Source organism: Rhyacophila brunnea, unplaced genomic scaffold (assembly GCF_057557595.1).
Source record: "Rhyacophila brunnea isolate RB1 unplaced genomic scaffold, BYU_Rbru_1.0 scaffold_41, whole genome shotgun sequence".
Taxonomy (NCBI): Eukaryota; Metazoa; Arthropoda; class Insecta; order Trichoptera; family Rhyacophilidae; genus Rhyacophila; species Rhyacophila brunnea.
The window spans coordinates 1568237-1640325 of record NW_028233078.1 but is presented as its reverse complement, the minus strand read 5'-3'; the positions used below and the strand labels follow the sequence as shown (position 1 = coordinate 1640325).

Genomic DNA, 72089 nt, shown 5'->3' with positions numbered 1-72089 from the left:
ATATTTTATTTTAATGAATGAATGAATAATTGAAAAATAAGTAGTTTATGATAAAGACCAAATATTTTTGATCATTACTTCATTCTGTATTTCTATTTATTGCCTCTCAAAGACAATTTCGATTATTATACCACTCTGTATTTTTATGTTTCGTCTTTTAATAATGATTTCGACCATTAGATCATTCTGCATTTTTAATTTTCGCTTCCCAAGATGATTATAAATAGCATCAGTTTGCTGCCTTTTTTTATTTATATTATATAATCACTGTTTTAACAGTATTCCGATGGTTCTCGATAGAAAACCAGCTCGTGCGGTTTACAAATATTGAACCCACCATAATATCTACCGATAATCACTTTAAGATCCAGCTTTTCGCAATTTTATGATTATAATAATAATAGTTTCAATAAACCTCTTAGAGTAAATTATTGGATATTTACCTAAATACTAGGTATATAATAGATTTTAAACATTTAAGTGTTATTCTTTTAATTATTTATTTCTATTTTAATTGAAATATAAATTAATACACATACATCAATCGTGCAGTGAGTTTGGTTTAAAATACTATTTAGTAAAGATTTGCCCTTGATTAGATGAAAACTGATAGAGAACTAGTGAATAGATTTAAGCATAATCTTAGTCTCAAGAAGATTTATGAAATATATCTTGAATCACTTAAAACAAAGAAAACAAGTTATATTGCATATTTAATAAACGTGTATTCTTTCGCAGAACAAGAACGAGAAAATGGGAGTGATATAAATGAAATAAACGCAATTTTAAAAGAAATGAAGCTCAAACCAATAAAAGAAAGAAAATACAGTTTAATGAATCTCAAGGAATACAATACTTTTGATCTTATAAAATTTGCAGAGAAAGCATTTTCCTCAAATATAACAGATGAAGAAATAAATATTATTTCAAACGAAATGAGTTCAAGAAAAAATTTATTTTATGAGTTTATAAATTACACAAATAATATTCAAAAATTTTATAATGATCTGTATTATTGGCATCCTGGATTGAAAATAAGCGATGTTATTTCCCTTGTCTTATCTATCATTCCACCAAACGAATCGATTTTAAAATACAAAAGAATTCTCGCGGAAAATATGATTACTGGAAAAGAATTGAAAACTAATATTTTGATTTTATTGAAAGACAGATTTAATTCACAACATTTTAGCTCAATAGATGTCATGATATCTGATCACACAAGGTTTTTTAATGAAAATAGTTCTGGAATCGGAAATAAAATTGTATCACATGAATATTGGTGTGATGAGCTTAAAGGATGTGATCATTTCCCCTTAAATGTCTCAGAAAAATACGGTTTAAAAAGATATTTTACAAAAAATGACAAAAAATATGTTCTAAAAGGATGTTTAAGCTATGTTGATATAGAAATAAGCGGTAAAAGGACTGTTAATCTTACCATCCCTGTACATTATCTTGAAGATTTGAGTAACGGTGGAATTGGATTTCGTGATTTCTGGGTATCAAAGGGAATTTTCGACATAGAAGGCAAATCCATGATATAGAATATGTTTTTCGCTGTAGAATCTATAAATAATATTCGCTAAAGGCGCATATCAAATTTATTACTATTTCTTAAACATTTGATCTGTTTTTCAATTAAAAATTTTCAAGCTTTAAAAAACATATTTGTATAAAAATTGATAATAAAAAAATTACAAAGAGTTTCTAAATCCTGTCTCCTTTTTATTTCGGCCCATAAAAACTTAATATCGAATATTATAATTTAATTTTATGGTTTTTGCTTCTCTGTCACTGTAAAGAGGCCCTAGAAGATATAAATAATCATTTAAGATAATTCTTAAAGAATTTATGTTATTTTTATTCGCTATGTTACCAATACAATAGATTTTTATTTTATTCAGAAACTATTCAGCATATGACGATCGTTTAATAAAAAAAATGATAATAAAAACATGAATAAAATATTTAAATTTTGCTTTAACGATGTTTTGTACACGAATAAGTTACTGAAGGAAACAAAATTAAATAAATTAAATTTAGTGATGTTTAACACCCACAAAAATGAGCGAATCTTTGATTTAAATATATATTTTCATCTATAATACCATAATTATCTAATCTACGAATATTCAAGCCCAGAGAACAAAAAAAATGCGAAAATAATTTTATTAGAATGGGTGGTCATATAATATATATATGTGTGGTTTATTAAAAGATATTTGATTTTGGGCAAACTAAAACCTATTTCTCCCACCAATAAAATATAATTACTTCTCACTAGTTTGTATATATTTATTGGAAATACACACAATACCGAATTTCAGCAAATTATTTTTAGGAATTACTATTCTTATTTTCATTTAAGATAAATAAATTATCACAATATACATTTAATAAAATATCACCATAAAATATTTTATATACGAGCTCAACTAAAAAATAATTGTGTTTATTGCACTTTTTTTTATAGAAAACACCCTAGATTATTTTTAGATATATTATAATATGATTAGGAATATTATAATGATATATTTGATATTTTTCACCCAAAATTTGCTATTATAGAAGTTTTCGATTTATTTGTGAAGCCAGCATGAATTATGCATAAATTTGTCGCGAAATTCACCTGGTATCCCTAAAATAATTCGCTGATTTAATTGTATGTTTGAAATCACGCAAAGGTTTTATTACATAAAAAACCGTTTTTATAGAGATATGTTCACCGGTAAAGTAATGATATTTACGCATATTATAAGTTTATGTCTTATATTTGCAAATATAAACATTCAGCTATAAGTTGTCTTCGAATTAAAATACCTATATTTAGCCATAAAAATAAAACTACTAACTATATAAAAAAAAAGATATCATATAATTAAAAAAAAGTCGATAACTGCGCATTGATAAATGTGTTAAAATAATTCATATCAGATTATTTCTTAGCCAACAAATCATTTACATTATAAGTTCCTCAATAATAATAGTTTTTTACCTTCCGATCTCAATATTGATTTTTTCTTATAGATATTTGAAAATTTTATATGAGACACATGAATGTATAAGAAAATGAAAAAAAAGTTCAGCATTAAATTAATTTTTTAAAAATAAATAAAGTATTTTCATGTAATTTTTACTGATTATACATATTTACTTTGTTATATATGATAAAGAGCAAAGAAACCGAGTTCTTCTGCATTAAAGAAATATAAATCATGTACAAGTATTTTTAAATTTATTTTCATGTATTTTTCTACAATCTTTGATGTTATGCATCGAATTAATTCACACACTTGTTTCTTTCATGCATAAATTTTTAATTTTAAAATATCTTTTTAGATTTATTACATCAATAAAGAAATGAACCTTTAGATAATTAATATGTAAATTTGTTTGTAGATAAATAGAAAATCCCGATAAACATACTAGAATTGCCATTATTTAAATTTTAAAAATTAATCTAATGAAAGGATTAGAGATAACACACAAAAATTTTATTTTCAAGACTGTTATTTTTCGCACATAAAATCAGCATTTTTTCATATAATAAAATACGAACAAAGCATAAATATTATTGTTTTCATTCTTACATTTTTTTTTAAGTCGAGCAGTTATAAAATTAATCTTCTTTTTTTTAACAAATAAACACATGGGTTTGTAAATAGGATTTAGATTTTTTCAAAAAAAGATTCAGTCTGCCACATTTATACCTCAATAGTATTTTATTGTTATCTAATGCTGTTTTATTTTGTATTTTTGTAGATCAAACGTGACTTTGTAAAGAGTACATAACTTAAATTTGACAAAATTAGGTTTCAATAAAGGTTGGTCCTCTAAAGTCAATAAAATTTCAAAAATATTCTTGTCTAGGAATCATTTGAAAAATACGTTATTAATAGATATTATTATTCTGATAATTCTTTAAAATATAATTGATATGTCCAGATTAACACATATATCAAAATTTACCTATAAATACATTGAAAGATTATGTTCAATTAAAATGTATTAAAAATTTCATTTATATAAGGAAAAAGGCAAAACATGCTAAAAGATGTTATATAAAACATTAAAGGATAAAAGGATAAAATATTTTATAAATTTAAAAAAATATTACAAAACAAATTATGTTTAATCTAATGTATTCTTATACCTAGAAATTTTTTCTCCAGTGGAGGTTTTCTACCTTGAATCCTACATCTACCCATTCTTTTTAAATTTGAATAGATGGGAACGTCTATAAAAATAAAATGATGCTAACATACCGATAAATCCATAGAGAATATAGTTCCACATATCAATTCTAACAACATTTAACCACTTAAAAAAATCAATAGATGTAAATATTATCACGTATAGATTTCCTATTGCGACTGTAAGCAGCCAACCCGACAAAATCAATCCTTTCATATTCATGGGCGATTGTGAGTACACAAATTCGATTCCTGTCATTGATAGCAAGATTTCCCCAGCCGTCAATAAAACATATTGAGGTATTTGCCATAATATGCTCAAATCAGTGAGCATAAAACTCTCAATAAAGGCTGCGATAAAAAAGCTGCAGGATGCCAAAACCATACCACAGCACATTTTCGTGAGGCTATTGAATTCATATCCTAATCCGTGTATGAAAGGGTATAATACCCTTGTAAACAACGGAATAAATATTAATATCAATATTCCATTGAAAGCTTGCATTTGCGAAGGTATCAACTTAAAACTAGTAATATATAGATTAATTTCAGTATTCATGTTGGTGGCTTGTTCAACCCATGTTGTGCTTTGTTGATCGTATAACATCCAAAAAAATGGAATGAGTAAAAATACTTTCATGATCTCGAATGCTCTTTTTAAATCTTCCACAAATTTAAATCCGAATTTGTACGTTATACTTCTCCAAAAAATACACCTTTTTTCATCATGGAGCATTTCATTTACATCAAAATCAGTACCTTCAAAGAAAATTACATCCATCTGGCGATCAACGGGCTCGTGTTTACTAAAGAGATATATTTTAAAGCTTTCTAAAATCTGTTTACAGAATTTCGAGTCAGGTTCTTTTTTAACATACATATCTTTTCCAGCTAAAAATAAAATCAGGGATATACAAAGCAAAATAGCGGGTATTCCAAATGCCAAAGGGTAACAACTTGAATTACCAAAGCAGTATGTCTCGGCAATTACGGGAGAAATAAAAATAGAAAGCAAACTACCTGCATTTATCGAAAAATAAAATATGTTGAAAAACTTTCTGATGCTTTTAACGTCGTCTTTATCGTATTGATCCCCTCCAAACGTAGATACACATGGTTTAATTCCACCCGTTCCTATAGAGATAAAAATAAGACCTCCCCATAAAAGAAAAAGACTAAGTCTTAAAGAACTTAAAGTCGTAACAATTGTTCCTGCTAAATATATCATTGATAGATATAAAATCGTATTATATCGACCTAAATATGTATCGGATAAAATTCCACCAATAAAGGTAAAAAAATAGCACGCGAAGTTAAAGAAGTGAACTATTTTTGTCGACGAGCCTTCAGTTAATCTATATGATTGCCTAAGAAATACATACAAAAGAGCCCTAAACCCATAAAAACAAAACCTTTCACAAAATTCATTGGCCACAATAAAGCAAATGACGGATTTTGATGGTGATCGTTTTATCATTTGTTGTGATTTTGTTATTACTTATAAAGTCGTCGTGTTTCAAATTAAATTACATGAAACAATATTAAGAAACAAGAATTAAATTATAAAATTGATGGTTTTAAATATTTTAAAAGGCTCAAAAATTTGAATAGAATTTTTAAATAAATATATCTTATAAAATAAATATAAAGTTTACTTTGTTTAAACATAAGATGGGTGGCCGCGGTTGCAAAACACCATAAGTTGTATAGCAAGGATTCGGGTATGCTAATAAAGTAGAAACATTTACACAAACAATATAATAGAATAAAACACTTTGATCTGCAAGTTTTGAAAGCACATATATAGTAGAATTGTAAAGATTATTACATTTAAATCACTAATATTCATATCTGCTCTTTTAGTAAATTGAAAGTTTTCTAAAAATATAAACGATGAAAATTTATTGACCTACAAATAAAAAAAAAAGTAACATTTAGTAAAATTTTAGATGGTAAATCAATCAGAATGTATAAAAACGGAAAAACATGCGAAAAACATAATAAGCAAAAATATTACAATATTAATATAAAATAATTTTCATTATGTTAGAAAAAAATTTTATTTTATTTATATGCTAAATTATTTGTTGTAATTTTAGTTTTTGTTCTCAGGTACAGCTTGCTTTATTCTCTGTACGCACAGCGTTTTCATACTTTCGGCTATTTCTCCTTTCCAAAGTCTTCTTCAATGCCCTACCTTCTTTCGAGACCTATTAATTCGTTGGTTTTTCTCAATCCCAAGGTTTGTATATATGCCTCAACCTGGCTCGTGACATCTAGTCCCTTCAGGTACCTTTATTGATATCGTGTCTCCACACCGTCACATGTTATAACATATGGGATAATTTTTGTCTTGCACTCGTATATTAATGACAGCATTATACAACAAAATATAGATATCTAAAATATAAATTTAATGTCAATAAATTTAAGACAATAAATGAAAAAATAATCGAAAGCTTCAGTTGGGATTTTTCGAAGACTAACTTAATATTTATGATCTGAAACATATCCTGTTTCTATAGGGCCATCATGAATCGCCAAAAATAAGGTTCACCCTCTGGTTACAAGAGCAAATTTCCGTCATTTTTTAGGCGAAACGAACTCAATTATACTATGAAAAAGGTTTTGATCGGTATCCATTAAGGAATGCTTTATATTTCTATCATCTTGTTTTTCTTACAATTATGCTGGTATAATTATCGGAAACAAATTCTATTGATAAATTTATGTTATTTAATTGCTAATTCATGAATTTTCTGATAATAAGTCCTTCTGGTTCTAAACTTTGAAATTAAATTTTTCTGTATTTAATCTATTCATTTTACTGAGATAAAAAGTTAATATCAATTCCACCAGTTACATAAAAAAGACTTTTTCTAGTCTGTGAAACATCAATTTTCGATCTATATCAATTACAAAGTGGATACTATTGAGCAAAAATATGATGTTTAATCAATGAGGCCAAATGTTGTCATACTACCTACTATAACCGAAAACTAAATTCCTAAGTTTGCAGATATTATATTTGTTTTACCTCGTGGAATTCATGAATTCTTTACCTTTCCACATTTTTAACCTATTAAATGATGCATTATATCGTTCGCTTGCAAAAAATTTAGATCATAGCAAGAAAATTATTATCAATAAAAAATTTTATTTTTTCAGATGTGATATAATATTATTTATATGTATTTTATACGAAATATTTAATTTTAAATAGATGGAACATTTCAGCTTACTTAGATGGTAATGAAAAGGTAAGGCTGCAAAAATTCCAAAATACACTGCATTATACAAAAAGATATGTATTATAATAAAATAGATATAAAAATAGTTAATTTTTTATTCCCCTAGTTCCGCAATTTAAGATCTTTGCATATGATAAAATTTATATTATGAAACAATTTTTTCAATCAAAGATATCACAAGATTAGATCCGCTATTTTTTTGTTCTAATGATTCTTAAATTAGTATTTATGTTATAAAAAATGTGCATAAAAAATATGAATCATTCCTTTTTGCATTTTTATTTTCACATACTCTATCGCACTATAAACATTTTCAAAATTCACGAAATTGAAGAATGAATTATTTTCATCAATAGAGCCTAATAGTTATTTTTTTAACTAGAGCACACATTTTTAAAAATATTATAGATTTATAGACGGAATTTTATGCCTCGAATAATTTATTTCATGCATTTCGAATCACAAAAATTTATTTTTAATATATATTAAATCATTATCGACTATTTTATGATAATATTATGCAGTTTTACTTGAATATTCTTAGTGAGCTGTATTTTTTCATCTAAAAAAACCATATATATCTGTAAACTATTAATTATGAATAGAACATGTATTTTATGCATAAATAATTAGTGGAACTTAGTTCACAGTTATTTTCGAACTAATTGACGCTTATTATTCTAACAGACCCCTTGGTATTTTTCAGTGTATCTAAATAGAAAGAGAATGCAATTAAAATATTTCCGTCATGTATCAAAAAATCGTATCATAAGTACTTATATTATAATTTTTTTTTTAAATATGATAGTTCTTATCATCTAGCGTTCTTATACAAGATTTGATGTAAAACATCTAGAATGATCTAATGCGAATAAAGATTCCTTTAATCACAAAAATAAAATAAAATATTTATTGTTTGATATACTTTTTATATCTATTTAATGCAGGTTTCTACAATAAAAAAGATGATTTATGAATGAAAAAATCCACCCTGTAAAAATGTCTTATGCTTTAAAAATTTTGGTAGCGTAATAAGAGTTGGCTCATATATTTTGTATGCAGATAATTTTTAATGAAGTATTTCGCATTTTTTTTTATCAGATAGAGTTTATATTGCATAAAAATACCATACCATAAAATCCGAAGTTTTTTTCAACTGATTTAACATTATTTGTATATAACAAACAAATTCGTAAACTGCAAGATTATATACCAAATTATATTTAAAAACATATTTATCAAAATAGCTATTCGATCATACTTGATTTTACAAATATATATCCTTTATTTAGATTTTATATTTTTAATCAAACAAATTTGAATGTTTTTAGTCTATCTTATAGCAAATTTGCATAGTTTTTAGCATAAATACATAAAATCTAAATTACAGAGATTTTCACAAAAATTATTTTAAACCAGGTTTTCGTATTTATCATATAAATCTATTCCTTTTAAGAAAGAATGTATTTATATTTTTAATTAGAACGGAACTATGCTTGGACTATACAGAATGAAAATTAAAGGTTTTTTATAAGATTTTAGAAAAGATATATATCCGTAAAAATAAGCTTTTTATAAAAAGTAGATAAAATTTAGCCTTCATTAGTAAAAATAATTGCCTTAAAAATCAATATACAGTGGCTTTGATGATTTATAAAGCGAGGTCTCTAAATATTTAGCCTTAAAAGATACCTAATTATGTTAAAATACAACATATGTGCAATTTCGGGAGAAATTTAGTTTTATTATTAGTTTTTCCACGATTTATAAACGAATGTATTTAAAATAAGGTATAGATAAACTATATCATAAGAAAGGTATTTTCGCACTTAAAATATCAATCAGAGTGATGAAAATCGTGTTCATTTCTACCATGTTCGGTTATCTTCGCATTTTTTCCAGTGGCCGGGTAGTGATCCGATCCGTCTAAGCCTTTTTCATCATCAGGAATATCCCAGTCATCTATACCCCTCTCACCTTTATTTGATCCAAGGCGACCATGTGGCGTTCCATCGCCTCTATAACGACCCTTTTGATTTCCGGAATTGTTTCTATCGTTGGGATCGCCATAGTTTGAATCGATATAGGGTTCTACAGAGTCTGAACCTCTATTTCTGCATACTTTGTCTACTTCTTTGTCACAATAATGCATAATATTTCCGGCATCAAGTATACTGAATTCATTTGGATATTTAGAATCACAGGGTTGACCATTCAAATAGAATCCCCTGGAATTCCCATCAAATTCTGGCGTCTTTACCAAACAATTTCCATTGTTAATGATTTTGAATCCGTTATCGCTTCTTTCTATCCGCCATTTAGTTAAATTCGAGCTATATGGAACTTGTATTATTCCAGGATCGGTATCTTTTCTACTCAATAACGTTCCACAAAAGTCGAGTAAATATTCATCACCGTACTCATTCCGTAAAAGTGCGACACTTGTTAAATCGTCAAAACTCTCTAAATCTGTGCTTTTTATAAGTCTCATTACATTATTGACTTTTACAAGATATAATTCTTCATTTCCCGATAATTTTATTCTATAACCGTGATACGGTTTAAATCCATAACAAAAAAGGAAAAAATAAAATATCCTGCAGCGTTTAACACATTTCATTTTACTGGTCTCCCTTGTTTTGATAATCACACTCGTATAAAAACTCAAACAACGTTTTGAAAATGAATCAAATCAATCCAATAAATAATTATTTGATAAAATTTAAAATACAATTGATTGATCTGAAATTTTTGCAATAATTTTTTTTTTGATCCTTAAAAACTAATTTAAAATAGGATGGATATTAGCTTTAGGCTGCTATAATCAAATAAAATAGTTATAACAACACCTCTTAAATGCCATAAAAAAAATATAGATAAATGCTAATCAAATAATATGGCGTAAACATAAGTACCAAAAGTTTTATCTTGGGTATTTGGAATGGTATCAAAAGCAAAGGCTACACAAAAAGTTCTAAAGCATAAAAATTTGATTTGCGGCTTGATATAGGCTATCTATTGAATAAAATATTAAAGTGAATAGATCGGAGATAGGTTTTAACATGTATACTTCTACATTGCATCAAAGTCATGATTAACCAATAAAAAATTTGTATTATCTCACAAATAAATTTGATGCGGTGATTTTATTTTCTTGGTGTAAGATAGGGTCATATAAATGAAATAATTGGAAACTATTAGTAAAGTATAGATGATAATATGTTAAAAGCAGGATAATATAATTTGCTTGGATTTGTATATAATTAAAATATTATATAGATGCTGAAGTTTGATTAATTTTTATGACATGACAATTAAAAAAGCATTTTTCATATTACTAATTATTAAATATCTTTCGTAATACCAGGAAAAAATATTTTTTGTGGTTTTAATAGCATAAAAATGCTTAAACTTTTAGATTTTACATTGCTCTTATCTGATGCTATAAAATTTAATAATATTAAAAAAAATGTTGCAGGAATAATAATATTTCGCACACAGTAAACTAAAATATTTAAGTATATTATAGATTAATAAATGTGTTATAAAATTAGACGATCCGATATTTTGTCGGATTAAATTTTTTAAAGAAATCAAGGCGTCTTTGGGAGCTCTGCATGCAGTTACTTTATTTATTTATTAGGGCGAACACACTTCTTGTGCCGACCATAAAATTTTATCAACTAATTTAAAAGATGATCATATATATGTGTCGATACCCATCCACATCTAGAAGATATTTGATGGTTTTCGAACTTAAAAACACAAGTAAAAGCCATTTATTTTCATTGAATATATTTGAAGTGAGGTTTTTTCTTTTATTATTAGTTTTAATTAATAAAAAAAATTTAATAAAAATTTAACACTTTAATTGTATATTCGAGAGAAAATATAAATATATCAATGGAAACTAAATAAATTAAATGTTTATGATCTTAATTCTCTTATATTATGCTTTTTTTAATTTCGTATTTAATTTTTATAAAAGGAAATTCATATATTTTTGGAAGAAAATTAACATGCCATTATTTACTTTTGATAGATTCCAATCAAATCCATTGAGCATATTAGAAAGTCAAATTAGCAATATAAAATAATACTTGTAAATATTCAAAACTTAAAGTGTGGAACTACAATAAATACAAAATTAATTTAACTATAATCAGATAATAAAAAATACTCGATGGGTAATTATACTGAAAAAGGTGTGTTTTAGAATATAATTTAATCATGAAATGTGCCATTTGTATATACAGGTGGATGTATCAAGGGATAATACGCGCCATTTATTTACAATACTTAGGTACTATTAAAAAATACAATCATTAAATTGAAATACATACAATTATATCTTTAATTTATACAATTATAGAGTTTAAAATAATTATTAATCAAAACCTATAAAAAACAGCATTTAAATTCTGGACTTGTATAAAGTTAGAATGTTTAAACATTAAAAATTATATTCTTGATATTTAAGAAAATTAGAATAGAACTAGATTATTTTTAGGTTTAAATTAACTAATATATATGAATACACAGCCAAAAATTTATTCTTCTTGATAATTTGTATGTTTCATGAGAATTGTAACCCCTAATCATTGATACATAGTCATTTTATTCGGAAATTTTTATAATTCGAATCGACTGAATAGTTTAGCCCACGTATATAATATATTTTAAACTATAATATCAGCAAATAAAGCAGTTTAATTACTTAGCATGTAATTTAAAAAGAACATTTTCTATAATTCCCTAAAAAAAACAAAAAATGACCAACAAATTTTTTTTTGAAAGAAATTTATATTCATGCATATTATATCTTAAATTGCAAAATAAATTTGGTGGAAAAACCATTTATAAAATAGCTTGAATTTGGTGTAAAAAAACTGGAATTGGCTCTAATCCGAAAAAATTGTCAGTATACAATAAAAACACACATTTTTACTTTCTGAATAGTCTTAAAACACTTTCTAATCCTGAAAAATATTTACCTTTAAATAAACCTAATAACTCCAATGAAATTTTAATACCAATAGTATCTATTTTTATAGGACAGTTTCGTTCCCCTAATATATCATAGGTGTCTTATGCAGCCAATTTTTTTAATTTAGTAAAAACTAATATTCTTATGATACATTACCGATAAAATTTTCTATAGTCATAGTAAAAAAATCACAACCTATACTTTGAATTATTTACATTTAAATGATCATTATTACAGTTTTTTGACGTTTAAAGTTGTCTTTAAAGATAATTGGCTGTATTTTATTTAAACTGGCGCCTTATATTCAAGATTGATAATATATGAGCTTTGATTATCTATATTTATAATTAAAACTAGAATTCTTTTATCTTTGACTTAAATTTGATTTATGAATTTCGGCATTATTTAATAATATTTTTTTTAAATCTCACCAGAAAGAACTCGAAGTCAAAAATCAACTATAGTCATACATTAACTGATATGTTTGAAGAAAACACTCGAAAATATAGGTCTTAAACTTTGATGACACATTGAAAAAGATGTAAGAGAAGAGGATATAATCAATGATATATATATGATGTGTCTACGCCAAAAATATCATGTTAAGCCGAAGTGAATCTCTTAGATTACAATTTAAAAATTGAACAATAAATAAAATAATGAATTCTGGGATCTAGCTAAAATAAAAGCCATATTTTAACAACATTATAATTTAGTCAGATTAAAAGATACAAAAACAAAGAAAATAAATAAACCTTGAACATGCATTTTTTTATAAAAATCATGCCAACTATATTACCCTAAAGTTAGATATCAAATTTCTTTATATTATAAAAAAAGGAGAAAGCATGGAAAAAAATTTACAGCTTCTAAATTTTATAAAGAGAACAATATTTTATACATTGCCAAATAATTATGATTCAAGTATATTATGAATATATAAATTACATTTTTTCTAGAATATTATTCTCTTCATAAAAATAAAAAATTTTAGCGCAAAATGATTTTACTCTTAGCAAGTATATTCGTTACAATATATTTTATAGAGGAGTTTGATTGCCGCACAAAATATATATTTATTTTTTTACGGCATATCGAAAAACACCTTTAAATAGTTGTATGATTATTAGCCTCTTATTTTATTAACTTTATTTGAAATGAAAAACTGTATTTTTCTTGCACAATTTTTTCAATCTGTAATTTTATCATATAAATTTGTTTATTTAATTAAATGTTTAATATTTTTGCGTAATTTAATATCATTTGAAAAAATTTCAAGTTCTATTATTATGTCGACGCATTCTATAGAAGGCTTGGAAAAGCTCCTCTCGATACTAAAGGGATTACGACGCAAAAAAACCAATTTATAGCAGCCCGATGTACTACCAACGTAAACAATGGGTCTGTAGCTCAGGAAAAAAACAACACAATATAATAATAAATAATTAGAGGTGATTAAATGTGTATTAAATATGATTTAATCATTAACTTAAAAATTTTATCTATACTATAAAAACCATAATGGTCAAATTTAAACTGTTAGTAAAGGAGAATATAAATAAATATTAGCATTAAATAAATTGAAGCCTTTTCTTCTGGAAAAATGCTAAACAAAATTTTTTTATGCCATAAATTTAGAAATGGGCAAGATAATTTAGGGTTTAAAAGATAAAATCTATTTTATTTTACTTTTCTAAATATAAAAAATAGATCTTGTATCTTTTAATGAATTAAGCAGGTGGAATATATTGATTTTTAAGCTATAAAACTAAGGGTATAGACCTATAATTTACTTTAATTTTCACATAAAAATATATTTTGTATATTTTCATGATTCAAGCAAGAAGGATGCATTTGTTTCTATGGCATATAATTCCATACATATAATGGCACATGGATTTATAATTTAGATAAAATTTTCGCAATATAAAAATTTGTATCTATTTTTTCATGAATTATCCGAAAAGAATAATGATTAATACAGATTTTAAATTAAATCCATGTATATGTTCATACCGATAATCATGTATTCAATTTATAAAAGTAATTTAGTGTGATTCTCCCAGCTAAAATGTGTATAGTTACATATGTATCGTGTAAATAACAAATATAAGCAGCAAAATTAGGATTTAATACGGTTATTAAATGTTCTAGGATATGAGAAAAGCTTCAGTTCACGATATTATAAAAAATATACACTACCATTAAAGTGGTTTTTTATTTGAATATTCGATTTTAATTGGATTATAATCTAAATTCGTTGGCTTTAGTATAATAAACAAAATCACTTTTTTATATTTGAAATATTTAATTCTATTAATGAATAATTTGATTAAGAATCATAAATTAAAAAAAATTACGCTTTTGTGTCATGAAAAAATAGTTAGATGAAGCCTATTTTTTTTGGGGGGATTTTAACAGGCAATTTGATATACTATAATCAATTATATATATAACCCTTAAAAAAATCTGAAAACTAAAAACCAAAAGAGATATTGAAAATTTAGTTCCCTACGATCACATATTTACCATGAATGTCTATAAACATTATATCATTATTTAAACTATATTGGTATAATAAAATAAAGGTAAGGATGAATGGTTTTGATCCACTAAATACATTTTATCACATAAAAAAGGAGTATTAGATTTACCGGAATAGCCATCTCAGCATATTCCTATATAATTATCTTTTAGTCCATATTGAGGATACAATTAACTATAATTTAATGAAATGGAATATATAAATTAAAGGATATAATTGAAAGACAATTAAAATTTTATTTCTTTAATAATATTAAAGTATCTTCTTCTGCATTGAGCATCTGTTCTGCCTTTAATCTTTTTAGCGACTTCTGTCCAATTTTTAGCACCAAATTTTTCTACAGATTTTATTAAAATATCATCTTCAAATCGGTTCCATTCCCCCCTTTTAACGGAAGGATTAAGAACATTCATGTATCTTTCACGGCATTGGGAGTCGTTTCTAGTCATAACCATTTCGGATATTCTATTCCAGCCTTTACATCCATATGTATCAACAGCTTCTATTAATCTTTTATCCTCTTCATGTGTCCAACGACCCCTTGTAACCCCTATTTGTAGCCTGCTTTTGTACCTATGTAAGCACTGTCGCTGGTTTTTTGTCATAACATAACTGCTAATTTCAGTCCATTTACCTTCACCATAAATTTCAACCGCTTCTTTCAACTTAACATCTTCTATTTTTGACCATAGACTTCTTTCATTCATAAATCGCTGAGAAATAAATTTATATCTTCTAAATAATTCAAACGGCGGTCTACCCATAACGAGACCCAGATCCACCCAATCACATTTTTTAGTTTGGCCGGCTCTATAAATAGTTTCATCTTCATCAATCACAAAAGGAAGTGATCTGTTGTTTTTATTTATCCACATATTATAACATTTGTTCACACTAAATCCAGTATTATGCGCTATATCATTCCAAAATGGGCCATTAATGTCGACAATGTCCATATATATATTGGGTGTTTCATTTACATCCCAACCATAATCGTACATACAATTTTCAAACTTAATTTTTGAATTGGTATTTTTTGGTTCAAAGGTTAAATCTAGAGTTTTAATTAAACTTCTATTTTTGGTGAATTCCCTTTCCTGCCCAGCAATCGGAGTTACATATGCTTGCAAAGTCTTCAATTTATTGGCAAGTGCATCAAGTCTTTCAAATTTCTTTTTTAGAAGAGACGTCTTGATTTCCATTCTAATCATCCTGTTTTTCGAATTCTTAATTTCTACTTTTTTAATGTGATTGTGGTTTCGGAATTTAAATTTATTTAATTTGCTATTCATTCAATGGGGTATTTAAACAAAAAACAAAAATAAAATCTAGACTAAAAACTCATTATAAATCGATCAATTTCCTAATAAAATTTTTAACACCAGTTTATCGCTTGATAACGAACAGTGTCGATGTGATTGGCCATGAATCCAAAATACTAGCCATGAAATAAACAGGAATAAATATTTTAAATATGAAAAAACAGCCGTAAATTATGTGAAATGTTAGCAAAATTTCAAAGCTGCTTATTCAATATACATAACAATAGCAGTAAATAATTCTTTTATTGTTATATACGAAGAATTTTTTTGATCTTTATTGATCTTAAACAAAATGTAAATAATCACTTAAAAATAAATTAAAGTTAGTTTGACTGCATGTAACACAAAAAAATTTCAAATCATTAGTGATCTTAAAAAATAAATCTATATATGCATTTAAAAATTATATTAAAATTCGATTTTTTAGGTTTAGTAAGGCATTACAAAACCATTGAATATTTTTTATTCGATATTAATTATGCCAATAAAATTTTCGGTATTTTCACCCGAATTTATAAAAATTGGTTATTAAATCGTAGGAGGATTGCATAATTTAGTTTGATAATCACAATTCGTATTTTTTGTAGTTAAAATTGTAATTTAATGGGTTTGTGCCATTATTTTTATTCAATTACTATAATATATTATGCGAGAGAGTGCCCATAAATAAACACATAGGAGCTTATATGTTGCTATTAATGAAGTTGAGAATAGTGAATTTACACAGTGTGATTTTTTAAAGCTCGCACATAATCTTTTTTCGAGTTTAGTACTTTAAAGCTAAAATATTTTGGGATTAAAAGCCCATTTCCAATTTTTGTGAGCATAAAATAAGAATATTAAAATCCACAATCTAAATAAATATTTAAAAAATAATTAGTGTGACTTTCGTAAATAAATCCGAAAATCACATATAATCTAATATTTGACTGGGGATATCGTATATTGGCATAGAAAAGTTATTTTACACTTCGTTTCTTTTCTACTAATGTAAGTAGAGTGGATTCAATTCTTTAGGATTGTAGTCTAGTGGATTTAGCTTAAAATAAACATAATTTGACAATATTAAATATTATTATTACTAGATACTATTTATTTATTGCGATTTTATAACAATTAAAATATCAAATAAGACTGTTGCTTAAATATTAACCAGAAGCCATAAATTTTAATCAGAACAGAATCACATATAAAATTTAGCAAAAATTAACATACACTATTTTTTTTATTCTGTTGTCCCAGAATTTGAGCTGAAATTTGTTTTTTTACTGATTCCAGTTTTACTGTGGACAATATACATACAATTTAAGATAGTAGAGGAATATTATTCGTAGAAATTTAGCGGTACTCTGATGTAAAAATTCTTTAATTTAAATGACTTTGAAACAAACTTTTGGAATTTCTAGCTGATTTTACGATTACAAAAAGATCTAATTATCATTTTAATTTATTTTCATCAAAATTTTATATGTAGATTTAATTTACAAATAGATGACGTATTTCTATACCCCTAGTTTTCATCGATACATTAAGCTCAACCATATTATTCATAGAATTTTATCCAATTTAAACCAATAGGCTTCAAAAAACAATAGAATTTCCTATTGACAAATAAATATGGTAACATTTACATTTTATGTCGAAAACCCCAACCCATCAACATGTAAAACTTCGCAAATAATAATACTAAAATTTTTTCTATATATTACTTCATTATCACAGATTACAATTTATTATCATAAATTGCTGTATACAAATATATTTCATTTAATTTATACGATTTGTTCACAAAAACCATGAGTTGTATGTTAAGGAGCTGAGGATGCTAACTGATTCACAAGAATACGCACATACAATAGTAATATGAATAAAACTAGAAATGAGAATATCTTTAGAGGAAGCCATGAAGAGGATAAGTCTGAAAAATTACAAATATGCAGTGCTTTATAGGATAATTTATAATTTTTTTTGTGCAAAAAAAGTAATATATATAAAAAAATTAACCTATTCACTTGATAAAATCTTTTAAAATCGTTTCTACTTTATACTGGAATCTAAATAGTTTTTTAAAAATCCATAAAAGAAAAATTAAGCGTATATTTTCGATTAAGACCTAAGTTTTATCAACTTATCGGTTTCCTTAGATCAAGACATAATTTGGAAATTAAGAATATCGTAAGATTTCTAAATGTATATCTTGGCGAATTCCTAGGGTCTATTATCATCAACAGAACCTACCTTTTCTCAAATAATATGAGTTTATTAAGTATCTTTAAATCGCAATATTTTAGATGATGTTTTACTTAAAATAAAATAAAAATTCAATTTACTAAAAATATCCAAAAAAATCTGGTACTTAAAGTTATAAATTACCTGATATAAATTAACAATAATTTAATCGATATCACGTCTTTTTTATTTTAAAACAAATCTTATCGAGTGTTAATTTATACATAGGATATTATCAGATAAATTAATTCGTATATTTTTATGTCATCCATAAAATGGTGTGGTAAGCCTAATATCACAAATTTCAGTCCGAAAGACTTAACTGCTAAAAATCACATCTAGCGATACTTTCAAACCATAGGATGCGTAAAACTATTGATCAACAAGTCTTTAAAATAGTGAGATAAAGAGGAGGATCAAAAAAAAGAAGACATAGCCAAAAGTATAGATATGGTATCCACATAGGAAACTAATTAATTTAAGCAGAAAAAAAAAGAAAACGTAGAATCATAAAAGTAAACGATAAATTTATTTTTTAATATTCAAAAATTTATCCAAAAATTACGGGAAATAAATATTATAATTCTTTCTTAGATATATAGAATTTTGGACGTGATTATAGTGACAAATAAAATTATTCTATACTGTTATAAACATACATAATATTTCACCCTATTTCTAAATTATTAATGGTATTTGTGTGTCGCCCATGGGAGAATTAGATAAAAGATTAATTTTTGATGGTCAAATTCGTAAACATATTTAGTTATGGAGAGTATTTACAAAACTATTTGTGCAAAATATGTTCTTTCTCACATTCTATCCCTACTATATTTATATAAATAATATAACTTAAAAAGAAATGGATTCAGAGAATTTACTTGGAGATTTTTAAAGAGATATTACAAACCTTGGCAATAATTTTTTCTAAATTTTATAAAGAAACATATCAGATTTTAAAAATTTTTGATAAATAATGAATTTAAATCTTGGTTTTTATATCTGACTTCCAACATATTAAATAGACCACCAAAGTTCTGACATATCTAAAAAAACTTTCACTTTCCCAATTTAATGTTTTTTCAACTTCAAAAGAATTTTATCAATAAATATTTTTTTTGTACTAGAAAAAAATACTGTGTGTTTTATCTAGACCATGTAAAATTAGAGATCTATCTATAAATCATTTTACCCGACATATTATACCAAAAAACATAAAAATGATCATTTTTATATTATTTACCCTATAACTAATCATAAAATACAAATTTTATTTTAGTTTTAATTTTCATATTGTTAAAATTGTGATTTTCAGATCCTTTAAGTCAAGGTTAAATTTATTAACATAAAATTCCTTATATATAGACCTATACCGCACTTAAGAAAATATTTGAGTTAATAATATAATTTTTTATGATCTTACAATATTCCGCTGTATCGAAAATACGGGTGGTTTCTTGGCCAATGAATAATGAAATCGATTAGTGAAACAAAATTTAGTCGATTCATGGCTGATAATTACCAATTTTTATAATTTTTTGATTTAAAATGGATAAATTAGTTGTATTATTATTAAAGTAGTACTATTATATATTTATTTAAGGCCCAATTTTTCTTTCAACTCTTCATGTTTACTCGCACAAAACTGAAGATTGCTTATATTATAGATTTTATGCATGATATTCACAATCACATCATCCAAAAGTCTTCCTTAATACATGTAATACCCACAGACTTATACACCCAAGTGTTTTTTCAATACTATTGTTTGTGCGTATGCTTCCGTTGGTATATTAAAATAGGAAAATTATTATTTTGAATCAATATAGTATGGATTCCATTTTTAAAAGTTATTTTCTCTAATAATCAATTTTGAATCAAAATTATCCGAAAATTAGTCATCATTTTATCTGAAAATTTAAATACAAAAACCTTTGTGATGATTTTAGTTTTTTCTGTATTTAAGATGGGCAAATTTCACATATAAATTTTATATTGCAGAAATTATAATTCAAACCATTTTTTATATTTGATTAATCTACATATACACCCATAAAGTTGATAAATGTCAGCATTCCAGCTGCTATATATCATTTTTTGAGATTTTAAAATTTAATATAAACCATTTTTTTTGAATATTATAAAATATTTTTTAGATTCGGTGTTAGTCTTGAAGATTATAGCTTTAAAATCTTGAATATTTTGAAAGCTGTCTTTTATGTTGTATTATTCAATTATAGACTAAACACCTGGTTAAATTGTCTTGTTGAAATCCAATTTTTTCGAATATTAGTGTGAATAAGATGTTGAAATTGATATTAAGCATAGAATTAGTATAAATATCATTGCATTTTTAATTTTAATTCTACAAAATTAATTATTTCCCGCCTAGATTCGAATAAAAATCATCCTAAACATTGCATCAAAGAGAGGTTTAGTATTTTACGGTATTAATATAAGAATAAAAAAAGTAATTCAAATGTAATATTGTATTGAAAAAAACGTGTATAGACTTTAAAGAATAACGGCGCCTTCAAGTAAAAAGAAAAAGATAGAAAGATCATTCTATTCACACCAAAAAAATTGCATGAGAAACCAGCAAATTTTAAAAATTTAATATTTTTGGGTCGGCGAAATTTATTTCCTCTTTAATAATTTTCTGTGGTTTTAGGTTTTAAAAAAACATCTTCTGATTGACTTATTTTATACAAAATATGTTTCTATCAAACATTGCTGCCCAAAAAGTTGTTGTGTATAAAATTTCATTGCAAAAATATATATCTATCTAAAATAAACTAAATTAATTAATAAAAAAATTATGACCTCTTTAATAAAATATAAAAATAAGATAAACAATTTTATCCAACTATAAATATCTTCAAGCTTGTTATAAATAAAGACGCATTAATTTGATGACTTAAATATTTAATTTTAATCAATTTATGTTTTTTATATAAATTTTATAAACAAAAGTTAATTTTATTATTTATAGCTGAAAAGTATATGATTAAAAAAATAAAAATTTCATTAAAAGTCGGTAGATCACAATCTTATGTTTTATATAATATGTAAAAAAACTTTATTTATTTGTTATTATTAAAAAAACAAAAATACCATTTATTGCTATAAAGTCATTTTCCAAAAATTTTATTTGGGGTAAAACATAGTTTCGCGGCTTTTTTCTGATTATTTAATTTAAATATGTTTTAAATAGGGTCAAAAATTTGAATAATAACGACCTTAAGGATCTGACCTTTTATTAATCAGATTATCAGAAATTTATGTTTATAATTTATGATGTTTTCCGATTGAAGTTTAGTTATTTGATTTAATTGACTTAGTTATAAACAAATGAATCAAAAAGACTATATTTAACCTGAATATATTGTTTAGATATCACTCTATTGTTACAGGGTATATAGTTTTAAGCTTTAATTGTGATTAAAAATCTTAGCATTTCATTTTAAGTTTCGTGGATTAAAAGATGTCGTTATGATTGAATACTATATTAATATAACTATATATTCTATCTAATATGTATTTATATTATTTCATAAAGAATACATCATCTAGAATGATAGCACAGTTAAAAGCAGATCCCACACACAATAATGATGAAAAGGAAAATAAGAGAACCATAAATTTTCGCTTGTTTATATTTGCGTAATATCTATGGTGAAACAAAAATTTATGTTTCATATAATTAATTTCTGAAAAGAAAATCAATAGATGATGGTGTTTTTTCTATTCTTTTCGTGTGTTGTTTTATATTATGCAATAAAATTCATGTTTAAAAGAAAGAAGCTAGTATTTAACGGTAAAAAAATACTAGTAATTGGTGGAACTAGTGGTTTAGGTCTGTCTATTTCTAGATTAGCAAAGAGCATGGGTGCACACGTAACTGTAGCCTCTCGAAACCCAGTTAAATTCCAGAATGAATTTAAAACACTTAAACTAGATATATGTCTTGATGATTCTTATATCGAGAAAAATTCATCGTATGATTTTATTTATAGCTGTGCCGGATCATCTAAGCCAGGATTTTTTAAGAATTTAACTATAGAAGACTATAGACAACAAATGGAAATAAATTACATGGGGACAATAAAAACCCTCTCGCATTTCTATCTCTATAATAAAAGACCATTCAAATTTATCATGATAGCGTCAACCGTCTGTTATATAACATTCCCTGGATATTCAGCATATTCACCTTCTAAAGCAGCCTTGAAAAGCTTTTTTGATAGTTCATTTTTGGAAATGAAAAAAGAAAACATTGATCTATATATATATTATGTGAGTTCAATTAAAACACCCGGATTAGATAAAGAAAATCAGCAAAAACCAGTTTTTACTAAAAGTATAGAAGGGGCTGATGGTATGTCGCCTGATGAAGCAGCAAAAATACTTTTTAATAGAATGAATTATAAAAATGAAATTACATCTGATACCTTAACAAGAATATTTAAAGTAAAGAGTGAGGCTTCATCGCTAACAGATTTTTTAATACTTTTTTTTTCGTTGGTAACATATCCGATTCTTAGGTTTCTAATTTCAAAAAGATTTAGGTGGCAATGAAAAAAATAAAGGCTGTATTAAACCACATATATCAAATTCTCTCGATCTAATAACATTTGATCAATTTCTTTGTCTCTTCTTAAATGTAAAATATCAGGATGCATATTATACAGATTTACAAACATACCCATAGACAGGACAAAGCTTATAGAAAAGTATTTTCTAATAGAATACATTATTTTGGGTATTTTATCAGTGTTTGTTATATAAGTTTGTACTCTTGCAATTGTAAATAAGATAAAAAATATTTCAAGAAGTGTAAAAAAACAGCAGGTCTTTATCTTAAAGAAAAGTGACTTTCGATCAAATAATATTCTAAGCAATATATCAGAGATATTCTTGATGATAAACATACAGAATATTTTTAGAAAGATATTGCAGATGAAATACGGGTATATAAATTTGTATGAAAATCCTTTATATGCATATGTATGAATATTCCCATCTTTATACCACATGTTCATGTATATAGTGTCAAATATAAACCTTATAAATGTATTAAAAATCAATAAAAGTGCATGGTTCGGATTTCTATATGATTCCATGTATCTACCACCCATTTTCCATTTATTTCTATTTTTATTCTAGATCAATTAATATAAATAAGCACAGAGTGTATTTCAGGAAAGTCATAAATTACCTAAGTTTTCGATTAAATATTATTAAACAGCGGGCGATATATTTATTTATAGGTTTAAGATATGTTTATTCTAAATAAGAAACAAAATAAGGGATATTATTCAGTCAGACGTTACTTAATATAACTTCGTGTATCTTTAGTAATTAGATAACAATAAAATAAATCCCGGTTATATTAATCCCATGCTTTTATATTTATTATAATTAATAAACAAATAAATTCAGTTTTTTTAAAGATAAAATTCACATACTTTTACCAAACAGTTTTTGATGTATAGTTGAATATATAAATTAACAAAAGCATACTATTATATGAAAATTTACGCATAAATAAAATTTTAAATTTTAAATATAAGTGGTTATAATTTAATTGGATTATAATGTTTATATGGAATATATAACCATCAATTTATAGAGTTCTAATTTATAAATCATTAAAATAAGATAAAAAATAGAATATTGGTGAGTATATTTGGATTGAAATTCACATGGGCAAGTATTTGATCCATTAAAATGCTTTGGTAGACTTTTTCAATATCCAGCCTTTATTAATACATAAATATATGCTACTTGTGCCTTATATTTAATTCAAATTATAAAAAATAACCAATGGTTATCTTTAACATATTGAAACTTAATGGGAAATTTATTTTTCTTTTAAATTATAAAAAAATAAAGATATTTTCCTGTAAGTTTCGTATTAGTATCTAAAAAACAGTTGGATATTGGTCAATATATTACTTACCTATTTTTAATCTTAATAACCTCACGAATTCAAAAATGAGCTTATTTAAACCTTGAAAGTATAGGAACGAATTTTTTCTGGAATAAAAACGCGGAATAACTTTTAAATTATGAAATTAAATGTCTATGCTTAAAGCTACAAGGATCCAGATGTTATAATAAACAATATACTCTCCACTAAAATTATATTATGATAAAGAGCTATGTTGGATCAAAAAATATATATTAGCATACTTCATCTCTCATAGCCATCTGCAAGAATACATCCGCCGAGAAAGAGCACTGGATTCAAGAGGCTTATACCTCGATCCTAAAACGATTCGGAAGAATGCCGAGATCTGGCTGGCAAGAGTTCCTAAAGAATCACAATGATATTTTTAACTGTGATATGAGCATTACTGAAATTAAAGCCAAATCATCAAACGTATTAAAAGATAAGGATGGAAAAGAAGAAAAGTCCGGAAGTTTAAGAAATAGAAACTAAAAGAAGAAAACGAAGCGATCAAGAGGAAGACTATATAACACTTAACCATTGCATCAACCTCGAGAGAACCAAAAAAACATTTCTTAGAGTATTGACGGACTTAGAAAATACGGAAATCACAAACCTCCCTAGAACAAGAAAAATACCCTATACTAAAGTTAATAGCGATATAATTGAAGGTTTGAATGAAGCGGTTAATGCGCATATCACTAACCAACGCCCTCAAACCATGTGCGATATACCAAAGATCTTGCAAGCTGTTCAAAAGAGTTATAAAGAATTAACATCAAAATCTGCCCAGGAAGGACTAAACTACGTATTAATAAAGGAGGAAAAAATAAAAAGTATGATCAAATTAACACAACCCTCAAATCATACGTAAGTAGCTAAGTTAAACTCCCAGAAAGTGAGACAAGGTTTCTAAGAAAAGTCATGAGACAACATAATAAGATACTTGACAAAAAAAATGATGTCCTTGAAGTGATTACTAAAAATAACGATAGGATAAGGGTAATAAATAAACAGATAGAGCAATATAGAAAAAGAAAAGAATTTACAAAAACAAACTCCCAGTTCGAAGTCAACAGAAGACAATTTTATAGAGCATTAACAGATACGGTAAAATCAGAAATTAAGGCTGATAAAGAAAATATTGTGAATTTTTGGTCAAATATGTGGACTAAAAATACGGAAATTTTATACTTCGATACTTACCTGCGCAAAAACGCGCTGGAAAACACACCTTAAAGGGTTTTTATCTCTGAAACAGAATTTTTCGAAATCATCAACTACCTGCCTAACTGGAAAGCTGCTGGATGCGATGGTATATACAACTTCTTCATCAAAAAAATCACAAAATTACATCCAATATTATATGAAACAGTAAAATCAATATGCCTTGAGAACAAAGAGGTAAAAAGCTGGTTCTACTCTGGGATCACATACCTCATACCCAAACAAGAAGTTTTAAATGGATCGGAATTTAGACCTATAACATGCATGTCAAACTTATATAAATTGACAACTAAAGCTGTCACAATGATACTACAGAAAGACGTCGAATCCCGAAATCTACTATCAGAAAACCAACTTGGTACAGTCAGAAGAGTACAGGGAGCTAAAGAACAAGCCATGATAAACGTTGCAATAAACAGTGAATATAATAATGAATTACACGTAACATGGTTCGACATAAAAAAAGCATTCGACTCAATCGACCACGAGTATCTTCTGTCCTGCTTAAAAAATCTTAACATACAAGAATGGATGATTGACTTTATATCTGTGTTAACAAAAAACTGGATGTTATTTCTAAGATTAAACAATGAAGAAATCTTAAAGAAAAAAATTGAAAAGGGGATTATACAGGGAGATAGTCTATCTCCATTACTGTTTGTTCTTTGTATGGATCCGCTAAGCCGCCGATTAAATGAAAAGTTTCCATCAATATCCATTAACCTCGATAAGAAGGCATTTACAACCAATCACTTCCTTTTCATTGATGATTTAAAGATTTTGTCGAAAGAAGAAAGTAACTTAAAGCTAATGTCCAATGAAGCAACAAAATTCTTCGGATGTATCGGAATGGAAATTAACATTACCAAATCAGCCACTAACAATATAAATTGCAAAGATATTGCCACAGTAATAGAAGGAAAAGAGGGATATAAATATCTCGGCATACTGGAAGATTCGAAATCAAGAACTAAACCCGAAACGATGGAAAAAATTAGAAAAGAAATGCTAGGAAGAGTTAAAAGCAAATTCAAACAAAACTAAATGGTAAAAACATAATAAAGGCGATTAATGAATATGCAATATCACTGATAAACTACTATGTGGGGTTATTAAAGCTAGAACCAGAAGATTTTAGAAAGCTAGACGATAAAATTAGGGGAATACTAATAGAAAATGAAATACACTTACAACCATCTAATAAAGAAAGATTATATCTTAAAAGAAATGAGTTGGAACGTGGATTTGAAAATATTGAGTTTAAATCTGAAAGAATACTCTACCAACTATATAAAACTCTAAACCAAGAAATAGGACAATCTCCCAAAAAAGCCGCAATATTATAATTCTAAAATGAAAATGAAGCCCACCTATCCGTAATAAATGAATTGCTCAGAACAAAATATGGCCTCGTTGACATGGATCTTTCTACGCTTGAATTAAAACAAAAAGAGTGTTTATTGTGTAAAATACAACAAAAAACACCGCATCAAAAACTCTTCAATGTTCATAAAAATCCAACGCTTGAAATATTAGGATCCTCAAAGTGGCTACAATATGGAAATATCAGACCATTAGAAGAAGCGAGATTCTGCTTTATTCAGGATAGAAACGTATTCTTTAAGATAGATCAAGGTGCCCGCACTGTAACGACTAAATTAAAACTGTCGACCACTTAGCAAGCAGATGTAAAAAAATGCTTGGTCATGACTATACAAGAAGACACAACGAGATTGCAAGATGTCTATACTTTATGTTGGCAAGAAAATAAAATTTCAATACAACCAAAAAAACTCGCAGACACTCTGTACAAGAAATAATGGAAAACGAATTCGCAGAGATCAAAGTAGATACAAGAATTAAAATAGACATCAAGTTATCGAATGACAGACCTGATATTTTTGTATATGACAAAAAGAAGAACTGCATCACCCTGATCGAAATTGGCGTGACAAGTATTGACAACATAAACATAGTTGAAAACGAAAAATTGAGAAAATATGACCTGCTGGCATCTGAACTGTCATTAATATACAAATGCAGGACAAAGATTATTCCATATGTTATAACATGGGACGGTGTGGTGACACGATATCGTAGAAGGTACCTGAAGGAACTAGATGTCACGAACCAGGTTGAGGCATTTATTTAAACCTTGGGATTGAGAAAAACCCTTGAATTAATAGGTCTCGAAAAAAGGAGGGGTATTGAAGAAGACTTTGGAGAGGAGAAGATAGCCGAAAGTATAAATACGCTGTGCGTACAGAGAATCAAGCAAGCTGTGCCTGAGAACAAAAACTAAAATTACGACTATAAATATGGCCCATAAATAAAAAATAATAGTGCATACTTCATACCTTATAATATGAAATTATATGTATATTTGAAATATTTTGGGCTTCTAAAAATAGAAATCTTTGCTTCCGATATATAAATCGACATATAATTTTGTAAATGGGTCTAGAATTTTAAAATTATAAAGTTAGAAAATTTACAAACAATTATTTTTTTAGATATACAGAATAAAAGCTTATGGATTTTAAAGAACCAAATATTGTTTTACAATGTATGTGATTTCGCTTTTTTATATTAAAATAAACATACAGAAATATATTCATTGTTTTTTTATTGATTTAGTTATACTTTTCAACTTCTTAATACTCTCCATATAAACAAAACACAACGAAAATTAAAATATTGAAAAAATAGTTCAGTTGAGAATAAAAGAAATATAAAATGATATCACATAGAAAAATTTAACTTTATTATGTTTATATCGTAATAAAAATAAAATAAAATAACATGTACATGTTTTTGTTTTAACAAAATATCGAATTTCACGGCACAATTTGCGCCTTTTTTATACGTTAAGAATTTTTATCAATCTTAATAAAGATATTATGGAAAGTGTTATAAGATAGATTATAACAGCTATTTTTGCGCGTTTTGTGCCATTATGGCTTATAAATTAAAATATTATTGTAAATACACAAAAAATTGAACTAAACTTGAGAAATCTCGCTCTTAAGTAAATTTTTAATTAAAATATCATAAGAATTTCCCTAAAACAGGCTTACTGGGGTATTATTCATATACCCATTCTCCAAACGTTGGTTATAAATACAAAATTTATCGACTTATCACAAAAATTTGATTTAAAACTAAGAAAAATTTTATGTTAAATAGCTTAATCAGTCGAATAACATTCAAATAATATGATAGAGTCACTTTTTCGGGCTATAAAAATGAGCAAAAAAGTAGATAATCTAATTTTATATTTGTTTTTGTATAAACCATATAAAGACATAAAATACGAATTTAAAACATAACTTTCGCATGATTTATTCGTTTATAACTTTTAGCTTGACAAATATGTTCTTATCTACATCATTTTTTCTTTTCTATGGTAAATAAATGACCGAAACTAGGAATATAAACAGTAAAATTTATTTTCAGCTGCATATTTTTACGAAATAATTATTTAGATATGCATGAAAAAAAGGCTTGATGGCAATTATATGGGATAAACAATACTTTGGAATGCTCTATTATTTTTTATGTGAAATTTTTAATGCACAAAGGCAAGATTATTGATTATTTTATATAGTCTGGGATTTTTATAGTTTAAAGACTTGGAATGCAGATTATTAATATTTAGATTCCCAGATGATTTTTTTTTAATCCCGATACCCTGGTAAATTCTGTTTTATAATATCGAAATATTTAAAGCGTATCTTGTAGATTACTTCGGTCAATAATATAAATACTCAATTAAGAAACAAAGCACGCAAATATTGGGTTTTTTTATAATTGAAATTTTTTTCGCGTCTCTTATATTTCTCATTTAAATTTAAAGTATTTTAAATTAAAATTAATATTATTAAAATTACAATTTTGGCAGGGGAAAATAACCTATGAATATCCAAATCAATAGTTTTAGCATAAAAACATAATATAATCTAATTCTTCATATAAATTCGTGAAATCTGTAGGATCTATTGCATATACATTTAGAAATAAAAGATTCACATCAATTTTAGAATGTAAATTTAAGTAAAAAAATTTATTTGATATGAAAAAGTAAAATAGTAGATAATAGTCTAAATGTAAGCAATTTCTAGTATTTTTATGATTATAAGAATAAAATCGACCTTCTTTTTTCAGAATAAACGAGTAAATATCATTATACTTCACCGACATATAATATAGATAAAACCAAAAAAATTCACATATTTGAAGGCTAAATTTTAATTTATACTACATATTAGGCTTTTAGATTTGTAAAAAATTAGATAAAATCAAGACAATGATTTTAATTAAAGTGTAAATTTAGACAATTTCTTGACAAAAAATGAGCAGACGAAATGATCAAAAATACTATACGATATAAATTTGAATAAAATATTTAAAACTTAGATCTAAAGCTAACTTTTTTATAGAAATATAGTATTATGAGCCATAAAACCAAAACCCAAAACGGCATATTATATATTTATACCTTAAAAATCCGTATCAATTGCCGTTAAAATATTAATATTTACCTTTTGGTTCTCTTACATTTATAAATTTTTAAGTATAATACAAATATAATTATGAGTTAATTTACAAGTGCTTTTAATTTTATATCATTTAAAACAATTTTAAAAAAATATTTGAAGCTAGTTCCTATACATAGTTCTTTATAGAGCAAATAATCCCTATTATTCTTATTTTTACTTGAGATTAATATACATTTTTTACTTCTTATCTATATTTAAGTTGGTTTATCATGTGAAAAAAATCTTAATAATATATTTTTTGGTGCAATGTGATTTTCTTTTTGATTTAAAGGCATCTGAAATAATTATTATATTTTTGTGATAAGAGTAAAAAAAAATTATATTTCATTTTCTGCATAGTGTTTATTTATTTTTTTCGTCAAGAAAAAAGCAAATTTATGATCTTTAATAAAATCTATTTTGTGATAAATTTTTTTAAAAAAATAAATATTATTTTATCAAGCTAAAATTTTATGAAAACCAACAAAAATATTATATTTTTTTGTTTTTATAATTATTCTTTATTATATTTAATTCCAAAGAGTATTTTTGAATGAAAGGATGCCCAATATTCCTAATAAATTTCTAAAATCAACTATAAATTATTGAGAAGATCATATAACTGTATAATTTTTAATTTTAGGCTTGCAAAATATGCCTTGAAAAATCTATAGATAAAAAATCGAATAATATTACTGAAATGGAATTTTAAAAATAATTATGTGTGTATAATTCTTTGAGAGGATAAAAAACGAAGAAAGTTATGATAAATATCCTAGAAAGAAACGTTATATGTTATATATTATGGTAAATTCATACGTCAGGCTTTAAAAAGCATTTTTTAGAACGGTTTATAAATAACTTAAAAGATATTTAAATATTTTTTTCTTTATAAAATATAAACTCGGTGATATATGCAAAAAAATTTTCCCATAAAAATTACGATTATTGGATATATATACATTCAATATTGTAAATGAGCTCAAAATTATGGTCAGATTTTCTCTTTTTATTTTACGAAATATTTAAAGCTACTTTGTAATATATGATAATTTACAGGGCACCCATAACTTGGATGTCGATATATGACACTTTGATTAATATTTATCTTTTTTTTACAGATAATTATCGTCTTTATACACATTTAACACATATAAGTTCATTTATATATTCAGTTAAATTAAAAACACAACTAAATATATGCAATTAAAGCAAAAAAAGATCAAATAAAAGTTAGAGTAATTATAAAACAATTTACTATTAGAGCTGAAAATGAAATGAATATTTGAACATAATTTATTTGTTTTTTTCATCACATTTATTGGAACTCTCGAGTTAGAAGGAAATTCTTCTGGCTAATTAAAAATAATTTAAAAGCATTTTAACATGTTGTTTGTGATTTTTTTATCGTTTTAACGATAATTTTAATCATTGAACTAGTATATTATGTAATTTAAAATACTTTACACACAAAGAAATAAAATTACATGCAATGTAACTTATTTAATAAGATAATTCATAAATTTTAAAAGGCTTATGGCTGCGTGATATTATACATAAGCCGAACTTAAAAATTTACAATGGAAAATTTATCATAATTTTAGCTATAAAAGCATTTTTAAAAACATAGTTTGAATTTAAAAATAAATGATTGTGCCCTTAATTTATATAATATCAAGTCTTTTTTGAAAAAAAGTGGAAAATAGAAGCTTTGCTAAGATTTATTTAAATATCTTGCTCGGTAAAATCAAGAAAAATATATTTTTCTTATAAGATTCTTTATCTATTTTTATTTTATTTAATATTATTCATATTTTTTTTGATCTATTGTTCATGGGTGAACTCAATTAATATCAAAACCCTCTGAAACACTTAAATCCATGGCAGATGAAACGTTAATTCTTTTTTAATGCGTAGGCTTTGAAAACAACAAAAATAAGTCTGCTACTACCATGAAATATGCGCAGATATAGCAATATTTATTGAAGGCCCGGTATCTTATAAATATCTTAGAGTAATTGAGAATACAAATCGGATCTAAAACTAGAAACTTATAAATTAATTTCACAACAAATACTAAATCGAATAAGAAATTTATGTTGACTAAACTGAATGCTGAGACTTTATTTCAAGCGATTAATGAACATATAACATTTCACATAAATTTCCATATAGGCGTATTAAAATTAGAACCCGAAGAATACACTAAACTTGATGATAAGATAAGAGATATTTTAAACGAATTTTTATTTCACCTCCAACCTAGTAATAAACAAAGATTATATATAAAGAGAAATGAACTCCGAAGTGGGCTATTTAATATTGAATTTAAAGCCGATAAGATTATCAACACCTCAAAAGATTTACTTGAAAATAGTAAAAACAGTTCACCATGGGAGGGCTGCAATATTAAAAGTAGAAAAGGTTAACAAGACACATCTCTCACTAATTTAAGAATGCTTAAAAATAAATATCATGCCAATATCACCGATTCCGAGACACTGGAAAAGAAGCAAGAAATTCTATGGTGTAAAAAGAAGAAAAAAAATTACACCAAAAACCTTTTGAAGCCAAGAATAACAATATAGTTGATATTGTTGGATCATCAAGATCTATAAAAGACGATAACATCAAACCACGCGAAGAAACGAAATATTGTTTTATTCATGACAGAAATGTGTTTTTCGTTGAGAGGATAAAATGCCCACATTGTAACGAAGCCATGAAAACATCGACCCTAGTTGCAATGAGACGCAAGAGAATATTAGGGAATAATTACACGCGAAGGCACAATATAATCCTATGATGTGTTCATTTCCACCTAGAAAGAAGATACAACTTTCAAAAAACCAAAAAGATCAGAACTCACTCAGTACAAGATATTTGCGAAAAAGAAAATGCTGAAAAAAGAATAATATCAGAATAAAAACAGATATATATATAAATCAGAAAAAACATGATATTTTTCTATACGATAAAAAAGTAAATATTATTACGTTTATTGAAATAGATATAATCGGCCTTGATAACTACACTGAAGTTGTGATTAAAAAATCTAGGGAGCATGGAATCTTGGCGAATGAACTTGGTTTGATTTACAAACGTAAAACAAGAATAATACCATATGTGATGACTTGGGATGGGGTGGTCACAAAATTCCATAAAAAATATGTTAAGGTGTAGAAAATCCCAGATGAAGTAGAAGCATACATGCAAGCTCTCTTTAACACTTCTAAAGACAAATAACTCATCACATTTGAGTTAAATAGACGTTTATGAAGATATATCAGGGAAGGTGTCAAAAAATGTATTAAGGAGTTTTACAATATTCCCAATGGGTTGACTACAAATCAATAGATGGAATTGATAAAAAGTAAATTTAACACATAAATAAATATCTATATTGTGTTCAAATTATCACAACGGGTTTCTTCATGATCTTGAATATTTATAAAGAAAATTTAAATAAATATATATATTGTGTTCAAATGATCACAACTGCAATATTTATATCTAATTTTGATTATTTTAATAATGAACAAATATATAGACGGAAATTTTATTTAAATTTAGCCGCGAAATCACATATTCGGAATTAAATTATTTTATAAACAGTTAAAGTTCATAGAATTTAGTTGGTTACAGACGGGAGTTAAGGATTAGACCGTATAAGATGTAATGTATATTTCTTATATGATAAATATTCTTGGATGTTATGAAAATAAATCGTACATTTTTTGGTGACTGTAACTATATAATAGGCATGTGTGAAAATTTAAAATTTAGCGCAATGGTTTCTAACAATTGATAAGACCTTTAAGATATATAAATTTATTTCGATTTAGATGATTGAAAATGTTCGGAATAATTAAAATTTTATGTTAAATAATATAATCTCGAAGTTGAGAACCTAATAGAGGCCCAAACCTCGATATTGAATGTAAAAATTAATTAATAGTTCTCGAAAGGGGTTGAATTATCGAAGATGACTTCGGAGAGGAGAAGATAGTCGAAAGTATAAATATGCAGCGAGTATGGTAAATTAAGCAAGTTGTGCTCGAGAAAAAAAATCAAAATTATAGCCTTTAAAATAATGCCTATATTCTTTAATAATATAATATAAAAAATCGTAGGATTTTTAAATAGATTAATTACAAACGTAATTCTATAAACCATATAAAAGAGGAAAACACTTTGAACTTATAATTTTTATTATGAGTATAGATATAGGTTAAAATGTGAGAGAGGAGAAAATAGCTAAAAGTAATAATAAAATGAGCTCAAAGGAAACTAATCGATTTAAGCCTATAGAAAAAAATTTAAAGTAGTGGTAGTGAATTGGCGCTTAAAATATTTTTATAATGATAAATTACGTTTTGTTTTGATTTTTTCGTATCAAAATAACCTTTTAAATATATTAAAATTCTTACGTGAATTATATTATTTTAAAAAATCTATTCATTCACGATTATTTTTGACAGATGGATTTATTCCTAATTTATCTTTGATCATAAAAATAATATGTATTCCTTTTTTTAAGCCATCAATTTTAAGTAAAAAAAACTTCAACTGTATATTTTAAATATAAATAGGTTCATGTTTTTTTAAAATATGACTTTAAATTTTTTAATTATATCTTTTCTTTGTAAGATAAAAAATTCAAGATATGATGGTATTTATTTCAGTTGTAATGCCAATGCCGGAAATTTTTTTCAAGGTTTTCCCGATAATGTTTCACCTAGAGAGAATATTGTTGTTATGGGAGCTCAAAGTACACAACATATAAATTCGCACCAAGGATATCCGATAATACGAGGTAATCAAAATACACACAACAGCACACTATTTATAAGCCCATGGGCGTCGAATTATTATTCTTGGAGTCATCAGAATCATCATTTCTTAAATCGCACGTTTACCGCCGAAAATATGCCTAATATAGAGTATAAATCACAGAATCCTATTTTAGCACCGAAAAAAGGAAATATATCACCAATGGAAATGGAAGTGGATTTTTTTTTCCAATGTATCAGGAACTCTAACTATATGCCAGAAAAAGTAGTTAGAAGAGATGAAGTTTTTCCTCTCTTAGAAAAAATACATAAATGCATGTCTGGTTGTGAAAATATTTCAAAAACACATAAGAATTCGAATATTTACAAACAATTCTTAAAAACTTTCATATATCGAAGAACTGAAATTATCAAACATACCATGATTGGTTTTAAAAAATGTTTTAAAATGATTATTTTTATTAAAATAATTAGAAATAATACGATCTATTGGAAGAGTTTGAAAGTATGGAAAGATTCGTTAAAAGTAGAATCGAAACGGTGTAATCACAATTTTTCCGATGTGGATATTGAAATATATGATGTTCCCTGTATAAATATTAAAGAGTTTTATTATAATATATATAGAAATAAAAAGACAAAAAAAATTGTAGCCATAAATAAATTAGCAACTGTGGAAAAAAATTTTGAATGGGGCAATGGTGTAATAATTTTACAAAATACCATAATAGAATCGGATGTTAAAATAGGAGATGATACTATTATTATGGAAAACTGTATAATAATGAATAATTCTACTATTGGAGATAATTGTATCATAAACACTAAAGTAGAAATCTCTAATTTTGTTGAAATTGGAAATAATAATATAATTATGTATCGTTGCAAAATTGGAGAAAAAATTGAAAATTCTATTGATAGAATTTTTGGATGCAAAATCTATCAAGAAAAGGAAGAAGAAAAAATAATTTATGAAATCGTGAGGGATACCTTAAAACATAGAGAAAAAACTGTAATTATCGGCAACGGAAATATATTTTCAACTAATACAAGAATATCAAACTTCAACATTATTTTTGACCATAACTATTTTTATAAATCTACTGTTCTGAATACATTTGTTTATTGTCTTTATGGAAATGTGATTCAATCGAATACAGAAATCGGTTCGTTTGCAATGTTAAGCCAACAAGACGAAGAATAAATAAAGTTAAAATAAAAAGTTATATTTTATTTTAATAAGAAGTATAAAATTTAAAGTAAATTAAATTTAATTGATGAGTAATATGCAATTATTAAATAATTTTAACATTATTTTTTGCGTCAATAAAATTAATATCTTATTTTTTTGCTAGTTAGATCAGTAATTGGCAGTAAATAAAAAAGTTAAAATAAAAATTATAATTTTTGTTTTATAGTTGTTATTTCTATTGATATTTGTATTAATTTCCTATGTAGGGTTAATTTGATATTATTACATATGTTTTCGTGTCTTTTCTAGAATCAATTAAAAGAAACGGTACGGTGATTAAAAAGCAAGAAATACAAAACCCAAATAAATCCGGATCATGGGGAAATAAATTGATCCTTATTTTGTGCATATTAAGTATTGCGTTAGTACAAGTGAAATTCCCTTCTACAAAAAGCATTGAGATATTATAATTGTGTAAACAGCTAGATTTAGTTAAAGTTCTTATTTAACCTATAAAAATTTTATTCCTGTTTGTTCAAAATATTATTATTTTTTATTTATGGCTAAATTTATAGTTATAATTTTAGTTTTTGTTCTCGAGCACAGCTTGCTTGATTCCCTGTGCCCACAGCGCATTATACTTTCGGTTATCTTCTTCTCTCCAAAATATTCTTATATATCTCCCCTTTTTTCGAAACCTATTAAATAAAGGATTTTTCACAATCCAAAGGTTTGTCTGTGTGTTCAAAATAATTATATTTAATATTATTTTATTTCGAACGTCAAGTTATCGTGATTAAAACTAAGAAATAAATCAAATATACTCTTATGTGATTTTATTTAGTGCAGAATATGTGTAAACATGTTATAATACTTCTTTTTTTGCCGGTAAAAAATTCAAGACAATCGAGGTATTTTCAAAAAAATTCAAATAAACACAGTGTATATCATATAGGCCATAGCAGAATATAAACAAAAAAAAAGGGATTTTCAAAAGCATTCATAAACCCTAGAAAAATCTAGTGCAAATTTTTTAGATAGAAAAAAACATACAAAATAGAACCTTGATCATATATTTCATTAATTATTACATTTTATTTAATATTACATATAATAAAATGATCGCATAGAAGGTAATTTTTGTCATAAAATTGAAAATATGCGTGTCTCTATTAAAGTATAAAATTCATTGTAAATATTACATATACAATATTTGGTTAACTCAATTAAGATTAATTAATACAGATATTGTATTTAAGAAAAAAATCAGCTTAAACTTGACACAAAATAGGCTTTGAAAACAATTTTAGCCTCTTAGATATCTTTTTAAAACTATTTTATCATATAATATATAAATCATGTTTATCCAAATAAATCCATATTTATTTACTTGAGCCAATTATTGCAATAAAATAAAATCGCATGGGCGCCAAATGAAAAATATTTCTTAAAAAATTACAATTTTTAATGTGATGAGAACAAAATATTTACATTTTTTGCAGAATTTAATTCTACTATCATATCCAAGAGTTTATTGATGAATTCATACCCGATTGAATCACTTATAATTTGATTTTGTAATTTTGCACACAAACCTTGTTTAAAAACAATAACGAAAATTTATAATCATTTACTATTTTTTGATATAAATATATATGATTTAATCTATTTAATTACGAATAAATTGTATAAATTTTTACGTAAAAAAAATTAAAAACTGTAATTGGCAGCTTAAAAACATAGATTAAAATATAATACTTGGTTTATGCCAAAATTAGATTCGTCTGAAATAAAAACACTTTTGGTTTCAATGATCATATTTATTTTTAAATAGTAAGCAAAGACTTATAAACATCTTTATAGTTTTCAAAAGCATGGATTTTTTGTTTGACTTACTTTACGTAAGCATCAGATGAAATAATAAAAATAATTTATGATAAATAAAGAATCCAAGCATATAACCCATTTTATATATTGAAATTACGGTAAGTCAAAGAGTTTATAAATTAAGCATTACATTTTTTTGTTCAATAATAATAATTTTGGGTGAAAAAAATATGACTTAAATCTTAAATATCATATCAAGATTTATTAATGTTTAGAAGGGCAGATTTAGATATCCTGAAAGATGTTTAATTCATGCTTTGACTATTTATATTGATTTCTAGTGCATCTGTATCAATATAGTAAAAAAACACCGCTAAAATCTACACATTGAAAGTTGTTTGACCTAATTCTTTTATAAATTAATCTATAATGATTTCGAATTATTTTTTTAAAGTAAAAAATGTTTGTTTTAATTTGTAATTTGAAAAAAACACTTCAGAGAAAAGTAATCCTTTTTAAAATTTATAAATACATCGTTTAAGAAAACACAAATAATCAAATTTTTGAATCAACATAATTTTTTTGGCATTTCTATGCAGAATAAACCATTTTGATCACAGAGTCAACGGATGTGCTTTTTAAAGTATGGAATTTATAATACATAGCCCTTAAACACACTCGATTCACATCAGCATAAATTACAAATCAAGTAAAAAACAAACTTTTAAATATTCATTGTAGGTATCCATTTAAATTAAAGTTCATTTATGCATATTTTTATTTATAACTGATAAAATATATCGATTTCTAAAAATTTGCACTAATGCAATATTAAGGAGCATGAAATCTATTAGATCCAGCATAGTAATTCATAACAAGCACAATTTAGGCTATTTTTTTGTTTTTAATGGCTTTTTAAAAAATAAAAGGTATTTTTGCCATGTATAATTTTTAGATAGACTTTAAAACGTTAATACACACAATCTTATGATAAAACAACTTAAAATCCTCAATATTTCATGTGACAAATCGGCATCTAAATTAAGATAAATATTTAATCTATAAAGGTCAAATATACTTATTCAAACAATAATAACTATCAATTTAATAGCTTAAAAGCAGTTTTATTTCTTTTAAAACAATATCATTTATTATGTATTATGTCTAATCATTCTAATCTTCAAAAAAAAAGGTTTTAAAATCTATTTTATAACTAAAAAAACATCTTTAATGCAGTAAACATGACCTTTATTATTCAAAATTCATTCAAATTTTGTTTATTATTTGCTCGTTATATTTGCAGTTTATATAATTTTTTTTGTATATGCATTTTAATGAATTTTATTTTTTTTTAGAATATAATTCATTCTCTACAAAAAAAGCCAATTGTCATTTTATTTTTATTTCAAATCACTAACTGTTATTATGCGATAGTGCATCAAAAATAATTAAAGATTCTTTTGGTGATCATAAATTTTAAATTAATTAAAATATTCATCATAATCCAAGTGAAGAGTATATAGCCAAGAGTAAAGATATGATGTGCTCAAGGTGAATAAATCACGTAACGCATAAAAGTAAATCTAAAATCCCGATTTTAAAATTAACCCATAATCAAATATTTCTTTTAACTCCCCCTAAATGTATTGAATATAAATATTTATAATTTATTACTTTAGTAAGTTCGCTTTATACTTATAGAACCATTTTTTAACTGTTGCATCTCTCTTTGAGACTCCTCCAGCACTTATTTTCAGCCGTAATCACCGTGGATTGGGCCCTTTCTCTTAGAAGGCAGTCATTATGTGAAGGGAATGAAATTCTGTCTACTGTTCATCGCTGAGGTATACAAGCTACAACTACACTTACCTTTATTTTTGCGTCACAGTGTAGGATCCTTTTCTCATACTGGTGGCCCAGAGCCTCCTATTTCTCAAAACTTGTCAATACTCTATGGTTTATTTTTTACTTTATCCCTGACCGCCTCCTTTAGGTATTTGTCTTTAGAGTAAATTCGTATGACAAATTATAGGGGTGGAGGGAATGGAACCCGTGACTACTCATAAAAGCGCCAAATTGTAAATCACTGTATCATACCACCCCGTTAACATAAATTTATTATTTAATTATTTTTTAAAAGATAGTCAGACTCGTTTTTTTAAGTACAAATATAACAAGAAATAAATATTAATTTTACTTTTTGTCGTTTCACGCAATGAAAAATTCATATTAATTTCTGACCAAGTTCCTTCTATTGTGTTGGTAATTACACGGGTTCTAGAATCTAAAAAATATTTGAAGCGATAAATTTTTTGATGCCATGCGAACCCGTTTTTAAGATAACTATACTCTTTCCTAGTATAAAAATAGATAAGGCGGTCTTTATTCTTTAAATTTTCCATCTTATATTGCAACCTCTATTTCAATCAGCTTTTGAAAAACAGCTAGCAAACCATCCATTCCCAAAAACATTCAATCATACAAAATACCAATTAATTGTAAAGAAAATATCTTTTATAATATTTTACTTTTCAAATTTAGTGCCATCTATTTCTTTTATTTGAGATGCAGAACCCATTTCTTCTAATTTCTCATGATATATTGGTATTAAAATATGTGATATATTCACCCTTAGTTGCCAACCACTTATTTTGTCTAGCTCACAAACATATTATAAAAAATAATTAGTCGATTTCTACATAAATAGCTCCCGAATTCATTATGATTTTACATTATTCAGTCTAGACTTATAAAATATACTATTTAACAATACTGAATATTTAAGAACTATATGATTCATAACATTTTATTATCACACCTTTGCAATTTATTTCTATTTTTAAGCCATTTTTTTTGCTGATTTTTAATCTTTATTTGTATAAATCATCAATAATCGATTTAAGTTCTATTGTCTATTTGTTTTTGTAGAGTATTTTTTAGGGCCGAAATAATTGATAATTGGCATAGTCGAAATAAACAGGACCTACCATGCTCTTAATTAAAAGTATCACAATTTTTTTCTATTATAAGAATAACACGGACACCCATCTTATAAAATATTACTTTTTTAGCTGGTTTTATACATCTGATTTTCTATCATTTTAAATTAAAATTGATTATGCTATCGCCACTATTCTATTGATTTTTTTTTTGATTTTGCGTTTTTATATGGGCATGCTTTAATTCAGTAGTTTCCAGAAGGAATTTATTGAAGATGAAATTTTTTTTCGACATAATGGATACATAAGAACCTTAATTTATTCTAAGTCTCGGAAAATTTAACAGCAACAGAATAAGGATCAGATGTAGACTCATCGCCATATATTTATAATCATACAGTTGAAAAACCAAATACAATATTTATCAATAAATATTCACGAAAAAACACTTAATCTATAAATAAGTTGCAATCAATCAACACATAACCTTAATAAACTGTTTATAGACCCTTATATAACATATGTGTTGATCTATTCGAATTTAATGGCGGAGTATAGGTTCACAAGCTACGCAAAGATAGGAAAAGCATTCAAATTATTAGATTATCATTGACAATTCTAAATTAAATTCGGATTTTAAAAACTTAAAAAGGGGATTTTATACATAAATTTGAAATAATGAACACAATAAGTTTATTTTTATGCACTTTGTTTGAGCTTTAATTTTAAAGCTGCCATTAAAACTTATATGCGAATACGGTATTAGAAGAATATTATACGACCGGTGGAATTTTAAATGAAAAGAAAATATGGATCAAAGAATTTTTCCCCGTCGGAAATATATATTTTTCTTATTTAAAAAAAAAGATTGAAACAGAAAATATGAGACTGTCAGATAATTTTGATCGTATTTATAATTAACTAAAAATTATAAATGTTTAGACAAGATGTGAATTAAACAAAAAAAATCCAGCAAATAATAAACATAAAAAAATAACTATTAGTTATGGATGACATTTTTGAGTTAGTAGTTTCTCGGTTTAAAAAAAATAATTATCAGAAAGGTGCTTTTTATAAGTTTAGATGACTTATAAAATTTATTTTGCATCTTCTATACGAATGGTAGGTACACAAATCGCTAAATACCGTTATGTTTATATATTATTAGAAGAACTTAAAAATAAATAATCATAAGATTACTAGCACATGTGGAATAATTTCAGAACGTTGATAAAAAAATGGTAAGCATCCGCAAGATTTTTAAGATTGATGAAACAGGCCTTAGTCATCTATTGTATTATATAGAGGTAGCGATCCATCAAAATAAACATACGCTTTAGGTATCGTTGAGTATGCTATCTCATAACTGGAGGCACTGCATTAGTCACCTATAATAAGAAAGAAACGACACTAATTCCAATAATATTAGACAAGTTAATACCAAAAAGTTTTGATTTTTGGAGAGCACAACCCACGCTGTAAACTTAACGAACTAGGATTTATTAATCATACAGTATGCCACACGAGAGTGTTTGTAAATTTTGAGACGGGAGTAAACACCCAGGCTGTTGAATCGTTCAATAATGAAGTCAAATAAGAAACAAGAGAGGGTGTATTCAAATCGAAAAGACCTTAATTTTTATAAATATTTTATTTGAAAGTTAATCATAAGGTACTAAGATTTACAAAAATATGAAAAATGTTAAGAATTTAAGATTATTGATTTCTAATTTTTTACAATTTACCTTAATACGTTTTTGATTTGATTTTTAATTTTACTTCTAAATTTTATTTAAATCTTATCTTAACTACATTGTAGATTTATCTGTGTTTATGATTAAAATTCCATGTATATAATTTTTTATTTATGTGTTAAGTTTTTTTATCAATTTTATCTATTTAGACGTGGTCAGCCCATTTGGAATATTGAACAACTCCTTGATACATCTTTTGACACCCTCCACTGATCCATCTTATCAACTGATCTTCTTCTCTCAAATGAGATGAGTTCCAGTGTCTTGCGGAGTGTGAGAGCTTGCATGTATGCTTCTACTTCGTCTGATAATTCCATTCTACTCTATAAATTAGAGTTTAAAATTTAATAAAATTTTGTAAAAACAGTGATAATGTTTTATTAAATATGCCCTTGTTTGTTTGTCCCTCAGTTGTAATAAATAGATAGAGGATTAAGTAAATTATATGAAATTATAATGTTATAATTCATTAGTTTTCGTATTACGGCCATATCCATATAAAATTACCGGAACCCGTCAGATCTCCGAAGTCAAGAATATGAGAGCTGTGTGATTACTTAAGCGAGCGATCATTCGGGAAAGCACGGTGCTGTACTTTTTTTATTGGTCAAAACTTTGTACAAGTCATTTTAATTTTTATAAATATATAGTACGATTTATTATAGAATTCAATACATTTCTTTCACCTCAATGGTAATCCTTTTTTTGTTTTTCATCTTTTAAAACTTACCATGGCGTAGCATAGAAGTTACATTGGTACATAAGAAAATAAAAATATCTGCCATAAATAACTACATAGATGTCAATCTATTTGATATTTAGTTTTTTTATTTTAAAACGCATCACTCTTGATCATGAAACATATATGGCAATAGAAGCTAGAAATTATAATATTATTTTTGTCACTTTTTATATATAAGTAGCTATGTCTTTTAGTGCCAAACCAAGTCTATTAAATCCATGAAAGAATTTAAATGAATTTCACATTACAGTCTTTTTATAAAGGCATATTTTAGATAACACACAATTCGGCAAGAAAATAGAATTATGTTCATAAAGCCCTCAAAATACATTTTTAAAAAAAAATAATTATCTTACTTCTCATTCATCGCATCAGAAAAAAAACAAATTTATATAAATCAATTTATGAACATTTAAATATCTTTTTGCATGTTTTTTTCCTATTATACAAAAAGATTGAAATATAGTCTTTATTCATGAAATGGTAACACCATTGCTTCTATACTAATAAACCAAAGCTTTTCATCATTTTTTTATGTATAGATATAAATGAAACCAAGTATAAATTCATAAATATTTTAAAGTTTTTATCCCACAGGCTATTCCGTTAAAAAAACTTAGAACATTGACCTCTAATAAATAAATGCATTGCGATAAATATACACTTTGAATATTTTTTGAATCTTATGATCGATAAAGGTTTTGTGTATTTATTTTAATCCGTCTTTTATAAGCTATTTTGCGTGTTTTTTAATGTTGCATTTCTCAAAAAAATTACTGTTTTAATGTGATATTCTAATTTCTTTACGTTCTATATAGGAATAAATTAGAGGCTTGCACCGCCCTATGTTTTTTTATCAAGGATGTCGCGTCATAGAGTGGCGATACTTGAGTAGTGTGAATCTTCGATTTTTATTCTTCAATTTTTAGAATTCAAGATTCGAATTCATCCTCCACATGAGATTTTATAAGTTACAAAACTAGTAATTAATCTCGCCAAGCTGTGGATACTTCAAACACAGTTAAAATACCCCCACTGTTAAAGAGATCCTTTAACTTTAAAAGACAATTGATGGGCGCAGAGACAAATTAATTCTATTTCCGAATGATAGCGCAAGTAATAAAATCCACCATAGACATGATGGAGATGTTTACTCCCAGCGGTGAATCGATTGGTGGCGCAAAATCGCAAATCATTTTCCGACTTTTCACATGGATTCCTTCTCTATTCATAAATTTTTTATACTAATCTCGCAACTTTCATTTTCTATAAAAAAACAAAAGGTTAACAGGGCTATTTACGAGACAAAAAAACAAGGTATATAGGAGTTGGATTCGGTAGAAACCTCTAGCGGATATCTTTTTTCAAATGTGGCTGGTTTACAATATTCCAATTAGATATTTAGAAATAGAACAATAAAAAAACCTGAAAATGTTCGTAGTGATGTAGGGATGCTACAAAGTAAAAAGGATTGAAATATAAATAAGTATTTTATAGATCATTCCAGTGATAATTAAGCAAATAATTGTTCGATAAAATTGTTTTTGGGTGTGATGTAAAGGTGATATAGATAATGAAAAGCGTGTTTTGAAATTTTATAAAGGAAAAATTATATTTAAAGTTTTATATACTTGGGATAAATTATAAAATAATGCGGGGTAAATAGCGATATAAAAAAAATTACAAATAAAAAATTGAAAATATTTTTTATTATGCATAAAGAAATAGTTTTAAAATATGAACAATTGAGATTTAGACAAAGAAATAATGCTTTTATTGTCAAAAATATGCTGACTCAATAGAATGTACTGTTTTTATTTATATTTAACAAAATTGTAGAGCAAGAAATAATTCATCTTGATGATGATATTTGAATCGGATTACGTTTTTTTTCCAAAGTAATTATTTTATAAAATTTAATTCAAATATATAGATATAATACATCACCGTGTATTACAGTAATAAGAGGAGATTAAGAGATCTTTTGATAATCGATGAAAAGGAGGCGGTAAATAACTTAGAAAAAAAACATATAAAGAGATAATTTAACCTCAACTACAAATTCTAAATGATAATTAAAAACTATGGTGGTAGATTTTAAATTATCATGAATATAATTGTGCACAATAATATATTTTTAAAGTCCCATGTAAAAGGTGCAATATAAAATAATTATTTACAGTTACAAAAGCATCAAAAATTTAGAATACTAGTTATTTGAAAGTTGAATACCTTTTAGCTACAGAACATAAAGTACTAATATTAGAAACAGGACAACGTTTTAAAGGAAAAGTTTATGAGTTCAATGCTGTGTTAATGTAGACTATGACCTGTTATGAAAGTTGTATGGTAATCGATATATGAATGTGCTAATTATTGATATGGTGTGCTAGTGTTGCAAAAATTAGACCAATATTTCATAAAATTCAATGGATTTTTACATTTAGGTTGAATAAGATATGATCTAAAAAAAATGCAAATTCGAACATACTACTAAGAATATTAAAATTTTTAATGCAAGAACAAATGCCAAAGGTAATTTAATTATTATTAAAAATGAAATGGTGTAAATTTAAAAACATGGTAAGATTATAGACTCATGATTCTATGAAGTAAAAAAATAGTAAACGAAATTTTAAAAAGGGTTAGGGGAACAAATATTTTATGCAAATAGTTATTGTTAAAAATAGATAATGGTTTTATAAAGGCATAACAATTGGAAAATAAATATCTCGGTGTAAAGTAAATAAAACGATATTAAAAATAGACAATATTGATTATAGGAAAGAACAAATTGCATGGAAAGATACTTCAAACATAGTTTTTGTAGTGGTGATATTTAATTTGTATTATTTTTAAGTAGTTAGGTTGAAGCTCATTATGTGTCGCTTACATAAATTGATTTGATTTTTATAATATTAAACATTGTAGTAAGCTTCTAAAAAAATAAAAAAGGTATAATATGAAAAATTATAAATAATATAATAAATTGATGTGTGTGTCGCTTTTTTTATTTCTTATCACCATAAAACACACGAGATAGGGAGTAATATTAATTTTCGTTCAATTATACTCAGATATTAGCTGCAATTCATGGGCCCAGTCAATGATATTAATTTAATTACCCACATTCATATTAAAACTGCGTTTTGAGTCATCACTTGTACATTTTTAGCTATAATTTTAACCAGAAGTATGTTTAATTTATGGGCCAAATCTTTAGTTATAATTTTATTTTTTTTTCTCGAGCTCAACTGACTTGATACCCTGCGCACACAGTGTATTTATACTTTCAGTTATCTTCTAGTCTCCAAAGTCTTCTTCAATACCTCTCCTCCTTCTGAGACTTATAAATTACCATAATTGATCAATAAATTTATTCAAATATCTTGAGTGAACAAACCTGTGATTTAAGATAAAATCAAATTTTATTTATTAGATGATTTTAATAGGGCTTACAACATCTAATTGAATAAAACACAGTACATCCTGGATCGCTGATTTATAATAATACTTGTGCCGTATTATTCAATTCACAATCATTTTCTGCGTTTATTCACCTTATTATGACTTAGAGTTTCTTAAGTCACTTAATTTTTTTTGCGTATTTAGTCTGTATCTTCGATTTTTTTTATTCCTTATGTTGAAAAAAATATTTACTGGGATTGAATCTTGATTCAACCTGCTTGTTATTAATTCAATAAGTTTTATATAAGAAATCATTGAAAGTCATCTTTTATCTTATTATATTAAACAAGAATATGATAAATTAAACTTGGATATTAATAACCTTTTGATAAAATTTTAGCAAAATAAATATATTTTAATTTTTATCATTGCTAGCTGTTTTCTTTAGTAGATTTCTAAGCCAGAATTTGATTGCGATATCTAAAAAACAAATGACTGTAATAATTTAAATTTTGAATCACCAAAAAAAATTCCATAGCAACTTTGAAGCAATAAATTTATTGAATTTTTTCTAATAAAGTCTGAGCATGCATTTTTTATTTTGTACCATGTTTACGTATAATATACAGAAAATCATTATATTTGCTTATGTCACAAAATTTCCAAAACGTATGGCCCTTTTTGTCCATTATGAAAAAACACACGGAAATATAATTTTAAAAAATATTTCGTAATTTTAGATCACTTAAAATTTAACATCTATATAACAGGCGCATCTGTTAAATTTTATCATAAAAGTTAAAAAATAAGATTAGCAAAAATAAAAAGCGATATTAGTTGATAATTCTTGAAGAAAAGGTATTTTATAACACATGAAACCGAACTATAAAATTTTTTAGCTTTTACTTGCAATATTTAAAATTACACAGAAATAAAGGGAAATTAACTTCATATTAAAAAATTAAATGGTCATCCTAACAATTATTTTAAAAAATTGAAAATATTTTGAGCTTAAAATAAAAATAACGTTGTTTTATCTAGATTCTAAGTTGACATGCTATAAAAATTAAAGAAAAAAATCCCGATTAGCAAAATACGATATTTATAAATATTGCGCTAGAATCACGGTGCTTCAAAAAATTTTAAATGAAATGATAAAAAAAAATCTAAATACAAAAAAAAATCATTTCAACCCTTTAAATATAATAAATTTTTATTCCAAGGTATTATTGTATTTTTTATTTATGTTAATATCATGAATTAAAACTCTCGGTTCTTCAGAGTAAATAAAATATATAACATAATAAAAATATCATCCTAAAAGAAGGGGAATAGGATCAAATATAATAGCATACTAATTTTAGAGCCTCAAATTATGATATAATATAAAATATACGATTTTAGTCAGGTTTAGATCCATAATGAAGTCTAAATTTATTCTTAAATAATAACCAAATTAATTCAAAGTGTATTATATTGAACAAATCGAAATATAAGATTCTTTTTGCATAAATGCATATAATATGTTTATCTAATTCAATTATTCTATTATGCTGATAAATAAGAATCTTAGGCAAGATGATATGTGCAAAACACATATAAGTTTTTATTATCAAAAGAAGATAATCCTTATGCTGTTTATTTACAGCATTGTTTCTACTCGTAGATAGATAAAATGAAGAAAGTTGTGTAGTTTGAAATAATGAAAAAATATAATATAATTAAATTGATTTCAAGTTTATTTTTGTAATTGAAGATGTTATTAATATTAATATAAAGATATAATTCTTTTCATATAAGAGATTAATTAAAATATTTTATTTATAGTTTTAATAATTATCAAGAGATTCAAAAAGGTTATAAACAGATTCGCTCGATGCAGACAATGAACTCGTTTTGAATTTGAATTTTTATAAAATATTAGGCTATAAAGGTTGTGAAAAATGTTTGCTGTATCGATTATCCTTGTAAATAAGCTACCAAGGCGTCTGATAGATTTATTATAAAATTTTAGATATCTTAAAATATTGTAAATTTAGATAAATAAATTATGAAATCTCTTTAAGTTATAAATAGAGCTTTAATTTGGTCATGATTTTTGATTATATAAAATTTGTGGTAAGAGAATTTATGTCTCATATTCTTTAGATTGATTAATGTTTATTTTTATACACAATTCAATCGAATCTGAATTAAAGTCGCGACATATCTTATATTTGCATATAAAATTATCTTTTTTATACGTCTAGAGTATACCGAATGGCATGTGAGAAGGTTATATTTAAAAAAAATATTTTAAAGAAATAAATACAATATATAAATAATGAATATAAGTACATTCCACATTTCTTTATGTTTTAGAGAAACTAAAGTGAGCTTCCTATATCAATAAATAATATATATTTTTTACTGGATTTTAACCCTTGAAGAAAAAAAATAAAAATTTATGTTCTTTTTAAATTTTTTCTTGGGATGATAAAAATATTACAAATCGTTTTTACAATGAAACTAAAACCATTTTTATGCTCTTTAATGTATTTATAAATTTTTATTGCGTAATGATACATGGGGGTTGTTGGCCGATAATTTATTGGCAAACAATATGTTTATATTTTTGATTGAAATAAAAGTATAGGGATACATAAAATTTTTTAAAAATTTATATGGTGCAACAATAGCCTTTTAAACAAAAATTACCAAAACTGCACTCATAAAGAAAATTCTCTAAAGATTCTATATAATTTTTTTAGTTTAAATATTCTAAAAATTATTGTGTAATCGAAATAATTGGGTATTTTTCATCTCAGATAGATAATTTAAAATCATTAATATAAAAGAGTTTAATCATAATGATTGCTTCTACTTTTTTTCGAATAAATATTCTAATTTTTATTTTTATAAAACATCGTTCAATTCAGTATATAAATAATGCATTAAGGTTCTGCTGCTTTAAAAAAATAAATATTGGATAATTACATAAAAATATTAGGAGATTTATAATTTTTTGCATTATAAAAGGTGTTTTATTTATTAATATATTACGGTATTTTAATTTTATAATTTCCTGTCAAGCATAATGTGATTGTTTTCTCTTAGGAAGATCATATCTATACTCTTGGCTATATCCTCTTCGATACATGCTAAAAACTGTGTTTTATTTATAGGTTAATTAGAATTCAGAATTTGTCATTTTTATAGTTGTTCAAACAAAAATTTGGATTTCATTATAGACAAATTTGCTTGTGTATTCTTTCAACCTCATCATATTTACAATCTTTTTCGATGCTTCTTCTTATCTTTATAATTATTAGTTATGTGCCTTCCTCTCCTATTGTTTGTGCGTATGTTTCCGCTTCGGTTGGCAGTACTAATTCGTTATTATACGACTTATATTATTTTGTAACATTCTAAAAAAGATTTATTTAATTATAATAGAAATTTTACTTTTTTTAGCTCTATAATTATTTCCATATATTAATTTTAGACGTTAAGTATCACAATTAATATATAATTTAATATATAGTATATTGCATCTTTTGGATATCTTTAATCGTATCGGTGTCATGGAAACAAATTTTATCTGTTCATTATAATTAACTTTGATCTATATATAAAAACCGATTCTGACATGTGAAGCAAATTATTTAGTAAATACGAAAAGCCATGCTATGTCGCAATAGATACTAATGATAACGCATAAGTGTATAAAAATTGAATTTGTTTATTATAGCTGTTTCAAACATTTATTTTTCTCCATTAAAAAGAGCGTTATAAGAAGTAATTTTTTTACGTGAATTATATAATACTATGCTCTAGGTTCTAATTTTCGTTTAATATCGTAAGAAATAGCTAACAAAAAAATTGGGCATAGATTATTTTCTGTGGTTAAAAATAGTTCTATACTCGTAATAAAACAAAAACATAGTCTTGCAATAGTAGGAATTGGATGTAAAAATTTATACGAAATATTAATTTTATTTGCCAACGTTAACTTTAAATAATATACTCAAATGTTTGCCTTTGATATTATAGATACCTTTTCATACTGCAAATCATCTTTAGGAATAAAAACAAGAAGTATATTTTTAATTCCAATTTTAGTTTCCAATTCGGGTTTACTTCCTTTTTTCAGAGAAAGAAGTGGTATTTTAAAATAGTCACAAAACAATGGTAAATGCTGGAATATGATTTGGTGATGTGTATCATTATTGCAAACAAACAATATTCCTTCTTTTATAAAATTATTACTTTCAAAATATTTCATCATTTGGTTATAGCTAACTATTTTCTTGTTGCTTTTGGTGATACAGTTTATTATTTTGGAGTGCAAGTTACCGTATAGAATTTCAATCTCAAAAAAATCTAACTTAAATGTCCTTTTAACCATTCAAAATGGGGATTTAATATACAGATTTTTATCTTGAAAGCATTTAGAATATTACAATTAAATAAACAATTTACTGGATATCGAATGACATTAAAACAATTTTTAAATAGAATTTTATTTATTTGGGAGCTAAAAAAAAATTGAAATTTAAGTAAAGGTCATCAAAATCTAGAATGTATTTTAATAATTATGCTTTGAATGGACGATAATACTCAAAAATATAGACTTTTTATGATTTATGTAAGCCAACAAAGAAACATGAGGTTGAATCTTTTGATTTCCAACACTTTATTCAGATTTATTAAATCAATGGAGATAAACTAAGAAATAAATTTTCATGAGATTTAAGCCTCTTCATGAAGGTGATTATAATAATCAATGGTAAGATGATATTAATCATTGATTTGGTAAAGATAATATTCTAAAGTGCTTTAAGATTCAATGAAGGACAGCACTTATTAAATTTACAAAACATAGTAAAATGAATATTCAGTGAAATCACGTAATTTTGGCGGTTAACAGATTATATATGAAAGACTAATACTACTTAATGAGATGTATTGTGCGTGATCATCAAAATAAATTCCAAAAAATTAATTAAAGAGACTAGTCAGAACACAGCAGTATGTAGTCAAACGACCGAACAATCATTAAGAGAATAAATCTCGGTTTCTGTTCAATACATCTGTCACTGTTCATCATTCTAGACGTGTGTGGCAAAAATCATAGATTTTGCTGATGTGAATTTACTAAACAAAAGATTCTGAATAGTAAAGACTACATGAGGGTTAAATAATTAAATATATTTATAGATTTTTAAAATATGGTTCCAAATATAATTAAGAAATTTCCGGAAAAATATATAGCACTATGAAATGAATTTTAGTAATAGTAAAATTAAAGCTAGTTGAAGGCTTTGTAATATATTAATTTAAATACTATTTATCATACATAAACCTTTTAAAGTATCTGTATTCATATAATAAAAATAAATTTTATATTCATAGTAAGGGAATTATATCATTTATGTAAGATTCGTTTTTGAAATTAATAAATAAAGCACACGAAAAGTTAACCTATGATAATAGTCAAAAATTTTGAACATAAAAATACATTTAAGATTGGTAGGGATTTTGACGCGGTTGGTCAATGTCAAAATTTCTACAGTGAAACATAAGTTTCAAGCTATACCTATCTTTCAAATATAGTTTTTTTTATGTCTAATATATAAAAAGTAATAAATTAGAATGTGTTTTTGAATATCAATAAAAAAAACATAAATATTTTCTATTTTATTTTGTAGTCAGCATCCTCGACCTTTTAAAATATAAATTTGCGGTGTTTTATCATCACTTTTATCGCAATCAAAACACAAACAATCACTAAAATATGAATAAACGATGATTCGAAAACAAAATATTCAAAAATATTTCATTAAATAAAAAATTAGTGTATGAGATTTTCTGTGACTTATAAATTTACTTGAAGTTTTACAAAAATTGTAATAAAATCACAATATGAGCCGAATATGAATTTTAAAAAGTCCAAGTGTTTTGATTCAACCGCACCAATTGGTTAAAAGCTTAAGGAAATATCCTATCATACCAATAGTTGCTTCGATTACATGCATTTGTATTCGGGAATCGATTCAAGTTGTTTCAATGCCATAATCAAATGTAATCTTAAAAGATGGTAACTTTATTTTGCCGTGGGTCCACCTATTGGTGTTTTTTGTATGCCTTGGATGAAGGCTGCATTAACAGTCATCTTGTTAATTTAACAACGCCTTGCATGATAAGAATTCGACTGTCTATCGTTTGAATTAAATAGAAAGTCATCTGATATTTGAGTTGCTCAGCACCAAGTCGACTTTGTGAATTTTCTAATTGGATGGAAATGATCTTAATACTTTATTTGATTGTAAATATGTATATCATTTTTTTAATTTTTAGACTAATAAACATTAAAAAACATTTTTATAAACTAAGTCATATTTTTTTACAATTTTTGCATCAAAAATTTTAAAGGCGTTTTGAAAATATTTCAAGCTTATTTTTATGGTATATATAATCTCGTTTATAAATATATCTATGAAATTTTATCGTGAGATTCGTAAACTTGTTTATTTATTGAATATTTAAAAGCTTTAAACATGTAACTCTTAATAATTTTTCAATATAAATAATTTCAATTCAAATACTATTGATTCAATTAACAGTATCTTATTGTATATAATAAATTTATGTTAGCTGAATTTCCATTAATTCAATGAATACATATATTTGATTTTTTAATGAAAACAATATAAATCTGATAATAGTGTTCACACTTTTTCGTAAATTTAAATTGAATCCAAGTATATTTGAAAAATTCTCAATATATTTTGTAACCACGAATAAATAAAACGCTTATTTATTTAGACGAATAAATATTTACGGAATATCACTATAATTTATTCTCAGTTTATTTTGGTCTCTTCTAGTCGTTTTTTACCATATTTCTATTCTGGCTACCCCTACAATAAATCGCTTGCCATGCTACCCATAAAATATAAGGCATGAATATTGACATATATTTAGGATTACTGTTAGCCAGTAGATTTTTTTAAACTATGTACATACATATATTGAATTACAAACTAGAAGTTTATGTTGTTTAGAAATATATACATAAAACATGCTATGACAATAAATTTATCCATTCAATTAAAGATTTTCGTATCTCCAATAAAAAATCAATGGTTATGAATTTGTAACTTATACTTTATTATAAGAACTGTATCGTTTTTTGAGTGCTATATTTATTGATTATTTAAAAAAATTAAGAAATTATTTTGATTCCTCTGAAATGCAATTAAAAAAATATATCTTCTTATTCGGGCTATATTGTTTTGATAATTTGTTTTTTTACCTCCTTATTTTAAAATCTAGTATAGATAATCCTAGAATGCTCTTATAATATATTCCGATAAGGAAATAAACATACAAAGATATTCTTTTAGTCTCATCCATATAATCTTTTAATTGAATCATATTACTCGCAGAAATAAATATTTAAGAACCGTGATTTTATAATTTAAAGTAATTTGCATGTATGAGTCACATATGTACGCCACCCTAATCCTATACAAGCAGAATATCCGTGTTCAGCTACTGCTATTTCAGCTATCAGTAAGTGATTAAAGTTCGATAGGATATCCCTGATTCAAACATTCGGATATCTTCCCGACTTTGATCCCCAATTGGTGGATCCCATGAAACCTCTGGTATACCGAAAAGGTATAAAAGTCTAAGGGTGGTACCAATGTTTGAATATATATACCCATCGACGCACGACAGTTTAAAGATACCTAGGTGTATAAGAGTGAAGGTACAATTTAGTTTTTTTCATATAAAAGCACGATACTGAAAGTTATAACAACTTTCAAATTTAATTTAAATAAACAAAATCCATAAAATATTCCTCGTTCAATGAAACAGGAATTTTGATCGATTCTTTTTTTAAAATCATCAATAAACTGGAATAAAAGAAAATTCCTATTTCTATTTTAAAAAATATACCTATATAATCGAGCCTTGTATAAATTAAAAGAACAGACCACAGCAAATTATTATTTAAAACAATTTGCTTTTTAAAAAAAAATAAAAATGTATTCAAATTTGATTTTTCCCGAGTTAAAATATTGCTTTGTTAAAAAACATATTCAACGATAATATATAATGTGTTTCATTCATTCATATTTACTAATAATAAAAAATATCATTAATTTATGAACACTTTATTTGGAATGATATTATTTTTTATGCTGGATAATATAATACAAATTTAACAAATGTTTGCTAAACATTGAATTATATTGAAATACAAAATTTCTTTATGTAAACGTATTTTTACAGAAAATAAGTTTAATAGTTGATATACAATGTGGGTCATATATAAATACAATACCGAAAACTTATGATTAAATGGATTTTAAATGTTGTAGTAACTCGTATAGTTATAATTTTTATAAATTATCGACGAGCAGCCTATTTTTCAAAAAATATTTATAATATATACAACATAGAAAAAATACATTATAAACTTTTATCTTATTACACATTTGGACCTAAAAAAAATTGTAATGATATATTATAAGTGATTTTTGTTTAGTTTATTTTTTACTGAACTCGTTATAAAAATACAATTATTGTTTTAAAATTCGTATTAGATTTAATATTTATATTTGGAAAGTATTGTATCAATCTTATGCTTAAGATTATAATGCTTTTTGTATTTTTTTGTTAATTTAAGATATCTTAAATCATAAAATGTTTTACTTTTTTCTGCAACAATACTGATTGTGCAAATTTTAAGATTTTTATAAGGTTTAAGCTTAGAAATGTACAAAATTAAAATAATATTGATTTTATTTTTGCGAGTAAAATATAATTAGGGGTTTCTGGAAATAATTTGGCAGGTTTTTATTTTATTTAGATTCCACTTGACTTTCATGCATTATACACAAAGTAAACATTTATCTAGATCGATTTTCGGTTTATTTTTAACTCTGATATAGATTAAATATAATGTTTAGGTAAATTTATATTTTATTTTAGTCAAATACAAGAGATCTGCGAAAACGAAAATGCAGAAATAAAAGTTGATACCCGAATTAAAACAGATATTTTAATCAAACAAAATAGACCTGATATTTTTCTATACGATAAAAAAGAAAATATGATTACGCTGATCGAAATAGGTATAACGAGCCTTGATAACTTGACTGAAGTTGAGAATGAAAAATATAGGAAGTATGAAATCTTGGTGAATGAACTTGGTTTAATTTACAAATTCTAAACAAGAATAATACCATATGTGATGACTTGGGATGGGGTGGTTACAAAATTACATAAATAATTCGTTAAGGAGTTAAAAATCCCGGACGAAGTAGAAGAATACATGCAAGCTCTCACACTCCGCAAGACACTTGAACTCATCTAATTTGAGAGAAGAAGAGCAGTTGATGAGGATAGATCAGAGGAAGGTGTCAAAACATGCAACAAGGAGTTGTGCAATATTCCCAACACGCTGAACACGTCTAAATAGCTAAAATTGATAAAAAAAATTAACCCATAAATAAATAAGAAGTTTATTTTAGTCAAATATACAACCATGAAAGTATATATGTTTTTGAAAACCGCAAGTAAAATTTAAGTTCTAATTGCAAAAATTAAAAACTTAAATAAGATATATAAAAATTTAATAATAACAGGAATTATACATGAATATCGAGAATTCTTTGATTTAAAAAAATCTTTGAAAGGATATAAAATTTAAAATTTATGATATATTATACATCTTTTTCGCAATTTACACATATTTTATTATTCCCAAAAACAAAATAAACAATCTAAATTACCAGATATACAACGAAATTTCTAGAGTCTGACCTAATAGTCAATAAATAATTACATATATTCAAAATTATATGATTGTTTGCAACAAACACATTCTAGCTATAAAACCAAGATATTATAATTGAATAAGATCAATGGAAATAACTATAAGATGCCAAGTTTTGCGATAATAAGAATGATTTAAATAAAAAAAGTACTAAAATAATGCTGTGTTTTCTAAAAGCCTATGCCTCTCATCGATTATCAAAAACACATAATTGAAACATTTATATTATATTTGATGCCAATTGAGAATTAATTTTTTGAGGCTTTTGTGATCGCTAAAAAGCAAATATAATAAATTTTATTTTTTAAATTATTACGCAAGAGTATAGACATATTGAAATCAAAATGGTACCTTTCTTATCGAAAGCTTGAATATCCTGTCATCTTATCGTTTTTTACAAGATAAATCGATTAGAAGAAATATACATTCAATCTTTGGATATCCTATAAGTTGGCTTGTACGCGTTTTTGTGAAGCACAAAAATGGTTTTGTTTGGCAGTGATGATCCGATCAGATAGTTTCACCATTAAACTAGAATATAGGTATCCATAAACTGTAAAAAAATTCTAGCTCATAGATGATCTATTGAGGAAATTATAGTAGAGGAATCTATATATTCTTGATCATCAAAAAAAGAAAGGCAATAAAATCAAAAGGAATAACAGAATAGGATTATGCAATATTGAATTCTTTACTGAAAAAAATGTTGGTTAGAAAGGAAATATTCGTTTATATTAGGCTATCATATGCTAAGTGATGTTCATATAAGCCATATAGCGAATTAAATGAACAGAAACAAAAATAAAAAATACAGTCTAAAAATAATAGTCTAATTGCATCAAAATGCATTTCGGTTGACAGAAATATATGGTTAAAAAATTTAGATCGCCTGATGGGTGAAAATAGGGAATATAGAATCCTTAGCAGAAGAAAAAATAGTTCCAAACAAAAAAAGAAATATGTTATTCAGTATAAAATATAAATGAAAGCACTGTGGTATTGTTTTTTTAAACAGTAATCAAATAAAAGTAAATATAAAAGAATACTTGACCATGAATTGGCACAGTGGCATATATTGGTGCTAAGATGCATAAACTTATGCTATCAAGAAAAATTAACTAAAAAGATCATAGAAATTACAGGAAATATCATATAAGAGATTACAGAAAACAAATGTCCAGAAAAAAAAGTAGACACTTGAATAAAAACCAACATTAAATTAAAGCATGAACTATCAGATATTTTTGTGTCAGATAGAAAGAAAAACTGAAAACAGTGCGTAATTGGAAATAACGAGTAATTTGACGAGATTTTGATATAAATAAAAATCCGAAAAAACGTAGATATAAGTATAAATAAACACCCAATAATTTATAACGAAGAACATGAAAATAAATGGGATGCCGTCATAAAAAATACAATAAATCGTATGTTATAGAGTGAAGTATGTCTACTGAAACAGAACATACCAACATACAAATGCATTAATAAAACTTAAATAAATAAGAATACAAAGAAGTGATACATTAATCAAGGTTCAAAAGATGATAATGCTGACTTAAAGCCTTAGAAAATCTGATCTATAGAACTATCACAAGTTGCATACGTTAAAATAAATAAACTTGAATTCAAATATAGAAATAAATAAATAAACTGTTTATTGGAATTATAATGTATTTAAAAGGGTTTTTACATCCTTCTTTTGTTTCCATACCCACATAAAAATAGTTACGATCGCTTAAAATTCTAGTTTAATATTACTGTGTTATTGAAACATAGAAATAAACGAATATAAAAATTTATATATACTAAGACATCCATAAAACTTTATATTATACGATGTATAAGACAACAACATAAATTCGAAGAATTAAAGAGTTAAAGTAAGATGATTTATGTGACAAAAACCTTGTTATTTCCAGTTTAAATCAAATATAGATTTAAAATAGTAAAAAAGGCTTTTTTTTTAGAAATCTAAACTTTACCATATTTAATTTTTTAACATTGTGATACAATCATCCAAACATTATAATTTTTTTAAAATAAGGAAATAAAATTATATGCAGTGTTTATATAAAGTTTTTTATATTTTGACTTAAAACTGTACATTTTTTTATAAAAACCTATGAATTTTGCTAATAAATTTATATAAATTCTCCTTACGCTGTAATAACCCATTTTTTATGCACTAACTGTATCCTGATTCAAATAGAAAACCAAGAAATCAAAATACAAATGAGTAGTCATAAAAATATAATTACTCTTTATAATCATAATAATATGAACTTAAATTGAACAGAAAAATAATAATAAAAAATAATAATAAAAATAATAAAAATAAATTTCAGATCATTAATTTTTTTTTTACAGTCTTTTAGATAAAACAGAAATGATAATTCTTGCATTAAGGGTGCATAAAAAGTATAAAAATCCCAATAAAACAAACGTAAATATCCACCTTTGGCTTTTTTTGTTTACACGATTTCTTTTAATACAGGATCATATAATTTATTACAAGTATAAATCATATACTGAAACTGTAAAGTTAAGTTTTCTTTAAGTTCATTGTTTTTTATACTTATCACAAAAAAATAAGCTTGACTACAATTAAAGATGTATAAAGCTTTAATACGAAAAAAATAATGTATTTTTTTTTTGGAAAGTTAGATCATTCTAGATATATCATATTTTTTTTGTGGGCCATATTTTTAAAATTTCTAGATTTTATTTTTGCGTAAAAACAATATATTCCTATTCATTAAGTCAAAACATGTAGTTTTTTTTAGCCTAAGATAAAATTTTGGGCTTTCACAACCTTTAGACACGGCTGTTAAATTTTTACGATATGCTCGATTAAAAATATTTATGTTGGCTTTTATTATATGTTTTGCATTATATATACTATAAGTGCAAATATGTTGTTTTACCTACTATAAAAGCAATTTTTCTAATGACCAATCGTTTTAAACTATAGAAATTTGTGCATCTAGAAAATCAAAATTTGTGTTTATGTTGCGAAAAAGGTGCTTATCTATTGATTTACCTTTTATTTAGCTTTAAACTACTTATGCACATTAAATGTGAATTTTTCTTATTTCCTATATTAACTGAATATAAACACGTATAGAAAGTATAAAAAAAGCAACAGAAAGATAAAATCTAAAATTCCGAGTCAAATTTTTTTCAAGCAAAGAACACCAAATAGAATCATCACAAAAAATTAAATAATTAAAATTCTAATATGAGGTTTTTAGTGCAGATAAATTACGTTTAAAATTAAAATCACTCTAATTTAAATTTTTATTTTATTTGTGCACATACATGAAAATCTACGTTTATAGATGGGATATATAGTTTCCTTTAATTTTAAATATTTATTCAAAAGAAACTTCAGAAACAATAAGAATACAACCTGTCATTTAAATATTAATCATCTCTGTGATGATTGAAGAATATTATTTGAATTCCAATCAAATATGCTATATAGATTCCTGGCTTTTGACGCAATAATTTTTTTTGTTATGTCAGGTTTATATTAACTTTGAAGAGTTTTTTAAACAGATTTAAAAAAAAAACTAAATAAGGTTTGTGATTCATAGAAACTCATTTTATACAAAGTTAACTTCAGATAATTATTTTTAATTATACAAGATAATGGTAGAAAGGGTAAATTAAAAGATACACATAGGGCTATTTGACGATGAAAACCAGGAATATATATTATAAATCTTATAAGATAAAAATACATTTTTGTTATTCTAAATTATGTATGACAGAAATGGCAACTGAACCTGAAAATATTACAACGAATAATTGCCAAAAAAAAATACTTCTAAATGCAGAACGAAATCAATTGCTTTCTGTATATTTCTATTAAATGCCTAATTTTTTATTTTAAATCATAAATGCACAATGTATATTTTCCATTTACAATATTTTTTAAAGTATATCTGCTATATAAAATGCTGTGATTTTACATCTATGATCATCATGATAATGTGTAACGAAGCTATTAAATGTGATTTGAAAAATCAAAATATTTCATATTCAAAGAAACAATGATTTTAAACTAACAATTACAATCATATAAATTTATCAAAAATCTTTAAATAAAATGCAAAATAAGCTTATACGCATTAAATCCAAATATTTTTAAATCAAAGAATGAAATTACATTCCGAGTTTTCTATATAAGATATCTATATTGGCAATTTTTCTTCCAATAAATCATTATGACAACAACAAAATAGCTGATTTTTAGGCACTTAAAACTTATAGAAGATTATAAGCCCAAATTAATTGTTTTTATTTTTCTAAACATTCAAATGCAAGAAAAGGTACAGAAAGGTGCATATATACCTTTAAAATATAATTGTGTTTATAGATAAATCAGTCGAAAACTTGATTTTTATATTTTATGAAGCGATAAATGAAATCTAATTTTAGTTGTATCAAGAAATAATGATATGAATCGCAATAATTTTTTTTTTATAAAAACTTAGATGATATTAAGATGAAATTTTTATAGATATATTTTAGTTAATATACTTAAAGTATATATAAAATCAAAAATACAAACTTTCTTTATATACTGGAAAATCTTTTTTGGTTTGATCAATATTATATATATAACAAATGTTCCAATAATAGATTTTACGGTTTATTATAAAGTTTTTAATTCTATTATTATAGATTTATATAGAAAAACGAAGCTGTAAACTGATCTTAGATTTTAGTTTAACTATAACTGTAACAAATACAGTTCTTTTGGATGATATCTTTTTGCTAAATTGTTAAGATAACATTTATAGAGCCAGGATAGGCAATAATTTCTAATACAGGTGCAAGCTAATATTCTAACACTTAAAATTCATCATCTACATTTCTTTAAAAACAATAAAGATGTAATGTTATAAAATAACTACAAAAAAATTATATAAATAATTAAATATAGTTAATTTTAAGAATTTAATACAGTTCACGAAACAGATATCCTCTATATAATATAGATTTTAACTCTTATTTAATATTTTATCATAATTAATAATCCTAAGTAGTGATTATTTGGATATGGTGCACTATAGTTACCAAAAAGAAAGCTTGAAAGACCATAATATGCTATAAAATATTTATTATTATGTATTTAATAAAATTATTTTCGGACCTCGTCACACAGAGCTTTGCACAAAAATCAAATTTTTGTAAATATTTCTTTTATCATTTAAAATAACCGCATAAAAACCAGATTAAAAAACTCTATTATTCAACAAAACCTTTTTTTTCAAACTAACAATGAATATATCCTTTTATGTCGTTTTCTTATTGGTGTTTCTAATTTAATACCATTTTTATCCTTTCACCGTGTTTTATGAACTCTGTTTTAGATCTTTAAGGTCTTTCTACAATTTACAAATTTATTTTCGAGTTTAAGATCACTACAGGCCCTTTAATAGGCTTTCACTCTAATAGATTATGGATCCCTTTTGGTTTTTTTTAATTTTTTCATGGTACTAAGATTGCTCATAGTTACTTTACAAGAAAAATGGTTTTTTGTGTTGTTATTTTTATTCCCACAATATACCATAAACTCAGTGACGCCTATTGTATTTTCTCTTACCAAGTTTCCCCACATCAAATTTTTCAATTAAACCTTTCCCCTTATTTTATTATTTTCTAGTGCTATTTTTGGGTAAATATTCTTTTAATAATTCTGCACCCTTTGCTGTCATAATTTTCAAAACAGTAGCAGCTTTAATTATCCATATTATCTGTGTCTTCAATTGAAAGAAATAAAAATTGGTAATAGTTTGCTAATTTTATTTTGAGTATTGAAAATTTTTTATCTTTTGTTAAGCCCATTCTAAATCTATATTTATTATTATAGCACCTATATGAGATCTAACTGCATTAATCTTAGCCATTCTAAACAATTTTTTGCAAAGAAATTTCGTTTTTTGTTTTAGGATTTTTTATTTTACTTTCTTCTTTGATAAATACATAACCTAGTTATGAAATTTCATTAATTTAGGGGTTAAGAAAATCCAAAACAGAACATTTAAAATGAGACGGCAAAGAAAGGACGGAAAAAATACAAACAATTTAAAATTTCACAGAAATAATCCAATTTTCAACTCATTTTCGGCCGTTTAGATTTCGGAATTTAAGTAGAATTTCACCTATAATGTGTGATTATACACGTAGTGTGTGTTCATAAGATTCCTTCCTTTGCTTCAGCCAGGTTCCTTGTATTACAATATCCAAAAGAACCAAACCCACCATTTTAATGCACATTTTTTATGGACTGTACATATTCATCATCAGCATCAATTTCTGCAATATTATCGACAAAAAATGTGTCATGTGCATCTCTCGAAAGATGGTCTTGAGGCTGAAATAAAGCGTCAAAATTCCAGAAAGAAGATTCGACATATTTATATGTTCTCATTTCTGAAAAACCAACTTGTATAAAAATATTTTTTATCTCTTCTTTAACTTTCATCAGTGGATGTAAATTTCCCTTTTCTGGAAGCTTTCCTCGAGTTTCAAAATTATATGGCTTAAATTCGATATTTTATGTGAACCATTTAAAATAATATCAGAATTTAGATCTGTGGTGTATTCAATCATTTTAGTTTGATAGTTTTCACCTTTTCTCACAACATACGATATTATTTTTATTGCCCCAATAAGCTTCCTTTTCTGTAAAGATTTTAAATCTGTTGTGTTGATTTCTTTATTATTAATATTGAATAGTTTTAATTTGATATCATCTGTTACGTCTTCTATTTTTCTTAAAACCATATCTTTGTCTCGATGCAACCATCCATTTTACAGGGCATGACCCAAACCAATTTTATGGTGCTTAATATTTTCGATTTTCAATCCTTTTTTCGAAATAAAATTACATATTAAACACAGGGGATCCATTTATGCTAGCGTTTTTACCTTCTTCCGTTAAAATATATTCCATTCTATCAATCTTTTCAAAAACTATCATACTCCTTGATTCATATTTTCTTAAAATTGCGTTTATTTTTTCTGTAGTTTCATTAAGTTCATCAGAATACAGAACATCTTTTTGGGATAGCTCATTTATAATTATGTGCGCCAGATTGTCTTAAATTAAAATAATCGGTAAAAAAATTTAATTGTTCCTTCCTAATATATGAACTTTAATTATTTCAAGCAGAATTTTATATTTTTATTACAACAGTTGCATTATGACTTCTTTAACAAATCATCACTACAATCTTTCTCAATACATATTCCTTTTTAAGACTTTTTACTTCAGCTATAATCCTTTTTATCAAAATTTGTGCGCATTATTCTGTCTATCTTGGTATTCAGATCCCATAATACACGTCATATTATAACCTGTTAGGACATTTTCCCATGTTGTTACTGATTTAATATCCGTATTTTGCATTTCTAAATCGGTTGATATCATTTAATTATAATATTATTTCAAAGTTTCTCGTTTTTAATATAAGTGAGCTTATTAATACCAGTCTTTCTTATCTTCATTAATAGGGATAAATTTTCATTTTTATCATAAAAAATCTAGTCGTACAAGCCATAATTTTATATATGATGGAATTATAGTTTCTACCTTATATCAGCATGTTTGTGTTCTATTATTTTTGATACTTCGTGTCGTCTGATTTTCTTGATACTTTTAAGTTATATTTCCTTGTGAGTAGGAATTATATGCATCCTATCGCTTAATTATTTCTTTTTATATCAATATGTATAAAAATATTATTGTTATAATATTCTAAAGGACTGTTATTTAATGCCCCTTCACAGTATTGGCACTTCAATTCCCCCCTAAAAATAGATGTATATCCTGTTGAAGCGTGATCTTACTTTATTTTATAGAAAGATTACGATTTTTACCATTCTGATGATCTGGTTTTGCTAATTATTGTGTTTCTGTGAATGCTGAAATGTTTTCTATGCTTTTTTTTTATCTTTTATCATTACAATAAATTTTACTTTTTTTCTTCTTAATATATTTGATGCATATATTGATTAAGTTATAAATATTAAGGCTATTATAATCTATTAATAAAAATTCTCTCATGTTCACTCTTTTTTTATATATGCAGCTCATCTTTGTGATCCGACTTTTTCTGTTAAAATTTGTTAGCTATCTTTATAAGCTCTTTCTCATTCCAAAAATAAAATAGTTCTCTTCTGTCTATTATCCTTTAATATATATTCTTTTGCTTTCTGGATGTAAATGAGCAGACTATTTTCTAAAATTTACCTTATATAGTCATTTATTTAATAGTCCTTCAGTTCTCGGGATAAAACACCTAGAATGTTATTATGAGGGTTAAAGCCGTGCCGATGCTATTTAAAAATCTTAATCCGCTATAATTTTTTTGTCTGGATTGGAAGTTCTAATAATATTTTCCTCACAAGCTGATTCGTAAGTTTTTTTTCTTTATTTCGGATTTACTATAAAATAGGATTGCAAGAGATATAATTATCGATATTTTTTATTATAATTGTACTATATACGCTATTATTTGTTATGTAATGACTTGGGATGGAGTGGTTACAAAATTACATAAAAAATATGTTAAGGCGTTAAAAATCCCAGACAAAGTGGAAACATACATGGAAGCTCTCCCACTTCTAAGAAACTTGAACTCGTCTTATTGGAGAGAAGAAGATCAGTTGATATAGATAGATGAGGGAAAGGAGTTAAAAGATGCATTAAGCAGTTATGCAATATTCCCAATAGGCTGACCACACTAAATAGACAAAATTGTTAAAAAGAAACTTAAACCATAAATAAATTTGATACGCTACCATTTATTATAAATTTTATTCTCTCGATTCTAGTCTTTTACAGTATAAGAAAAATATTGTTTCTTTTTGTATCATATTTATGTTTTCTTGATCTTTGAGACAAGCCTAGATCTCTAATACATATAAAATGGTTCATTCTATTACATGATTCATCTAGTGGCCCGTTTACGGCGTTGACTTACAAAAATCTTAAATATAATAGAAGAATTAATGTAATAAACATGATCAAGATATCAAATTATTTTACTTAGAAATATATTCGACACAAACTGATGCATCATAAATATAAGAAAACAAATTTACTACGACTTTTACTTCTTATATCACCAGCTTTTTCTGATATTATTCGAGATGCATCTTTTTCAATCTTATAACAGAAAAAGAATAAATATATATAAATTGTTAAGAATTCACCCATATTTTTACCAAATTCAAGTTTTATGCACAAATATTTACATGATTAACTTCTTAAGTACGTTTACCGTTAAAAATAAAACTTAAAGCATTAGAAATTTTTGAATTTATAAATTCTAAATATCACACAAATAGAAAAAATAAATATTTGCAATTCAATAATGTTTTTTTTTAAACTAGAAATTTGACTATGCTTTATTTTTGAAATTAAATTTATGGTTTGGGATGTTTATGTGAAAACCGAAAAGAATTAAGCGCGTTAGACATGTAAGAAATGAAAATATCTGTCAGATTACTTTTGCTTTTGGTACTTATCACAATAAAAAAATAATTAAGACCTTTAGAAGCAATATTTTACAAATTAAAAGTATTATAATGTCTCTTTAGCAAAAGCCATTATATTTTGACTTTTTAAATGTTTTATAAAATTATCTTTTAAAACTTTCTTTGAATTATACTAATAATTTTCTGATCGTGTTTTAAGAAAATGGGTTTTATATATTTAAAAAAAAGAATAAGATTTCTGTTGGTCGGATGATGTTAAATATGTATATTATAGATTACAATACATATTTCGTGTCAAAATAAGTTTTTATCTGCTATACTACATCTTAATTAATGTTTCAATGATTAATTATAAATATCCGTTTTTTATTTTAGACTTATTTATTTACATGTTTTGTGATAATTTCCCCCCACACGTAACCAATCTAATTTTCTTTTAAATTAACATGTACTTCACTTGTACTAGGTTAAATAAAAATTATTCCTGGTTTTACTAATCACTTTAGTCATATAATAAAATACATTTTCATTGTTTTTGTTATATTAATTTTGAAATCTATATATTGCACGGATAAATTTTTTTTAAAATCCATAATTTTATTTTCATATCATTTTTTTTAGACAAATTTACTGTCATTCGTGGTTTTAAATTTTAATAACATCTTTTAATTGCTTTGTCACAATTTCTATTAATAATAAATAATTCTTTTCAATAGTTCCTATAAATTTATACTCTGTTTTCTTCGTTGTATGATACAAATATACTTGTTTATGGTCAGCCATTACTCTTTAACAGTGATAAATTACAGCTGTGCCTTAAAATATATACTTCTAGACACAAGGATCTAAATTATTCATTTAAAAAAATTTTCTATAATTTATTTTTTGGATCTGGCCACTATTTCCCATAAAAACCTTTTTTGTGTTTTTTTGCAATATTTCTTCGTTTTTCAATTATGTTTGAGTTTTGTACATGACCTCCGTAAAATCCAATTTATTATAATTTTTAGTGAAAAGGCTGAACATGTCATTCTTAACGAAGAAAAATAAGATAAAGTGTAGAAAAAAAATCAATCACCTTCATTAATAAATAAATCATTCTAATTTTTTATACCCTTAGGATTTTAAACTAATCAAACAAAATAGACCAGGTATTTTCTTATACGAAAAAAAAGAAAATATTATTACGCTGATCGAAATAGTTATAACTAGATTTATAAACATATCTGAAGTTGGAAATAAGAAAAATAGAGGCCATCTTGGCGAATGAACTTGGTTTAGTATACAAATGTAAAAAAAACACCATAGTTAATGACTTGAGATGAGAACATTACAAAATTTCACAAAAAATATGTCAAGGAGTTGAAAATCTCAGATGAATAAAAGCATACATACAAGCCCTCACACTTCGCAAGACACTTGAACTAATATCATTTGACATAATAAGAGCAGTTGACGAAGTTAGATCAGAGAAAGGTGTCAAAAGATTTGCTAAAGAGTTTGGCAATATTCCTTATGGGTTTTATACATCTCAGTAGATTTGATTCATGAAAAGAAGAAATTTTAGCCGTATATAAAAAATCATGAGCGATTCATATTTTTTATGGCCTCGGCATTTAATAATAATATAACTGATAAACATATAATGCTCTTTATATGTTTATCAGTTATAAATAAATGGTTTTCTATTCTTGGGATTCATTGTCTGACGCATCTCGCAGCCTTACTGGTTTTCCTGTAATAAATTTTGAAGATATCGATAAAAATATTTATACATTGCTGCAAAACGTCCGATTTTATGTTCAATCATTATAAAAAATATATACACTATATTTTACTATTAAAAAGAGATCAATTTTCATATTTAAAAATTATAAAAACGATATTATTCTTTTTCTAACATAAGCTTATCATGTTAATTCCATTATATTCATTTATTTCCTATTTTTTTCATTTATTTGTCCCTTAACCTGCTTTAATTATTAGATAATCTTCTATTAAACAATCTCTGGTGCTATAAATTTAAAAATAGCGAGCAATAATGTATTCATAAATGCACTTTTCACATAAAAATCACGTTTTTTTGCTAATTTGTAAGCAATATTACTTTCTATTTTAAATTATTTATGTATATTTGATGTTTATTCCATTTTTGGTTTGTTGATATTTTTATAATTTCTTCCTTTTAAAACACCAGTATAAGCAAATACAATAAGAGAAAGATCAACAAATTTTTTTTGATCAGCTAATAATAATAAAATATAGAGGGGTTTGGTGATCAGAAAGATGTAAAATTAAGAAGGACATGTTATAAACTAAGCAATTGACTTGATTTTAATGTAGAAATTTGAAAACAACTTGAGAAACACACCTTTATATAATACAATTTTTACGCCTTTGGAATTTTTCATATGTACGAGCTATGTTTGAAGGTTTCAAACCAAATATTATAACATATTTAACTGAGATAAACACGAAAAAATAAGAAAATTGCTGAAATTTTGTTGGAACTATGAATTTTATTTTTATAATAGTTTTAAATGAATCATTTGAAAAGAAATAATAATTGTAGCTGAAAATCAGATGTTTATAGGATAATACAATCGTGACCACGATGTCAAGATTTTTTTGGTTTTAAGATCCATGGAAAGAAGTTTCATGAAAAAGTCATTGTTGCATTGGTAGTTGAGGATAAGAATAAAAACACACTAAATAATATCTTTATTTCTAATATTGACAAGTAATCGATTATACGGATTATTAAAAATATATGTATATATATTGATTAAAATTATAATTAAAAATGTACAAGTGATGACTCAAAATGCGGTTTTAATATGAATGTGGGTAATCATCTAACATGATTGACTGGGCCCATGAATTGCAGCTAATATCTGAGTATAATAGAACGAAAATTAATATTACTCCCTATCTCGTGTGTTTTATGGTGATAAGAAATAAAAAAAGCGACACACACATCAATTTATTAAATTATTCATAATTTTCCATATTATACTTTTTTTAGAAGCTTACTACAATGTTTAATATTATAAAAATCAAATAAATTTATGTAAGAGACACATAACGAGCTTTAACCTAACTACTTAAAAATAATACAAATGCAATATCACCACTACAAAAACTATGTTTGAAGTATCTTTCCATGCAATTTGTTCTTTCCTATAACCAATATTGTCTATTTTTAATTTCGTTTTATTGAATTTTAAACCGAGCTATTTATTTTCTATTGTTATGCCTTTATATAATCGTCATCTATTTTTACCAACAACTATTGGCATAAAATATTTGTTCCCCTAACTCTTTTAAAAATTTCGTTTACTATTTTTTTACTTCATAGAATCATGAGTCTATAATCTTACCATGTTTTTAAATTTACGCCATTTCATTTTTATCAATAATTAAATTACCTTTGGCATTTGTTCTTGCATTAAAAATTTTAATATTCTTAGTAGTATGTTCGAATTTGCATTTTTTTAGATCATATCTTATTCAACCTAAATGTAAAAATCCATTGAATTTTATGAAATATTGGTCTAATTTTTGCAACACTAGCACACCATATCAATAATTAGCACATTCATACATTGATCACCATCCAACTTTCATAACAGGTCATAGTCTACATTAATACAGCATTGAACTCATAAAATTTTCCTTTAAAACTTTGTCTTGTTTCTAAAATTAGTACTTTCTGTTCTTTAGCTAAAAGGTATTCAACTTTCAGATAAGCTTATTTTCTAAATTTTTGATGGTTTTGTGACAGTAAATAATTATTTCATATTCCACCTTTTACATGGGACTTTAAAAATATATCATTGTGCACAATTATATTCATGATTATTCAAAATCTACCATCATAGTTTTTAATATATCATTTAGAATTTGTAGTTGAGGCTAAATTATCTCTTTATATGTTTTTTTTCTAAGTTATTTACCGCCTCCTTTTCATCGATTATCAAAAGATCTCTTAATCTCCTCTTATTACTGTAACACACGGTGATGTATTATATCTACATATTTGAATTAAATTTTATAAAATAATTACTTTGGAAAAAAAAACGTAATCCGATTCAAATATCATCATCAAGATGAATTATTTCTTGCTCTACAATTTTTTTAAATATATTAAGAAATGTCTCCTTTTATAGATTAAGCATATTTTTGACAATAAAAACATTATCTTTTCGTCTAAATCTCGATTTCTAACATTTTAAAACTATTCCTTTATACATAATTAAAATTATTTTCAATTTGTTTTTGAAATTACTATATTTCTAATTTTTTCGCATTTATTTATAACTTATTCAAACAATACAAAACCTTTGACATATTTTTTCCTTTATAAAATTTCAAAACTCTATTTTCATTATATATATCACCTTTAAATCACACCCAAAAACAATTTTATCGAACAATACTTTACTTAATTATCACTGAAATTATCTATAAAATACTTATTTATATTTCAATCCTTTTTACATTGTAGCATCCCTACGAACAATTAAAGATGGCTTTTTTTTTCTATTTTCAAATATTTACCTACAATATTATTAAACCAGCTACATTTACAAATTCTATCTGCTAGAGGCCTTTGCTAAATCCAACTCCTCTATATACTTGTCTTTTTTTGTCCCGTAAATAGCCCTGTTAACCTTTTGTTTTTTTATGTAAGATAAACGTTGCGACATTCATAAAAAAAATACAATTAAGTTTTTTTGAGGGAGATGGAATCCATATGACGAGTTGGAAAAGGATTTGCGATTTTGCGCCACCAATCGATTCACCGCTGGGAGTAAACATCTCCATCATGTCTATGGTGGATTTTATTACTTGCGCTATCATTCGGAAATAGAATTAATTTGTCTCTGCGCCCATCAATTGTCTTTTTAAATATGAAAGTTATCTTTTAATGTCTTTGGAATTTCCAATTGGGCTTGGTGTATCCACAGCTTGGCGAGATTAATTACTAGTTTTGTAACTTATAAAATCTCATGTGGAGGATGAATTCGAATCTTGAATTCTAAAAATTGAAGAATAAAGATCGAAGATTCACACTACTCAAGTATCGCCACTCTATGACAAGACATCCTTGATAAAAAAAACATTGGGCGGTGCAAGCCTCTAATTTATTTCTATATAGAACGTAAAGAAATTAGAATATCACATTAAAAAAGTAATTTTTTTTGAGAAATGCAACATTAAAAAACCCGCAAAATAGCTTATAAAAGACGGATTAAAATAAATATACAAAACCTTTATCGATCATAAGATTCAAAAAATATTAAAAGTGTATATTTATCGCAATGCATTTATTTATTAGAGGTCAATGTTCTAAGTTTTTTTTAACGGAATAGCCTGTGGAATAAAAACTTTAAAATATTTATGAATTTATACTTGGTTTCATTTATATTTATATATAAAAAAATGATGAACAGCTTTGGGTTATTAGTATAGAAGCAATGGTGCTACCATTTCATGAATAAAAACTATATTTCAATCTTTTTGTATAATAGGAAAAAAACATGCAAAAAGATATTTAAATGTTCATAAATTGATTTATATAAATTTGTTTTTTTTCTGATGCGATGAATGAGAAGTAAAATGATTATTTTTTTTTAAAAATGTATTTTGAGGGTTTTATGAACATAATTCTATTTTCTTGCCGAATTGTGTGTTATCTAAAATATGCCTATTAAAAAGACTGTAATGTGAAATTCATTTAAATTCTTTCATGGATTTAATAGACTTGGTTTGGCACTAAAAGACATAGCTAATTATATATAAAAAGTGACAAAAATAATATTATAATTTCTA

The 72089-nt window shown here is 25.3% G+C and overlaps 1 pseudogene; it reads right to left on the bottom strand.

Annotated features, from left to right (window-relative positions):
- Positions 1–51895: 51895 nt before the first annotated feature.
- LOC147066672 (small nucleolar RNA U3) lies at positions 51896–52070 on the bottom strand (annotated as a pseudogene).
- Between the last annotated feature and the right edge of the window lie 20019 nt (positions 52071–72089).